Below are 72,089 nucleotides of genomic sequence, written 5' to 3' on the forward strand. Positions count from 1 at the left end.
ACGGGAACCCTCTTGCACTGTTGGTGGGAATGCAAATTGGTGCAGCCACTCTGGAAAACAGTGTGGAGGTTCCTCAAAAAATTAAAAATAGATCTACTCTATGACCCAGAAATAGCACTGCTAGGAATTTGCCCAAGGGATACAGGAGTGCTGATGCATAGGGGCACTTGTACCCCAATGTTTATAGCAGCACTCTTAACAATAGCCAAATTATGGAAAGAGCCTAAATGTCCATCAACTGATGAATGGATAAAGAAATTGTGGTTTATATACACAATGGAGTACTACATGGCAATGAGAAAGAACGAAATATGGCCCTTTGTAGCAATGTGGATGGAACTGGAGAGTGTGATGCTAAGTGAAATAAGCCATACAGAGAAAGGCAGATACCATATGTTTTCAGTCTTATGTGGATCCTGAGAAACTTAACAGAAACCCATGGGGGAGGGGAAGGAAAAAAAAAAAAGAGGTTAGAGTGGGAGAGAGCCAAAGCATAAGAGACTCTTAAAAACTGAGAACAAACTGAGGGTTGATGGGGAGTGGGAGGGAGGGGAGGGTGGGTGATGGGTATTGAGGAGGGCACCTTTTGGGATGAGCACTGGGTGTTGTATGGAAACCAATTTGACAATAAATTTCATATATTGAAAAAAATAAAAAAAAATATAAAAGGAAAAAATCTTCACTAAAAATAATAATAAAACAAAACAAAACAAAATAAAATAAAATAAAATAAAATAAAATAAAATAAAATAAAATAAAATCAACCGGGCTGCCCTCCAGTACTGACCCCCATGGGGCCCTCCGGGGAGAGGCAGTGAGGAGAGAGAGCTTTGGGATGCTTCACTCGGAGCAGAGAAATCCTTATATTCAGACGCCCACCAGACCTTCATAACACCAGCAGAAGTGGGCTGCCGTAGAAGGTGAACCAGACCCAGGGCTGTAGCAGCGGGGGCCCTTCTCAACACTTTCTTTTCTTTCCACTGGGTTTAGAGACCTTGAATCTCCCCTGTGCCTCCTCTTCCCTTCCCTGTGACAGAAGGACAAGGGAGGCTCCCTGGCAGGGCCGTCTGGGCATTAGGGGAGGGAACCCGTGTGTTCACCCACATGCACTGGCTCAGCCGGCATGGCAGGTGCAGGGCAAAGCTGGGGATGGTAAAATGGCAAAGCAGGTTTCAGCCTGAGGAAGGGACCTTCTCCCTACAGATATTCTTTCCCCCTGTTTTGTTTTCTTAAGTAAACAGGACCATGTGGCGATTCTGAGTTTTGAGGAGACACGCTTTGGAACAAAATGACCCACGAATAGAAACATGCCTCACCACGATCAACAGGCCCAGCCCACTTGTTCAAGTGCAGTTGCTCGGTGACAGAGCCCGTCCTCTGCTGAATTCCAGGAGGAGCCCAGCCGCTGGCAGACACATCCCTGCTCTGAGGGACAGCAGCAGGTTCTGTCCCAGTGACCACGGCAAGGGTCAGTCTTCCAACCAGTGCAGCTGTCACCCCCCACGGGTCTCTGAGAGCAGCCCAGGCCGGGCAGGGGCAGGACGAAGGTGCCGGCTCCTGTCCCTGGGCTGTTAATGCCATCTGGCCTTTGCCCTGGGACTCTGGAGTTTCTGCCATGGGGCAGGGGCGGGAGACTGGAGTCGGTATTAGTATCATTTCTGTCTTTCTCTTTTGCTCCCTGCATCCAAGCGTCAGGGGCTGCATTTTGACTTTTCAGAAGATCCATGTGAAGAGTGCTTCATTCGGTCATCAGGGGTAGTGACTGCTGAGACGGAGAGGGTGGAACTGGCTGGAGACACATTCGGTGGGGCAGAAGGCCACCTCCCAGGTCGCCTTAAGGTTGCATGCAAATAAGAAAAGCACGTGTGCCCATCATGGGAGGCGCCCTGGTTCCTGGCTCCGCCGCATGCCCGCAGCACTGGCCGGTAAGGCTCCCACCTCCCCAGTGGTCCCAGAGCCTCATTCCTTGCCTTTTGCCCTTTACGCAAAACCACCCAGCCTGACAAACTCTTTAGCCTTTAGGGCCTGGTCAGCTGTTGCTTGTAGTGAAGCCTTTCCCCAGGCCCCAGCCCACCCCAGGGCCACAGGTGTGGCCCGCGTGAGTCTGTGCACAGTGCATTGGGCCCGGCAGGCGTCTGCTTGGATACCTGTCCCCTCCCCGGACCGAGCACCTCAGAAGCCTGTGTTAACCGGGAACTGATTCCCTGCCACGGCTGCTACCCCGGCTCCAAGGGCTTCTCCCTGCTCTCCTCCAGAGGGTGGTGACCCCTCGCCCAGCGCGAGCAGGGACCAGCCTGGCCTGGTTCCCGGCCAGCTGGAAGAGGTGGGCGAGCCTGCCGCTCACCACCCACGACGCTGCCGCAGCGGGTCCCTACAGCTTGACCCAAAATAGCCTGGGCCGGGAAACCGGAGCGTGACAAGGACGACACAGCCCAGCTGTTAAAGGAGGCAGCATCCTCACCTCCTCCCTACTCGTTCAAATTCAGCTCGAGCCCATCTCCCCCGAGAAGTCTGTGCCTCTGCCTCAGCCCTCCACGTGGGCTCCCGGGTCTTTGCCGCCCCCACGGCTCCTCAGGCTGGAGCGTGTCCCCCTGGGAAGTATGCAGCAGGGGAGAGCAACTGGGAGCAGGGGAGAGGGGGCACAGAGTTTTGGAAGACGGAAGCCAAGAAAATGCGGGGTACCTGACTCCACAGAGTAGAAGACGCTGGACCTTAGCTGCCGACAAGGGGCGGGATGGGGCGTCGATAAGCGGGAAGCGTGGCCAGCTTCCCAGGAAGAAGGGACCCCGGGGACACGAGGGGGTGCAAGCTGGCTGCCCACTGGCTGTCTGCTGTCAGCTCCAGTGTCCCTCTCGCTCCCACAGCTCCAGCACGTTGGCCTGAGGACACACCAAGCTTACTCTCACGCGGGGCCTTTGCACAGGTGTTTCTCCTGCCCCAATGAGCTCTTCTAGAAACCCACGGGGCTCGCCCGCACCTGCCAGGCCTCTAAGTGCACCCTCCTCACACAGCTCTGCGGGGAGAGAAGCCCTCCCGTAGCCCGTCCTGTTAGTGGCCAGTAAGGCTCTGCAGAGAGACTCGTGCAGGGTTCAAAAGTCGCTGGGATGATTAAGTCTAGAGTCAGCAGCCCTTTATCCGAACCATTACTTCATTCCTGGCACCGATTTGTTTCTGTATCTCAGCCTTTAATATTTCTTAAAGGAAATAACTACACAGATATTAAATTCTACTTCCAGTTTTAAATTCTGTGTCCTTATGTTTGGTTAAAGGCTGACAAGGTGCAAAACACTGTTCCCTTTTTAGCGCCTATAGGATATTTTCACCATCTGTTACACACACACACACACACACACACACACACACTGCATGGATCTGAGGGTTGGCAACCCTTAATAGTCCTGTTTCCTGGACCCTTTGAGAAGGGCTGCTACCAGGTGAACTTTGGGTCTTCAACACTTGATCAAGGTAACTACTTTTTAAAAGTCCAGCACTTGAGCATTAGGTCTGTTCCTCTTTTTAATGGTAGAAAGCAGCTTAACTTTGAGATCAAACTATGCTATATTCCAATACATAGGCACTGTCACATCTTTAACATACAGGCACATGACATTAAACAAAATGTACAAACACTAAAGACCTCAAAATCAAACTGACCAGGAAAAGGCGTAGCAGAAATCCAAGTAGGCTGCCTCCTCCCAAGACGTCAGGTCAAGAACATTTCTTTCCCTTCCTCCTTTCTTCTCTGACCATCCTTTTCCTAATTCTTCCGCCATGAAACTTTTTTATGATTCTTTTGTCCACCTTTTGCCTTGCCCTGGCCTGGAAAGAATGTCATGGTTCACATGTCTCAGGTCACTGTAAAGGAAGGTAATCGGATCCGCAACCAACTGTTGGATTTGCTACGATGCTGCTGATCCTGTAGTTCTGATTTCCACTGCCTCAGTTTCTCTGGAACAAGCTCACTGGATAAACTCTTCCGGGGGAAGTGGAGACACAGTTACATGAAATACATAAATAGGCCAACTGGCTAAAAGAAATATCCCTGATGTACCAATCAAGGTCGAGTTTGTATAGTAGTCTCCACCCCCCCTTACCCGAGACCCCTAGCAGATGCCTGAAATGGCCAATAGTACTGAACTTTATGTACACACTAAGTTCTTCCCGAAGCATAGACGCCTACGATAAAGTTTAATTTATAAATGAGGCACAGTAAGAATTTTTTTATTGTTTACTTATTTATTTTGAGAGAGAGCACTCACTCACTTTATTTTGAGAGAGTGGGGGATGGGCAGAGAGAAGAGAAGAGAATCCCAAGCAGGCTCCACACACAGGGGTCAATCCACAAACCATGAAATCATGGCCTGAGCTGAAATCAAGAGTCAGACGCTTAACTGACTGAGCCACCCAGCTGCCGCTCATTGCCTTTTTTTTTTTAATTCGAGATGCTTCCTATGTGCCTTTATGTTAGAATTGTTTTCTCTCCCTTCTGCCTAAACCTTGTCACACCTGTTTTAAATAAACTCCAAGTTTATTTTATTCATGATTCTTGGTATTTAAGGGAAACTACAATGTGAGTTGGAAAAGAATATATTTATGTCTGCTACAATATCAAAGAAACATTTTAATCCCAGCTCCACTAAAAACCCTAACAAGAGACATTGCATGATTTTGGAAAAATGGCAGTGAAAATGAATAAAAAGAAGCATCACAAAGGCCAAATTATTCCCAAAAGGTGGTGCTGGTAGGTCAGCACTGCCTCTTGACTCACACGTGGAAGTCACAACATGCTTGAAAATTCTTAGCGCTCAAAGAAATATCCGACACAGAGAATTACTTTTATACTGTGGGCTTCCTTGGGACAAGGACTAAATTCAGATTCTAATACAGCACTTAGAATAATAGTAAACGCACAATAAGTATCTGTTGTATTGACACGTTCTTTTTATAACCGATGTAGTGAATTCTTGGTAACTTGTCTGTTATATAATATCTGGCGGTTAGGTTATTGCTGAAGAGCATTTTGCACCCCATCTGCTGCTCTTCAGTGGCATTTAACACCAGAAAAATATGAATGCATTTGTTTCTTATTCAGCTCCCTGACCCTCAAGAATGTAAGGGGTTCCATTTATTTTGTTCAGCGCTGTGTCCCCAGCGCCTAGAGCAGTGTCTGGAACACAGTAGGTGCCAATAAACACTCACCATATGACTGGATGAATGAACTTGAAAAAGATCGGGTTCAGCTGTGAAAGACATTTACTTAGCCATGTGTTAAAAAGAAAGCATGAATTTAAGTGGGTATCATGAGCTAACTCCATTAAAAGGAAGTAGAGATGAAACTCTCAGTCTCCTTGGAAGGAAGTCCATCACTTAGGCAACATCTAAAATGCAAAGGTCAAGAAACAGTAGTGTAGGCACTTTACTTGGAATCATAAAGGTAAATTGCAGAAGGCAGACCCAAAAGGCTTAACCAGGATGCTTCTGGGAGCAGGGGGGATTAGGGCATGGGGCCGCCATGTTTCTTTATAAACTTTGTAATATGTTTAAATGTTTTAGACAATGCTTACATATCACTTGGATTAAATTTTTAAAATAACTAATGAAAGATAGCCTTGATTTGATGTTTTATGTCTTTAAATCCACAGGTTTGTTTAATTTTGTTAAATCTAGGCAACTGTTTTAGTACTTTTGAAAATTAAATTACACTTTTTATTTTGAAATACAGATTCACATGCAGTGCTAATAAATACTACGGTAGATTTTGTGTATTTTTACCTCGTGTCCTCCAATGACAACATCTTGCAAAAACTATACTACAATGTCACAATCAATTGACATTGATCCAGTAGAGACAGAACATTTCCATCACCACTAGGATCCCTCATGTTGAAACTTGTTGACACACACTTCCCTCCTAGCTCCCCAAGGAGAGGAGTTTCCTGACCCCTCATCTTACCCCATCCTTAACCCCTGGAAAACATGAAACTCTTTTCCATTTCTACCATTTTGTCATTTCAAGAATGTTATACAATGAAATCATAACATATGTAACCTCTAGCTTGGGCTTTTTTCACGCAGCATAATTCTTCAGAGATTCATCCAGGTTGATGGTTATATCAACAGTTTGTTACTTTTCATTGCTGAGTAATATTCCACGGTAGTGGCATTGTTTGTTTAACCATTCACTTATTGAAGGATATTGGGGTGTCCCCAGTTTTCAGCTACTACCAAAAAACCCCAAACAAGATTGCTATGTACTTTCTTGAACAGATTTTTGTGTAAACATCAACTTTCATTTCTCCGATATAAATGCCCAGAAATGTAGTCACTGGATCATATGGTAGTTGCATGTTTAGTTTTTTAAAAAAAACTGCCGGGGCGCCTGGGTGGCTCAGTCGGTTAAGCGTCCGACTTCAGCTCAGGTCACGATCTCGCGGTCAGTGAGTTCGAGCCCCGCGTCGGGTTCTGGGCTGATGGCTCAGAGCCTGGAGCCTGCTTCCGATTCTGTGTCTCCCTCTCTCTCTGCCCCTCCCCCGTTCATGCTCTGTCTCTCTCTGTCTCAAAAATAAATAAAAAAAAAAAAAAGAAAAAAAGAAAAAAAACCTGCCAAAACATTTCCTAGAATGGCTTTATCATTTGACATTCTCACCTGCAATGTATGAGTGATCCAGTTTCTCTGGACCCTTGCCAGCATTTGTGTTGTCACTACTTTCTTATTTTAGCCTTTCTGATTGGTGTTTAGTGGTTTTAACTTACATTTCCCTGATGGTCAATGATGTTGAACATCTTTTTCATGTAGTTATCTGTCGTCTCTTTGGTGAAATGTCTCTTCATGCCCTTTGCCCGTTTTCTAATTGGGTTATTTCTTTCACTGTTGCATTTTGAAAATTCTTCGTATGTTTTAGGCTATTCTTTTGGCAGGTATGTGGCTTGCAAATATATTTCTCCAGACCATAGCTTGTCTTTTCCTCCTCTGAATAAGACATTTTGCAGAGCTAAACTTGTTCATTTTGATGAAGTCCACTTTAACCGTTTTTTAAAATCAATTATGCTTTTGGTGTTAAATCTGAGAATATTTTGCCTAGTCCTAGATCCTGAAATTTTTATCTTTTTTCCCCAAAGCTTTATAGTGTTAAGTTTTACATTTAAGTCAATTATCCTTTTTACATTAATTTTTTATTAGGTGTGAGGTTAAGTTTTGGTTGTGGGGTTTTTTGTTTTTTGTTTTGGCGGGGAGGGGGTTGCATATGATTTCTCCAGCACAATCAATTGACATTGATCCAGTAGAAAAAAGTGATTTGTTGAAAAAGTGATCTTTCTCCCACTGAGTTACTTTTGCACCTTTTTCAAAAGTCAGTTGGGCCTATTTGTGTGGGTTTATTTCTGGCTTCTATATTCTGCCCCAGTCATCTCTGTAACTGACCCTCTGCCAATACTACACAAGTCTTGATGACCGTAGTTGCATAATGTCTTAAACTCACGTACACTGATTCTTCTCACTCTAGTCTCCTTTTCAAAAGTGTGTTAACTATTCTAGTTCTTTTGCATTTCCATATTGATTTTAGAATGATTTTGTCTATATCTACAAAAAAAAATTTGCCGGGATTTTGATAGGAATTGTGTTAAACCTGAACATCAATTCCAGAAGAGTCTTCACCATGCTCAGTCTTCCAATCCATGAGTACAGTATGTACCTCCATCACGTAGATCTTCTGTTATTTCTTTCATCAGTGTTTGGTAGTGTTCAGCACACGGGTCCTGTATGTGTTTTTGTTTGACTTACACCTCAGCAGTTCATTTATTTGAGTGATTTTAAATAGCAAGGTAACTTTTCCAGCTTTATTGAGATCTAATTAACAAATAAAAGTGTATATACTTAAAGCATACGACATGAAGATCACTGTGAAATGATTCCACAATTAATCAGCACATCTATCACCTCACCTAATTGCCTTTTTGCGTGTGTTTGGTGGGAAAGCTTAAAATGTACTCTCAGTAAGCAAATTTAGAGTATATAGCACAGTATCATTAACTATAGGCACTATGCTTTACGTTAGATCCCCAGCACTTAGTCCTGATATAACTGAAAGTTTGTGGCCTTTAACCAACATCTCTGCACTTCTTCCACCAACCCCAGCCCCAACCTCTGGCACCTAGTGTTCTACTATCTGCTTCGCTGGATTTGACTTAAAAAAAAATCCATATATGAGTGAGATCATACAGTATTTGTCATTCTCTGTCTGGCTTATTTCACTTAGCATAATGTCCTCCAGGCTCATCCATGTTGTCACAAATGACAGGCTTTTCTTCTGTTTTATGGCTAAATAACTGTATATATGTATACCACATTTTCTCTATTTACAATACTTAGGTTGTTTCCATACAGAGCTATTGTGAGTAATGCTGCAATGAACATGGAAGTGTAGATATCACTGTGAAGATATTGACTTCGTTTCTTTTGGATATAAACACAAAAGTGGGTTTATTGGATCATGTGGTAGGTCTAGTTTTAATTTAATTTCAGTGTCTCCGTGTTCGTGCTGGTATATAGAAATACATTGGATTTTGTATGTTTATCTTGTATCCTATGACCTTGCTAAAGTTCACTTATTAGTTCTAAGAGGGTTTTTTTTTATTATTTCTTATAATTTCTATAATTTTTATTATTTCTTACAATCATGTCATCTGCGAACAGAGACAATTTTATTTCTTCCTTTCTAGGCTGAATGCCTTTTATTTCTTTTTCTTGCCTTATTGCACTGTCTAGAACTTTCAGCACAATGTTGAGTAGAAGTGGCAAGAGTGGGTATCCTTGCTTTTTTCTTGATCTTAGGAGGAAAGCATCCAGTTTTTCACTATTAGATATTATGATAACTGTCTGTTTTTTGTAGATACTCTTAGCAAGCTGAGGAAGTTCTCCTCTGTTATTTTTCTAAAAACTTTGTCATGAATGGGTATTGAATTTTTTAAAAAATTTAATGTCATAAAACATACATAGCTTAAAATTTATCATTTTAAGCATTCTACAGTGACATATGGGACATTCACTACCTTGCATAATCATCACTACTATCTATTTCCAGAACATTTTTTTCACACTGAAAGGGAACTCTATACCCATTAAGCAGTCATTCCTCATATCCTCTTTCTCCCAAGGGTATTAAACTTTGTCAAATGCTTTTTCTGCCTCAATTGACAGAATCATGTGATTTTTCTTTTTTCAGCCTGTTAATAGGGTGGATTAAAATGACTTTCACATAGTGAAACAGCTTTTGTATTTCTGGAGTAAACTCTACTTGGTCATCGTGTATAATTGTTTTTATATATTACTAAATTGTGTTTGCCAATATTTTGTTCCTGATTTTTGCATCTGTACTCATGAGGAATCTTGGCCTACAGTGTTCCCTCTTTTTTGTACTATCTTAGTCTGGTTTTGTATCAGGGTAATACTAGCAATTATATTGAAAGGAGTTTGCTCCTGTTGTATTTCCTGGAAGATATTGTATAAAATTGGAGGTAATTCTTCTTTAAACATTGATACCACTCTCCAGTGATACCATCTGGGCCTGTAAATTTCCCTTTTGGGAGGTTTTAAATTATCACTTCAATTTCCTTAACAGTTATAGGGCTAGTCAAATGATCTATTTCATATTCAGTGAGTTGTAGTAGTTTGTGGTTTTTGAAGAAATTAACCATTTTATATAAGTTGTCAGATTTCTGTGTGTAGAGTTTCCCACAGTGTTCCCTAATATCCTTTGGTGTTCTCGGGGTCTGTAGTGATACCCTGTTTTATTCATGATATTGGTGATTTTTATTGACCTTTTCGAAGAATCAACTTTTTGTTTCACTGATTTTCTCTATAGTCTTTCTGTTTTCAATGTCAGTGATTTCTGCTCTTATTTTCATTATTCCCTTCTTTCTACTTGCTTTGGATTTATTTTGTTCTTCTTTTTCTAAGTTCTTGAGGAAGAAGTGTAGATTACTGATTTAACATGATTCCTCTTTTCTTTCTTTTTAAACTCCAATTTTATTTTATTCTATTTTTTTACGTAGGCACCATGCCCAATGTGGGGCTTGAACTCATGACCCTGAGGTCAAGAGTTATAGACTCTACCAACCGAGCCAGCCAGGCACCCCTGGTTCCTCTTTTCTAATGTGTACATTCAGTGTTATACATTTTCCTCTTGGTCATACTTTAGCTGTTTCTTACTAATCTTAATACATTACATTTTTATTTCATTCAGTTTTACTTCTTTTGACATTTTGTCTTTGACCTATGAGAGTTTGAATCTGAATCTTCCTGTGTGACCCCTATTGACACCATGGGATGGAGGGGGCTCATTCCTGCCCAGTGGAAATGAGTGTCCTGGCTCTCTACTTGGTCCTCTCACATTATCCTTACAGGGAGCTGGGGCACCTCATTACAGCCTGGTGACAGTGGAAGTCTATGCTATTCAGCCTTTGATGACAAAGGGGGCAGTGGGACCACAATCTTTTGTGGTGTTTGGTTGGAGTCACTGATTATCATCTAAAATTTTCTCTCTCTGTTTTGCAGAGAAGGAAACGGAGAATTGGAGATGGGAAACCCTGTCCCAGACCTCCCAGCTGGGAGGAGTGGAGCTGTGTTGACAGCAACACCCAGCACCTGCACAGCTCGGTAAGCTCCCCGAGGAGGGGCTGGTTCCCACAGCTGCCGGTAGAGGGTCTGTGCTTGGGCAGCGCAAGGGGCCAAAGATGAGCAGGAACAATCTGCTAGTTCCCTGCTCAAATGCCATTTTGGCCTCATGTCTCCTCCAGGATAAAATCTTACCTCCTCAGGCTCGTATCCAGGGCCCCTAAGACTGACTCTTCTAAAAGGATCAACCAGGTCAACTCTTGCTCTGAACCCTAGTGTCCTGCACTTAGAATGGAACCTAGGCCATATGCTCTTGGGGCCAGCCACCTACTTCTCTGGTCTTCCTGTTTTCCTGGTTCACTTGACTCTGTGTGCTCCCTTCTTCTTCTTGCCTGAACACTCCATACCCATTTCTGCCACAGGGCCTTTGCTCTGCTCTTCCCTCACCCTAGACAGCTGTTTGCACAGTTGGCTTCTCCTTGTCACTGCCTCAACAGAGAGGCCTACATTTTTTATGATGCCCCCACCTTGCCAGCCCCTGTCACTCTCGGTCCCATTATACTATTTCATTTTTTCTCTTTTTTTCTTCTCTTTTTAACATTTTTGTTTTTCACAGGGCCCTGCTTTCAAGATCTGTATTCATACCGAAAACCAAGAGCAAGCTAGCTTTTGCCCTGCTGCTTCATGGGTGCTGTTTCATTTTCTTCGTAGCACGCATCTCACTCTAAATTTTTCTGATGTGTATTTGTTTATATGTTTATTTTCAGTCTCCTCTTTGGGGCCCATGGGACAGGCTTATCTTGTTTCAGCTCAGGCTCAGTAAGCAACAAATAGATGTATGTGTGCTCAGGGCTGGCTGGCTCCAGCCTCTCGGACACTGTTGGGTGCTGTCTGCAGGCCCGCGTGGTGCAGGCCAGACCTGCCAGGGTCTCTGTGCTGGGGGAGCAGCAGCACATGGGCAGAGGCCAGGCCTGTCAGCAGGAGACCCACTGAGGCAGAGGAACTAAGGAAGCCGCTAAGAGTCCATTTTCCCTCCTTGTTGCAGCCTTGACCAGAGGGCAGGGCTCTCTCTCACCCCTCCTAGGGAAAACCAGCTGTGGTCCTTCACACACACATTAGTCCTGCCCCTAACCCCCAACTCCCTGCCTGGAACAGGTGGTCCCAGCCCTGGAAGTGCAGGGTGGGACCAAGACCTGGCTCCTCTACTGGCTCCTGCACAGGCGGGCCACAGGTCTTGCCCTTGCTGGCCTACACTGACTGCCCTGTAAAGTGAGGTATAAAGTTCCCACAGCCCTTCTGGTACATGCCTCACCCCCTGACCTGGCTAAGTATGCCCAGAGTCCATGGTCTGGGCAGAGCCATGGTCAGCAGCGTCCTGAAGGAGCCTCCTGGGCCAACAATTGCTCGTTAAAATGGAGCAGGCTGGTTGGGGAGACTCATCCTGGGGGAGGATACACACCCTTAGAAAAGGAAGAAAGTGTACAGAAGGTTAGCACACTACCAAAGGGTACATCCAACATGGAGCCGTGTGCATGATGGAGGGAAAGAGAAGGAATGATGCTGACTCTGTGTGTGGGGGGGGGGCAGCGCTGGTCAGCGGCGGGGGACACAGACCTGCTCCAGCAGGACTACCGGCCCCCCCCAGGGCTCTGCTCCTGGATGTACGCAGCCTGGTGCTGTCCACACCCAACACTTCCAACTCAGAGCTTCCTCAGCCAAGGGAGAGTGGGGGTGGGAAAGTGTCACTTCTCATTTCCTTTGACCAGCTCAAGAAGAAACAGAGCTCCGTTTTCTGAGAGGCTCATAATTAAATGAATTAAAATGTTTTCCTTCATGGTGACTTTGCCAACTCCCGTCCACCTCTCCCTGGCCCTGTTCCCAGCAAGTGGAGAGAGGCTGGGAGGATGCAGAGTGACATATTGTGTGCCTCCAGAGCAATTAGCTTGTGCATCGTCATTTTGGGGAGAGATTTATGGCCGGCGTTCGGAGCATTCCAGCCCAGACCTCTGCGGCCTGGATTCGTCTGCTGGGGAAGTTCCTGGAAGCGGAGCCTCACTATTAGTTCCAATTACAGTCAGATGAGAGCCCATTCATAAGGATTGCCTTCGACAGGCTCCTCCCCTGTCGCTCTGGTCTGACCTTGAGCCACCATTGCTGCCACCAGCCTCAGAGAGGGAGGAAAACTCTCTGGGCTCAGCCCTGGTTCCTAGCAAGCTGAGGAGGCAGGCCATGGGTGTGCTGGACTTTGACAGGGAGAGCTGTGGAAGCACATGGAGGAGGAATGGGGAAGACTAGAGATGTCTCGGCATCTTGCTTCTCCGCAGATGCTTCTGGAAGGGTGGCAATGCAGGGGGCACTGCCCATGGTCTGAGATCTCCCAGGCCCCGGAACCATCCTTTGACCTTGTTTCTGAAGTAGACTGTGTAGTCCCAGAGCAAGGGCCCGAGTCCTTTAGGGACCCAGGAGGCACTGCAGCTACAGCCTCCAAAGAGTCCTCACTGGGCACAAGGACCAGAGCTTACTTACTATCTGGCCATCAGCATCCTTTCAGCCGAGCCGTGCCCCTGAGGGGTCTTTGGGTAAGCTGGGCTGTCGGTGGCCAACACACACACCCATTAGCACGTCTGCAGATGGATATTCCTCATGGCACCAAGACCCCAAGGACTAAATAAAAACCCAAGGAAGTAATTACCTGTGTATTGATTATGGATTAGGCTAACGACATTACTAATTACATCTAAAGATGTGTATCCACTGCACCAGCCTGTTAATGGCTTGCATGAGGTATTAAAGCGCTAATTAGGAAAAATAGGTTTCTCACCAGCTGTGATTACAGGATCCCTGGAGAAGGAAGAAGGAAGATCCCCCGAGAGGCCCAGCTTTCCTTCAGTGGAGGCCTCAATCAAGAGCCAAGTCCATCATCCAAGACTGGACATTTCCATCCACCTGACAGATGCTCCTTGAGCTCCTGATGTCTTTCACGAGCCGGCTGAGGGGGCTGAAACTGGGCTGAACCACCACAGGGCGTTGAGAAGGAGACACAGGCCTGTGCAGATGGGACAGGATGGCCCCAAGAGGGACACATTCTGGGCCTGGTAAATAACCTGAGAAGCCTCAAGCCCCTTCCAGAGAGGAACAAGAGGTTCCCGTAAATCATCTGGTCTAGATCCTTCTTTCAGACACAGAGAGGTGGAGTGAGCTAGCAGGTGGTGACGTGAGGCCCAGGGCCCAGATGCAGCCTGCACCCTTTCAACCATGGTGGCTCACGGCGGTCAGGGACTGGGCCCCTTCCTCCAGGACGGGAAGGTGGGGAAAGCACTGGGTCTCTCCATCCACAGGGATTTCTTGTGCTTCTCCCTCTACCGAGGCCGCCTCTCCCCTTCCCATCCCTGCCACTACCTACACTTTGCTCGCCTTTTGGTTTCTGCTTAGAGTAACTCCTGGAAGCCTCCCCTGCATTATCCTAACTGGGCTTGCAGAGGGCCCCCTCCCGGGACACACCATCAATAGAAGGCTGATGTCCATCTTCCTCTCTTTAGACCATAAGCTCAATGAACAGTGACTGAGCAGACCTGATTGGATAAGAGGGGATCAAGATTATCTATCTATCTATCTATCAATCATCTATCTATGTATCATCTATCTATCAACTCTCTCTCTCTACCTACCTAGTTACTTATCTAATGATTTATTTGGCTTTACAACAATTCCTGAGCATTCTCTATATTTTCAATGTTATAGGATCTTATCTCTGAAGAGCATCTTGTCCTCATTAGATTTTCTTTCAAGTTACTGCATTGTAATTACTCAAGGAATACATTAATGCAGTTTTTTGTTAAAACTTCAGACCTTCTAGATAAAGTTAAATGCCCCTTTTGCCACCATCCACAACCTCAGAGGGGGCACAGGTATAGATTTGATGTGGATGCTTCTAGATCTTTTGGTGTGTTTTTGTACATACGTTTGTACCCGCAGAAATATAGAACGTTTTGTGTGCCTGAGTATGTGTGTGTATGTGTTGCACATGGGGCATGCATCTCCTGTCCTGTGTGCAGAAGGAGAGCATGACAAAAATGGCGGGAGGACAATCTAACCTCTTCAGGGATGGTTTTATTTGACTGTCTTGATAAAAAAATAAAAAATGAGGGGTGCCTGGGTGGCTCAGTCAGTTAAGCATCTGACTTTGGCTCAGGTCATGATTTTGCAGTCTGTGAGTTGAAGCCCCACATTGGGCTCTGTGATGACAGCTCAGAGCCTGGAGCCTGCTTCGGGTTCTGTGTCTCCCTCTCTCCCTGCCCCTCCCCGACTTGTCCTCTGTCTTTCTCTGTCTCTCAAATATAAATAAATGTTAAAGAATAAAAAAAAAAACTTCTAATGAAAAATGATAGCACTGGACTGTTATGAAATATAATGTGGACTGTGACTTACGTATGTTCTCAGTTGATACAGCTCATTTAGAGGCCATGACACAAGATTGCCAACAGTTACCATTTTTCCCCTTCTGGGACACGCATTGAGATGTTGGGGAGCCCGCTGAGGGTACTGGGACCGCAGGCTCCCAATTCCCTACCATATCTCTCCCCTAATTTTGGTTCAGCCAATGGTAAGCCAAGTCTTCCTGGAACCTACACAGGCCTAGTGTACCCAGTAGGCACTCAGTCAACACTTCGGGAAATGGAATGAATCCAGTGAGGGCCACGTACGAACAAGCAGCATCCAGCCAGTGGCACCAGTCAGGACAGCACAGTCCAATGGGGGAGCGTCTGATTGTCTATTTATAAAGGTGGGGAAGGGGCTAAGGAGACCAAAAGAGGAATGACCAGTGACCTCTTGAGGTGTGAAGGGACAAAGGCGGGGTAGCTGTCACCCGGAGATGGGGCTTGACAGAAGCCAGGGGTTTAGTAGACAGTCCCACCAACCATGGGAAACTGGAGGTGGAAAAATAGGGAGAAGAAATGCTCCCCGGTCACTCTCTGCTTCCTGCTGGTGCCTCCCGATGTCTGAGTTAAGCAGGAGCCAGAGGCCAGAGAGACTGCATTGGGACAGATGTGTGTGGATGACATGCGGCCTGCCCGGCTCCTTGGAGCCATCCACAGGGTGGGAGGAGGAGGAGGAAGAGGAGGGGGCGGGCTCCATCCCTGGCCTCCCAGTGGCCCCCAGCAGCAAGTGTGTGCCCTTTCTGACATCTGGCTCAGACCTTCCACCTGCAGCCCCGACCTGGGCAACGTCAGCCACCTCAGGGCTGCCAAACAGCCACCGCCCTCCAGCAGCAGTGGGGGGTGGGGTGGAGCACATACCTGGGCATTTGGCCAGGTGCAGGAAGGTGGGGAAACTGTAGTGTGCCTCTGTTCCTCTACAGTGGTGACATCAGCTGGTGACATCACTGGGCTGGCCCTGCAGGTGGAGGGCGTCACAAGTTCAAATAACTCATTGGGGATGGGGGTTAGCGATGGCGTCAACAGTAGGGGCTGTGCCAGGAACACTCCTGCTGATTACTGAGGGGCCTGGGCGGGAGGACAAAACCTTGTGCAGCTGTCTGAGGTTGTGACCCCAGCTCTGTGCTCAGGAAGGGTCTGTGCACAGCTGGGCCGTCTCTGAGTGTGTGTGTGTTGGGGGGCGGTGTGCCTGGGCCCTAGCATGTGGGTCCACAAGGATGCTGCAGGTCAAGGGCATCAACTCTCCACAGGTGTTCCCTTTCAGCAGAAAGGCTTGGGGGCACTTTCGTTTCTTACAGAGGGAAGACCCCACCCCACCCCCTGTCATATTTGGGCTGAAGGTCAGCCCACACCTGCCTTCTGTCGCCCAGGTGCCTCCTTTCTACCCTCAGGCTATTCCCGCCTCTCCTGCCTCCAGCCTCTCCCCTCTACACCACCCTGTGCATGGGGGTGGGGGAAGAGGCTCCAAAGCAAAAGTCCACACCCGGCTCACTTGCTCTGTCAGCTCCGTCTGCCTCAGAATAAAGCGCAGAGTAGGGGCAGGCACGGGGAGGGGGCCGCTGGCCATCCTGTTGCTCTGAGGATGCAGCGTGTCCTTCCGTGTCCCCTGGAACCCGGGGGGGCCCAGGCGAGGGATGGGGCTGGTGGCCTGCCTCCACACCCGCGCTCCCCACCCCACCCCCGACGGCAGCGCGCACCCTCGGGCCCACTTCCCCAGCTCCCCTCGCAGCCACGGTCTCCCCGAGTTTCCAACCACCGCCCCCCCCCCCACCCCAGAGACAACACTTTGGTCTCCCTTTTGCCTCAGGAGCCTGATTGGTCACCTCCGTGCCCCTTGCAGAGAGAGGCCAGGCCACCGCACAGGGCCCGCAGGGACGGACGCAGGGGCGGCCGGGCCCCGGTGCGTGGTTGTGAGCGCAAACCCCCGTGTGCACACGAGACACGCGGGCCGAACGAGCGTGGGGCTGCTCGGCTGGGTGGAGACCGGTCCACGGGGCAGCGGTTAACACGGACTGTGACTAAGGCTGCAAGGGGACACGGATGGCAACTGTGCGGGACACGTTGTGGGCAGGAACGTCGGCCGGGCCAGCGCAGGGACCAGGGCGGAGCGTTCAACCAGGAGGCTAGGCTGAGCGGTTACCAGACGACCCAGAAGGACTGGAGCGCTGGCTTTCCTCGCAGACGCCCTGGGGACACTCCCCTGCCCCTCCTCTATCCCCTCCCCCAGCTCCTCGCGGGCCCCGCCTCCACCCCACCCCCCACCCCCCACCTCGCTAACCCTGTTCTTCAGCGTGTGGTGGTGGAGATTGGCAGACCGGAGGGGGTTAGAACGACTGAAATCCTGCCTGCCTCTGAGAAGCAGTGACAGGGGAAGATGAGCAGCTTGGGACCCAGTAAGCCTGGGGTCAGAGAGGAGGACAGGGCATCAGAGACGAAAGCAGGGCCTAGACAGGAGGCCTTTTATCCTTTTGGAGAGACGCGGTCAAGATTAGTATGAAGCGGGTGTGGGGCCTTTCTTCTTTGAGCACAGCCTTCTGCCTTCTGGGAGAGGAGAGCCCATGACCAGAAAGAAAGGAAACAGCAGGGATGGATATGGGGTCCCCGCCAGGGTTTTCAGGGCTGGTGCTCCAGGACTCCCACCCCAGCTCACAGCCTCCAGGTCTCCTTGGTCCTGTGATCTTATTCCAAGGTGCCCCATCCCACCAAGGGGCAGGAAGCACACAGTGACTAGGAGTCACCCCAGGGAGGATTCTGCCGTGCCCAGTGACCATTCACCTCCCCAGCATCCCCAGCACCACTGTCCTGAGCAGGCTCTGGTCTCCTCCTCCGATGACCACTCACTCCCTTCTCAGTCTTCCCACCTTTGGTCCAGGCCCTCTCAGGCCACCCTCCAACAGCCTGGAAGGGGTACTCCCTGGGAGTGGCAGTTCCCAGGAGTGTATTCTATGGATCAGTGACCCACAAAGTCCCATGTAAATGGAAAAGGCTGCGCTCCCCCCTACCCCTCTGCTGACTGCCAACTTTTCTTCTCAATGTCTAACATAGATTCACTGTGTTGGTGAGAAGACAGTGAGAGCCTCCCACAGCAAATAAACACATTTAGTTTGGAGTCATGTGGTGTTTCCTATATCTGTTTGATCATGGGGTCCTTTTTCATCCAATGCATTTTGAAAAAAGCTAACTAAAGTACACATCTGATCATTTCTTCCTTCAACACTCGAGTGCCTCCTTGCACCAGTGCTTTTTGCCCTATGACCTCCATGGTTCCTGCCTTGCCTTCAAGACACAGGTCCCTTGCCTTGCCTGGCCCTGAACTCTCATCCTGGGTTCATCTTCCACCACACCGGGCACACAGGCCCACCGCCTGATGTCCATGCACTCTCTAAACACAGTGTGAGTGGGAGGTCTCCAAACCTTTGTTTCAGCCCTTCTCCGGTGCTCTCTCCCATCTCTTCTTCCATCCACCCAATTCTAACTCATCACTGAAATCTCAGAAGCTGTCTTCTCCCTGAAGCCCTTCTTGATCTCACAGTCAGGATGACTCACTCCAGATGGGCACTGCTTCTTTATTACCCCTTCTTGCCTTCAGCCAGGCACTCTCCCTCTCCCCCAAAGAGTAATCCTTCAGGAAGAGTTCCAAGTCTGATATGACTCTTTATCCCTTCCAACCCCACCTCATCCTGACCCCACACAAGGCTGGTCTAATGATATTTCTATCAATCAATCAATAAATGTTGAAATCACTGCTCCCCCCTCTTCTGTCTTGCCTCTGGGAAGAGCCCCAAGAGGCCACGAAGAACACACGTCTGGGAGTTCCTTTCACAGGAGCTCTGGGATTATGGCGTTGTCATGTGCACACTGTAAGGGGTCATATTTATCAGGGTAATGAATGTTGCTGTGTTACATATGGGGGCTCATTAGATCCATGTACTTAATCAAGTACAAAGTTCAGCCCTGAGTTGAGCCATCATCTAAGGAACTAATGAGTCTGTACGAGGGTCAGCAGAGACCTGGGACCCTGAAGGCCAGCACAGAGTCCTCAGGGGTGGTGAGAAATGAGGATGAGAAGGAAACAAAAGATAATAAAAGAGCCCAGAGAGGAGAGAGGAGGAGTCACCAAGGAATCCTGATGTCCTCTGGTTTTGTTAGACATTTTGGGGGGAACGTACAGGAAAGTGCTAGAACAATATAGTACACCCCTCCCCATGTCTTTCTGATGATGCTGGCTCCACGCGTACTCCACTCTGGTGAAGTCAGCGGGATGATGGTCCTGCCCTGAGGACCCTGGTGCAGGACCAGGTCCCTAGAGTTAGCAGTAAGGACCAGACGTGCTAGTGCCAAGGGGGGCAAATCCCCTACAATCCCTTAGGCTGGCATGAGCCACATAGGAGCATTTGCCAACTGCAGGGTGCTGGACATGAGAGGTAACAGGATGACAAAGATGGAGGAAGAGAGGGCAGGGAGAAGCTTTAACCCCACCCAGCCTCCTCCAATCACAACTGTGTGCATGGAGCTTCCCCTTTTCTGGGTAGACTTTTCTGAAAATGAGCTTATGAGCCCAAATGTCCTCTCAGGCCTTGGTCCCCAGCACGTGTCTTTGGAGCAGCCACATCATTTGTACCATGAGCTTGGCCCAGCCCAGCCCAGCTCCTGGGTCAGGATCTGCATTTCCCTCAGGATCCTTAGGAGATTTGTGGGCAAAGATGTGAGAAGGGCTGATCTCAGGTACCATCCAGCCAAGGTGACCCTCCTGTCCATGTGATAGGCGCATTGAAGTACAAACCCATCTTAGGTATCTTGAGTCTCTCTGCCTCCCCAAAACCCACCCACATAAGTTGGTCCAAAACCTGGAGGGAGATCAGTGCTCAGTAAGGAAGAAATAAAGTAAGTGAGACCAGGTAACAGGTCTCAGCATTTTCTTAGGGTCTGAAAAACAATGGTCACTCTGATTATAGGAAACTGTAGGCTGTAATCAAATATCTGTGCTGGCAACTCCACTCTCTGGTCACCAGCTGTTAGAACTCCAGCTGGACAGGAACCCAGGTCCCTCCTTGCTCAAGTAGAAGAAACAGGAGGGCTCGGTCTACCCCTATGCCAGGGGGATGAAATTCTTCCTTGTTTCAGAGGCTTTGGAGAACATCGCCGCCCCATGTAAATGCATGCCGAGAGGTGCCAACTATTGTCATGCTCTCATTATGTGTCTTGGGATTCCAACCGGAAGAGTCACACTCCAGAGAAGCAGCTGTTCTCCTCTGCAGGTGGAGCATTTGCCTGACGTCACTGGAGTTGGAGGCAGACGGTCTCCTGGACAGCCAGGGACAAGGGCGGTGGCCTTCCAAAGGAGCCACCTGCCACAGCCTGACAGATTGACATAAGGAAGGTGGACTCGGCCTGTTCCTGGCCTTGTCCGACCAGCGGAAGAGGATTGAGAAATGTGTCTGGCGGTGGTGCCACAGGAGAATGCATAAGTAGCCAACTCGCTTACTGGAAAAGAGATGACCTAATCCACCACGCTAGCCTGAATCTTAATGGGAAGACCATGCAGTGGGATAGGAAGGCTGGCCAGAAGGCCTTGGCTGTGCCCGAACTGTGGGTGCTGAGTGCCTTCCACCTCATGCCCTGCCCTGGAAGCAGCAGAGCCCCTTAGAAAAAAGCAGTGGCTCTGAAAATGCCACTTCTTAAGCCAAGAGCCAGCCTGGGAGAGTGAAATGCACCCAAGAAGGGCTGAGGCTTAAAATGAGGGTGCTCAACAGGAACCCAGACTGCAGTGACCTGGCCGGCCTGCCACCCGTTCAGATGGGAAAGAGCCCAGAAAGTTTTGATGACAGTGAAGCCCACCAGTGTGCTTTGAGAGAACATCCATCCCTCTTCTTTCTTCATTATGCCAATGATATACATTTGTCACCAATAAATAAGCAAACAGGACAGACAGAAATGCCTCATGGTCCCACACACAGACATTGCATTTGAGTGGATGCTGTGCTACAGGGCACCAGGACCTCGCTGGTATGGAGGCTGCTGGTCCAGGGACTACACTTTGAATAGCAAGGCCCTGCCAGATATTTTCAAATATGCCCGTATATACATTTTTGTTTTAAAACTTTCCCATAGGGTACATACTATTTTGCAACGGGACTCAGTTTAATAACTTAATAACTCTCTTTCGATATAAAAAATATACTTCAGTAATAAATTGTGATGGCTACACAGAATTCCAATGTATGCAAGTTCCAGAATTTAGCCACTCTCCTATTGTGGGACACATGGGTTCTTTTCAACTTGTCTTCCATATTAAATAGCCCTCACAAAGATAAGTCTTGTGACTAAACCTTATCATACATCCTAAACTCTTTCTTTAGAATTTCGATAGGTAAAATTAAAGGCATGCATAATTTTGGGACTTTCCACAGAGATTACGAAACTGCCCTCCGAAAAGGTTTACCAACAAACACAGACCCCAGCAGTGTACCAGTCACTCGCACTTAAAACGATTATTCAGAGAAAGAAAATCAAAGGACAGCCTCAGGTTTCTGTCTCAATTTTTGCTACATCAGGAAAGCCATACATTTTCCTAGTGAAAGAGCATGGATTCTCAGTCCCTCATTTATTTCACATTTATCTACTACCTCCTGTGCAATGAGGTACTGCAGCAGGCACTGGAGGGGCACAACTTAATGTAGTCACCATTCAGAGAAGAACTAAGACCCAGTAAAAATGGTCTGTTCTCCCCAGTTTTCTCCAAATTCTCTTTGATCTTGAGAAACTTACTTCTAAGACGATGGGACATGTCCCAAAATGATTTGGGACCTGGTGAATTTGAAGTGCCTCTGGGAGATCCCAGTGGAGATGCTTGGTAGAAACCTAGACAAGGGCGTCCAGAAAAGTGGGTCACTATGATGGTTAATTTTTTGTGTCCACTTGACTGGGCTAAGGGATGCCAGATAGCTGGTAAAACATTACTTTGGGTATTCCTGTGAGGGTGTTTCCAGAAGAGACTAGCATTTGCATTGGTGAACTGAATAAAGCAGATTGCCCTTCCCATCATCCAATCCACCAAAAGGTGGAGGAAGGGTGAATTCACTCTCTGCTTGAACTGAGACATCCATCTTCTCCTGCCCTTGGATATCAGTGCTCCTGGTTCTCAGGCTTTCAGACTCACATTGGAACTTGCACTACCAGCCCCCTCCTTCTCAGGAGCTCAGGTTCAGACTGAATTATACCACCAGCCTTCCTGGTTCCCCAGCTTGTAGGTGACAGATCGTGGGACTCCTCTGCCTCCAAAGCTGCATAAATCAATTCCTATAATAAATCTCTTCTTATATATATCTATATATCTCTCACTGGTTCTGTTTTTCTGGAGAATTCTGACCAGTATAGCCACTTACCCTCTCTGAGTCCCAATTACCTCCTATGTAAAATGGGACCTGGGAGAAAGCTGGTCTAGGAGCCCTTGGTATCCAAATGCCTGGTGTTGCAGGAAGGGCGGGTGGATGCAGCCCAGGGAAAGAAGAGCCCGAAAGCAAGGAGGGCTGAACAGAAAGTCCTGGCTGCCTGAGGGTTTCTAGGCATTCAGTGAGCAGGTGGATGGGTTGCAGAGGAGGTTAGAAAGAGGAAAATAGATACCTAGCGAAGAGGTATCATCAGAGCTCACCATTAACCCTGTAAATGCAGTTTCCCCTTGATCCACAAATCCACCTCCAAGAACTTGTCCTTCAAAGCCACTTTTATGCATATGCTTGAATATGCATAAAAAATTAATATTTTTTGTAAGAGAGAAAAATTGGAGGCAACCCCAGTGCTTAAGGCAGCACCTGGCATGCAGTAGCACTTTGTACCACTCATTGAATGAAGAACAAACTCAATTTCATTAGCAGGACTATTGATTACTTAAATTATGGGAAATCCATTCCAGTGAGATCTCTGCTGCCATAAAAAATAAAATAGACTTATATTCAGAGGTATCTATGGTACACTGCAAAGTGAAAAAAGTAAATCACCAAATGGTTCGGATAAGCACAGGCTCCTTTCTGAAAATACCTATGTGTATATATGCATCTATACCTATGTACTATTCATTGTACATGTACATTCATGTGCAAGGGGGTTGTTGAGTGCTCTCAGGTGGAACCCGTAAGGGATGAGGGAAACAGGGAAGGGCCAGGGAAGAAGCCAGGCAAGATCGTGGGTCCAGCCTCACTTGATCCCACCAGGAGCTCTGGCACATGAATGGCACCACAGAGCTGCCCACCTCGTAGCAAGGAGGTCAGGCTTTTGTACCTGTATTATTCAGTCATTGGTCGGGAGTTACCCCATGGGATGGGCAAGAATTTCCAGACATTGCTCGATGAGGCAGATCATTTCTGCTGAGGGTGGCTCTCCAAAAGAGGGTGCAACTCTGAACCAATAGCAGCCTGGATGGTACACTGGCCAGAGGAAGAAAATCTAGGCAGCACCAACAGTATCTAACACAGATATATAGGTGTGTGTGTATTTTTGCAGGTGCACAGAAAATAATCTGGATGAATATCCACCAGGGTGTCAATAGTGGTCACCCCTGAAAATGGAAATCAGGGTTGGAGGAAGGCAATGAAAAAAGAAAATTGTGTACTTCACTTAACATACTTATGTATTAGTTGCATTTTCCTGTAACCAGCATGTATTACATTTGTAATAAAAAAACAGAGTTAAAAGCTGCAGACAGGCCAAGCCATATAAAAATGGAGCAAAACCCCCCATGGGATGCATTGTAAGAGCCCTCTGACTACAGGCAGTAGGGGGGTCAGGACATGGGAAGTCCAGAGGGCCATAAAACAGGGCTAGTGTCAGGTAGAGAACAGGGTGTAGAGAACAGAGCCGGCAGCCAGGAGCCACACATCCAGGGCAATATGGGGCCCCTCAGCCAAATCACCCTTTCCAGGGTTGAGATTCCTCATCTCACCTCACTCTCAGTACTCACTCTGTAATGAATTATTTTTCCTTTCTCTTGGAATGGATGACAAATTAGGAATCTTAAGGAAGCTGTGCCAGGGGCTGGGTGTTCCTGCCCAGAAGATAAATTGTACATAAATTGTCATGAGGGAGGAGAACAGGAACTTGTCAGGAATTACGCGTATTTGCTCTTGAGGTTTCTATTAGAAATTCGAGAGCCAGAGCACTTGGCCCACTCAGAGGTGGTTGGCTGGGGAGGGGGTGGTGATCAGGCAGCCCCAGAGCCTGGCTCTGTGGGTGTCAGAGCCCTTGCACCTATTCCCCCACCACAGTCAAACTTGCTCTGGGCCTCCAGCTAGCAACATCCTGGTCCTCATCAGGGGATAGGAGCAGATTGAGAGCCTGACCGCCAAGGGGGGGACATGGACAGTGTAGAAGGGGGTGGGACCCTGAAAACCTCACCAGGGTCCACTGGCTCCAAGCAGGGGCGATCACCCACTGGCATCTATCAGTCAGTTTGGGCTGCTATAACAAATTACCACAGACTGGGTGGCTTAAACTACAGACATTTACTTCTTATGGTTTTGGAGGCTGGATGTCCAAGATCAGGATGCTATCATGGTCAGATTCTGGTGAGGGACTTCTTCCTGGTTTATAGACAGCTGACTTCTCATTTGTATCCTCACATGACAGGGAAAAAGAGGGCTAACTCATTTCCTCTTCTTATAATGCAGGCTCCAGCCTCATCACCTGATTACCTCCTAAAGACCCCCACATCCTAATACCATCTTATTGGGGTTAGGGTTTCACTATATGAATTTTGGGGGACACGAATGTTATGCAGTCCATAACAGTGGTGATATTCTAAGACAATAAACCTTCAGGGGAGACAACCTTGTGAAGGTGCTTGACAAATTTAGAACAACATGTCATATGCTGATGATGGCACTTAAGCAAACGGCTCTGGTAAGATCTGAAGGTATGGAGAGTGCTAAAGAATGTGCTCTGTTGAAGTGGATGAGCTTGTAAAAATGACTGAGAAGAAGGGCCACTCTCCAGGAAATAGATGATCCTAGAAAGGGCAGCCACACCCTTGCATTAGCTACTTGGAAACCCTCTGTGGAATGTTTCTATACCAGGCAGGCCTGTATAATGTCAAGGTAAAGGAAAGGAAATGTTAATGATGGATGAATTAACACAACAAAAAAAATATGTATGAATATGAATATAATCTGAATATGCAGAGCCAACTCTTCTATCTGTTGTTAGGAATGACAACATAGTTGAGACTACACAAAATGATGCCTGGACATATAAGATGGGTGGTTGGATGGGGCGCCTGGGTGGCTCAGTCGGTTAACCGTCCAACTTCAGTTCAGGTCATGATCTCGTGGTTCATGGCTTTGAGCCCCGTGTCAGGTTCTGGGCTGACAGCTCAGAGCCTGGAGCCTACTTCAGATTCTGTGTCTCCCTCTCTCTCTGCCCCTCCCCTGCTTGTACTTCGTCTCTCTCAAAAATAAATAAACATTTTTTTAAAAATCTAAAAAAAAAGATGGGTGACTGGAGACAAGCTATTGTGGGTGACTGTGAACCTAGTTTAGAAATGATGGTTGTGGTCTCACAGACCACAAGTGCCTTAACCAAATCATTACAGAGTGGGGTATTGAGAGTTGGGGAACAAACATGAGAGTGGTGTGCGATAGTAATTTCTCCTGCCCCCTCCCAGACAGACTACAAAATTTGCAGGATAATGGAAAAAAAGGTGTAGACTCCACCTTCAGCAAAAGGAGGGCACGGTAATCTATAGACTCAAAATCTGTGTAAGGACAATTAATTTTTTTTTTTTTTACAAGAGAACAAATCTACACCTTTATTTATTTACTTTTCAGTTAGTTTAAATCCTTGAGGGGTACAGCATCACACGGATTCTGTGACCAATGGCTTTAGCAGGAAGGTTGCTTCGGAATTTGGCACGAACCATGCCACTGTTTCCATGAGCACGAGTTACTTTTCCCCAGATTACTCTAGTTTTATTCGGTTTGCCACCAGGAGTCACTGTGTTGTTCTTTGCTTTGTACACATAAGCACATCTCTTGCCTAGATAGAATTCAGTTTCATCTCGAGCATAAACACCTTCAATTTTAAGAGCTGTGTGCTCCCTTTTGTTCCGGAGACCCCGCTTATAGCCAGCAAAAATGGCTTTGGACCAAGCCTTCCAGACATATTTGTCATTTCAGGAGTCCTGTTCCCAGCAGGCCCCCGCTTATTTGCCCCCAAAGTTCGGCAGCAGAACAGTGTAAGGACAATTAAAATAAACTGACTTTTACTCAGGAACCACATGGGACGATGCGGGAGAAGCTGAAACTGGAGAAGAGTCATTTCCAGCAGATCTCAGGAGACAATAACAAAATCTCCTTTCCTATGGGTAAGGGACATACTAGGAGTGATAGACTTATAACCAGACCCACACAAGGTGTAGAAGGGAGGGAGCATGAGCAGGAGGCAATGTACAAGAACAAAGGAGGAAACAGTATAAAAACATCCGAAGAGTGAGACTGGCAGTTCCCAGAAATTGTCAATGAAAATCCAACTCAGGACATGAGGTAAAAAACTGCTGGCATGCCGTCAATACAAAGACAAAAATGGGGAAAAGTGAGTAAGATCAGCAAAACTTAACAGGAAAGAATACTCATCTAAAAAATGTTGCCATAAAATTGTCAATAACAAAACATCTTTCTATGAATTAAAAAAAACAAAACAAAACTTTATAAAGCAACAACATACATGAAGGAAGATCACAAAGCAGAAATACAAGATAGGAGAATACTAAAGTGAATAAAAGAAAGTATAGACATGAATAAAACATACTATAAAGGGACATGGAAGTTAGAAACGAGACAGGCAACCAAAATGACACACACTTAAAGAGCTAAAAAGAATTTGAAAGAGAAAAAGGATTTGAGATGGAGCTCTAACTTAATATATCTGGCCTACAGATAATTGCAAATGAGTCCTCCCATCTGTTTTTAGAAAAGGTTTTCAGAATAAATCACAAAATGAAACCCAAATCAACACAGAATACAAGAGAAGCACCAAAAGATGGACAAATGTACCGGGCAAATGTAAATAAATAAAATCATGCACTCATATACTTAGTTCTCTTAAGGATATTTTTAAAACATGTCTCACAGGAGAATGAACTATAAGAACCACACACTTCTAAACACAGGGCTTCACAGAGGAGACTCTATGCTCATCTTCTCATGCAGTGTTTAGACATGTCTCATGGTATCACCTTGGAAAACAGTGCTTAGAAGTGTTTGGTTGTAGTTCAGATGTGAATGCAAAATGGTATAGCAACCTAGAACATGGTTTAGCATTTTCTTAAAAAGTTATACCTAGAGTGTTATACTAAATAAATAAGTCAGACAAAGACAAATACCACATGATTTCACTTATATGTGGAATCTAAGAAACAAAAACAAGCGGATAAACAAACAAAAAGCAGAAACAGACCCATAAATAAAGGACAAACTGATCATTGCCCAACAGGGAAGGATGGGCAAAGAGGAGTGAAGGGGTGTGGTAGTCACAGGCTTCTGGTTATGGAATGGATAAGTCACAGGCTTCCGGTTATGGAATGGATAAGTCACTGTATTAAAGGGCGCAGCATAGGGAATATAGTCCATGGTATTGTAATAGTGTTGTATGGTGACAGATGGTAGCTACACTTGTGGTGAGCATAGCATAACTTACAGACTTGACAAATCGCTAGGATGTACACCTGAGATGAATGTAACATTGTATGTCAACTGTATTTCAATTTTTAAAAAAAGCTACATGTATACTTACTATATGACTCAGCAACCCTACTTTTGGGAATTTATCCTAGAAAAAAGAAAACTTAAGTTCACCCCAACACCTGTATACAGGTACCCTAGCAGGTACCAAAAATATCACAAATGTTCCCCAATGGGTGAATGTGGTACATCCATAAAATAGAATATTACTGAGCGATAACATGGAAAAAAATATTGATACTTGGAACAAATTGGATGAATCTCAATGGCATTGTGATTAGTAAAAGTAGATGGTCTCAAAAGGTTATATACTGTATGCTTATTTTAACATGTAATTTTCTAAAAGATAAAATCGTAGTGATAGAGAACAGATCAGTGATTGACAGGGGCTGGGAATAGGGGGAGAGTACAAATAGCATGAGAGTTTTGTTCTTTAAGATCATAGAATATTCTGTATCCTGATTATGGTAGTGTTTACACAGATTGATCAATCTATCTATCTGTTACAGTTCATAGACTTATATGCCAAAAGGATAAAAAAGTTAGTTTTATTGCATAATTCTTTTTAAAGTAAATGTGTTTAGTCACTTAAAGAAAATTTTAAAAAATACCATAAGAATAAATAATAAGGGAGAAATAACCAGAGACAGAAAATTTAAAGAATCATAAAGATTTACCTGGTGAATTTAATTTAAATATATTTTAAATATATTTCCCAAGTTATAGCCTTTTTTAAGAAACTGGTGATTCAGTAAATAAAATGTTTCTCTGAGCTCTGTGAGCCACTCCAGAAAATTAATTGAACACAAGGAGGGGTCACTGGAACCTTCAATCTATAGCCAATCGGTCCAAAGCCCAGGTGACAACCTGGACTGGTGATTGGCAGCTGAAGTGGGGTGGAGGAGGGGGCAGTGTTGCAGGCAGGACTGAGTGCTTAACTTATAGAATGTGATGCTATCTCTGGGTAGATAGCGTGAGAATTGAATTGAATTTTAAGATACTTATCTGGAGTCCAAAAATTGCTTGGTGATATGGGAAACCACCCCTCCCAAACACACACATATACACATTAGAAATGGTTCCAGAACCTCTAAATACCTGAGAGAATTAAAAACATATGTCTACACAAAAACTTGTACATGAAGGTTCATAGTAGCATTATTCATAGTAGCCAAAAAGGGGAAATGACCTAAATGTCTATCAACTAGTAAATGGATACACAAAATGTGGTATGGCTGTTCAATGGAATATCATTTGGCAATAAAAAATGAAGTATGGATACACGGTGTAACATGACTGACCTTGAAAACATTACGATAGGCAAAAGAAGCTAGCCACAAAAGACAATGTTACATGATTATATATAATAATCACATATAATTATATTATACGGTTCCATTGGACACCTTGACTATAGTTCTCATGACATACCAATAGGCATAACAGCTTCCTGCTGTTTTTAATTTTCTTTCATCCATTCCAGGGGGATGTGGAAAAACTGTCTTCCCTCTGGTTGGAGCACTTGGTGTGACAGGCATTCGTTCGGCATGAATCTTAGAAACAAAAGTGATATACCTCCATCTATGTGGGGGTAACTTCAGTTCTTGGTTTCATAAAGCATTGATTATTGCTTTGCATGAAAATCTAGAATTGCAGTCATTTCTCCAACAGCAAATCATTGTTTTCTTAATAGCAAATGTATGCTCTTTGCTCTATTTCCATGTCTTTCTGTATTATATTATTAAACTTTCATATTAACACTTTTCATTTCAGTGCCAAATCATAACATAAGCTTTTGAAAACATTTTAAACAGCAATTAAACTAAACACATATAGTGCCGACAAAGCACGTAATTCATTTGAAGTAATGACGAAAAGAACAGCTATCATTGTGTTCATATAAGCACTGACAATGACAACTAGGTCACATCTGCTGCCTCTCTGACAGCAAGTGTAAGAAGCAACTCAATTTAGAGATGTTAAAGTGTGGAAAGATACCTGACTTAGAAACAATGAAATATAGTATCTCACAAGACAGAATTCAGGATAAAATACTAGGAAAAAAATACAGATGTTATAAACTACTTAAAGGAAAAAATTAAATGTACATATTACAATCATGAAGATGTGTCCCCACCATTATAGCATCAAAATATATAAAGCAACAATGGACAAAATTACAGATAAATGCACGAATCAATAATTATGCTAGGATATTTTAACATACCATTTCAGACACTGATAAATCGAGCAGACAAAATAAAATAAGCAGATACCAAGATCTGAACACCGTACTAAAAAGATATATGGAGGGGCGCCTGGGTGGCGCAGTCGGTTAAGCGTCCGACTTCAGCCAGGTCACGATCTCGCGGTCCATGAGTTCGAGCCCCGCGTCAGGCTCTGGGCTGATGGCTCAGAGCCTGGAGCCTGTTTCCGATTCTGTGTCTCCCTCTCTCTCTGCCCCTCCCCCGTTCATGCTCTGTCTCTCTCTGTCCCAAAAAAAATAAATAAACGTTGAAAAAAAAAATTTAAAAAAAAAAAAAAAAAAAAAAAAAAAGATATATGGAGAACTCTACCTAAACCCAAGAAACAGATGATACACATTGACGTGGAGCACACGTGGGACATGTACAAAAACTGACCAGGCACAAAGACATAAAGCCTCCATAAAGTCCGAAGGATGAATTTCACACAGAACGTGTTTCCTAAACATGATACAGTGCAACTGTAAGCAACATAAAAGAGAATTTTCCTTAATGCCACATATTTGGGAAGTAAATAATATATTACCAAAGAGACCCTGGTTTAAAAAGGAAATTAGGGAAATACTTAAACTTAAATGATAATGAAAACACAATTTGTTAAAAACAGCATTTTTCAGAGGGAAAACTATGATTTAAAATGCATTTTTTAAAACATAAGATTAAGAACATATAAGCTAAGTGCTCAATTTAAGAAACTGGAAAAAGAGCAACAAAGTAAAGCCAAAAAAAAAAAAACCAGCAACATAAAAAAACCAAAAAACAAAACTGAACAGGACAGAATAAAACTGTAACTCTTAGGACAGAGATCGATCAAATAAAACAATGACAATTAACAAAAGCAAAAATGGAATTATTATAAAAAATAATACTCATCAAGAAAAAAAGATAAGTATAAAAGCAAAACATGAGAGAAAATAGAGAACAAAAAGAGGTAATAACTTCTTACTTCTTCCACTTAACTCTTACTTTCACTTGTGAACTGTGAATATATATTTTTATTTGAGAAAGAGAGAGAGAGAGAGAGCATGCAAACTGAGGAGAGGGGGAGAGGGAGAGAGAGAGGATCCCAAACAGGCTCCATGCTCTGTGCAGAGCCTGACGTGGGGTTCGATCCTGTGACCCTGAGATCATGACCTGAGCCGAGATCAAGAGTCGGACTTCAACCAACTACGCGAACCAGACACCCTGATATTTTTAAAACAATAAAGGAGTACTTGATTGTATGTGGAAAAAATCTGAAACTGTAAGTGAAATTAATAAAATTCCATAAAAATATAGAAAACCAAAGTTTCATGAGAATATGAATAATAAACCAGAAAACATTAACAAAATTGAATTGGTAGTTAAAATTCTCCCTTCTACCCCCATCCCCACCTCAAAAAACAAATAAATCTGGGCCAAAATGGTTTCAAAGGTAAAAACTATAAAATTTTCAAATCATATACACATGTTCAAGTTATACAAGTTGTTCTAAAACATATTCAAAGAAATAAAGTTCCCTGGTTAATTCTGTGAGGTAAACATGATTTTGATGCCAAAACTAGTTAAGAACAACCCTAAAAAAGTTAATTATAAAGACATTTTTGAAAAAAGACATTTTATTATGAACCTAAATTAAATAGTCAAATCTAGTAATATATTATAAAAAAATAAGCAACATAACCTATAAAGTCCTTTGCAAGAATGCAAGGATGGCTTAACATTGTAAAATCTTCCAACATAACTTAATATTTAATAAATTGAAAGAGAAATATGATGGGATTTTTTAGATTGATGCAGAAAAGCATTTGATAAAGTTCAACACTTATAAATTTAAAAAAAAACACTGTTTAACCTACAAGTATAATGGAATTTCATTAACTTGATAAAGATTACATATTAAAATCCTGCAGCAAACATCAAACTTCATGCATTCTCTTTAATATCATTTATTTATTTATTTATTTATTTATTTATTTATTTATTTATATTTTAGAGAGAGAGAGAGAATGTGAGTGGGGGAGAGGGGTAGAGGGGGAGAGAGAGAGAGAAAGAATCTTAAGCAGGCTCCAAGCTCAGTGCAGAACCAGATGCGGGGCTCAGTCCCATGACCCTGAGATCATGACCTGAGCCAAAATCAAGAGTTGGTCACTCAGCTGACTGAGCCACCCAGGTGCCCCATCTCTTTAATATCAGTGATAAGAAAAGGATGAAGTTCCTGTTTTAGAATATAAGGAAATAAAGAGAAGTAAGAAGTATATGACTAGAAATTAAGATATATATATATATATTCTGTCATATAGAGAGAGAGAAAGAGAGACAGAGGAGAATTTCTTAACAACTCTATCAAAAGACAAGATGATCTGAAAAATGGAAGGATACTTCAAGCTCTTGGCTGAGACAATATTAATTTTCAAAATGTCACTTCTCTGCCAAGGTACAAATTCAATACAGTCCCAATAAATGTAGTTACATTTTTTTTTTTTAGAACTTGGATAAACAATGTAAAATTTATATGAAAGAGTAAAGGGATAGGAATAAGATAAGTTTTTATTTAATTTTATTTTTAATTTTTTTAAGTTTATTTATTTTTGACAGAGACAGAGTGCGAGCATGAGCTGGGAAGGGGCAGAGAGGGAGAGGGAGACACAGAATCTGAAGCAGGCTCTGGGCTCTGAGCTGTCAGCACAGAGCCCGACGTGGGGCTCGAACTCATGAACTGTGAGATCATGACCTGGGCCGAAGTCAGACTCTTAACTGACTGAGCCACCCAGGCGCCCCCAGATAAGTTTTTAAAAGAGCAATAAAATGTAACTTGTTTTACTAAGTAGATAGTAAGCAACACTACAAAGATATATACTGTAATACTGATGCAGGAGCAGACAAATAGGCCAAGGGAACAGAATAGAAATCTCAGAGGTAAGCCTATATATATATAGAAATTTAAATAAACAATTTCAGTTTAGCAGAGGGTGTTGGGAAAACTGTTATGGAAATGATCAAATTGAAATGATAAAATTGAATTACTGCTTAACACAATCTACAAAGATGAAATCCAGATGGATAATAGACAAATTGTAAAATGTTAAACTCTGAAGTCAACAAAATAAAACATAAAGGGTTATGTTTATGACCTAATGATGGGAAAGGACTTCTTTTTTAAAAAAAAATTTAATGTTTATTTTTGAGAGAGAGAGAGACAGAGTACAAGTGGAGGAGAGGCAGAGAGAGAGGGAGACACAGAATCCGAAGCTGGCTCCAGGCTCCACACTTGTCAGTACAGAGCCTGATGCAGGGCTCAAACTCACGAACCATGAGACCATGACCTGAGCTGAAATTGGACATTTAACTGACTGAGCCACCCAGGCGTCCCAATGGGAAAGAACTTCTTTTTTTTTTTTTTAATTTACATCCAAGTTAGTTAGCATATAGTGCAATAATGAGTTCAGCAGTAGAATCCAGTGATTCATCCCCTACATGTAACACCCAGTGCTCATCACAAGGGTCCTCCTTAATGCCTCTTGCCCATTTAGCCCATTCCCCCACCCGCAACCCCTCCAGTAAACTTCAGTTTGTTCTCTATATTTGAGTCTCTTATGTTTTGTCCCCCTCTTTGTGTGTATATTATTTTTGCTTCCCTTCCCTTATGTTCATCTGTTTTGTATTTTAAATTCCACATATGAGTGAAGTCATATGATATTTGTCTTTCTCTGACTAATTTTGCTTAGCATAATACCTCTAGTTCCATCCATGTTGTTGCAAATGAAAAGATTTCATTCTTTTTGATTGCCAAGTAATACTCCATTGTGTGTGTGTGTATATATATGTATATATGTATATATATTTGTATATATATGTATATATATGCATATATATGTAAATGTATATATATACCTCATCTTTTTAAATTTTTTTTTAATGTTTATTCATTTTTGAGAGACAGAGTGCTAGTGGGGGAGGAGCAGAGAGAGAGGGAGACACAAAATCTGAAACAGGTTCCAGGCTCTAAGCTGTCATCACAGAGCCTGATGCAGGGCTTGAACCCATGAACTGCAAGATCATGACCTGCGCCAAAGTTGGACACAACCAACTGAGCCACCAGGTGCCCCTATACCACATCTTCTTAATCCATTCTTCAGTTGATGGACATTTGGGCTCTTTCCATGCTTTGGCTATTGTCAATAGTGCTGCTATAAACATGGGGGTGCACGTGTCCCTTTGAAACAGCACACCTGTATCCCTTGGATAAACACCTAGTAGTGCAAATGCTGGGTCGTAGGGTAGTTCTATTTTTAATTTTTTGAGGAACCTCCATACTGTTTTCCAGAGTGGCTGCACCAGTTTGCATTCCCACCAGCTGTGCAAAAGAGATCCTCTTTCTCTGCATCCTCACCAACATCTGTTGTTGCCTGAGTTGTTAATGTTAGCCATTCTGACAGATGTGAGGTGGTATCTCATTGTAGTTTTGATTTGTTTGGGAAAGGACTTCTTAAACAAAATCTCAAGTCACAAACCATAGGCAAAGGTTGATTAATTGATGTTCATCAAAATGATAATTTTTTCAACTTTTATTTATTTTTGGGACAGAGAGAGACAGAGCATGAACAGGGGAGGGGCAGAGAGAGAGGGAGACACAGAATCGGAAACAGGCTCCAGGCTCCGAGCCATCAGCCCAGAGCCCGACGCGGGGCTCGAACTCACGGACCGCGAGATCGTGACCTGGCTGAAGTCGGACGCTTAACCAACTGCGCCACCCAGGCGCCCCAAAATGATAATTTTTTTTTTTAATCTTTTTTCAACGTTTATTTATTTTTGGGACAGAGAGAGACAGAGCATGAACGGGGGAGGGGCAGAGAGAGAGAGGGAGACACAGAATCAGAAACAGGCTCCAGGCTCTGAGCCATCAGCCCAGAGCCCGACGCGGGGCTCGAACTCACGGACCGCGAGATCGTGACCTGGCTGAAGTCGGACGCTTAACCGACTGCGCCACCCAGGCGCCCCACAAAATGATAATTTTTTAAGGAGAAATAGAAAAATACCAACAGTAGGAGACTTTAACATACAAAAGAGATCAAGTGGACAAAAAATGACTAGGAACAAAGAATATCTAAGCAACATAATTGATAAGGCAAATATGGATATATGACTATTACACTTTGGTAATGGAGAACAGACCGTCTGAAGTGCATATCAAACATTCACAACAATTGATCACATGCTTGTTCATAAGGAAAGCATCACTACGAGGTGAAAACCAATATTTCTTATCAATTTGCTATAAAAGTTAGAAATTAATAGTATATTTTTAAAAAGCCTTTCACTCTGACAATTTAAAAACTTTCCATTAAGCTACTCTTAGATGAAAGGAAAAATAAAATCAAATAAAATAGAATGCCTAAAAAATAAAGATAATAGAAAGCTTTTCCTTAAAGCATTGTGGAAGAAAAATTCATAACCTGAAAGAATTAAAAGCAGTGAATAAACTGTAACTCATCAAGCTAAAAATGAACAACGAAGTCACCAAACATAAACATAAAGATTAAGATAATAAAATAAAAAGCAAAAATTATTGAGACTGAAAACAGAAAAATAGTAGGACTAATTAATAAATTGAAATTCTAATTATGTTGCTAAAATATTTTTAAAAAACAGGAGGAAGGATGACATAAATAAAGAAATAACAAGGTAAGAAAAATCACTAAAGTAGAAGAAATTTTAAATAGGAGATTATTTGCAAATAAATTGTAAAGTTTCTTTAGAGAAGAAACTCTGAAACTGCTTACATATGTATTATAGGATTGAGCAAATGAGTAAGTATATTACTTTTTGGGAGAGAATGAAATAAAAATATGGGATGAGGCAAGAAGAATCCTGTGACATTGGATTTGAATAAAGGTATTCAGATAGACTCCTATTTTAAAGAAAGAAACAAACAAACAAACCCATGTATTTCCTACCCCTGTTTGCATAAAGGATCTTGAAGCATGATACTCCAAGACCAATGAGTATAACTAGAGCCTGGATCTTGGTTTCTAAATGCCATTCCCCCACTCAATTGAATCAAGATTTCTTGACAAAATGGCTAAATCCAAGACTGGAATATAAAAAGTACCTTATGAGTATAGAATGTTGTGCTGTGCTAGAAACATTGTGCTATGGGGGGGCCTGGGTGGCTCAGTCGGTTAAGCGTCTGACTTGGGCTCAGGTCATGATCTCGCGGTTCTTAGGTTCGAGCCCCACGTTGGGCTCTGTGCTGACAGCTCAGAGCCTGGAGCCTGTTTCAGATTCTGTGTCTCCCTCTCTCTCTGCCCCTCCCCCACTCACACTCTGTCTCTGTCTCAAAAATAAATAAACATTAAAAAAAAATTAAAAAAAAAAAAGAAACATTGTGCTATGTTAGAAGGAAGTGCTGGAAAACTGATAAGGGCATGACAAAGGACACAATATCCAGATTGAAGAGGTCCCCAAATCTGAGGTCTGGCCAAATCTGAGATGATCTCAGCATGAAAACAAATAATGACAGCAATGAATTATAAAACAGCAAATAAAAATAGAATACATGGTATCATAGTGTTAGTGTAAGTAATAAAATGAATGAATGAATGAACATAGCTCTTTACAGGGAATGATGCAGAGTTAAAAACCACCATTTTGTAACCGTCATTGTAATTATTGATTCAGGCAAGAAATACCAATGGATGTTAAAACAAATAGATGTAAGTTAATGATGAATAGATTATTTATGCAGATTACTTATTAATTTTAAAGGGGAAAAATTCCTTTACTAAAATAGAAAAATCTGGCAGACACTACCTTGATATTGACTTAAGTGATTTTTTTTTCAACGTTTATTTTATTTTATTTATTTTTTTTGGGGACAGAGAGAGACAGAGCATGAACGGGGGAGGGGCAGAGAGAGAGGGAGACACAGAATCGGAAACAGGCTCCAAGCTCTGAGCCATCAGCCCAGAGCCCGACGCGGGGCTCGAACTCCCGGACCGCGAGATCGTGACCTGGCTGAAGTCGGACGCTTAACCGACTGCGCCACCCAGGCGCCCCAACTTAAGTGATATTAATATATCACTAGTAACAGGATAAACCAGCATCATGATGAATGCCTTAAGAAAGATATAACATCATTCCTGGAATATTCCTGCAGGAAATGCATAACCTGTATCTAATCACAAAGGAACATTAAACTCAAATAAAACACAGTCTACAAAACAACTGTCCTGTACTCTTCAAAAATAAAAAAAATCCATGTTAAATTAGATAATTATGTTATGGTTTTATGAAACAATAAAAGAATATTCTTGTTTTAAGAATATTTAAGAATATTCTTGTTTTAGGAGAGACGTTGAAATAGAAATGATTGTGATATCTGCAACTTATTCTCAAATGGTACAGCAAAAAGAGAGGGGGGGGAGGAAGTAAATAGGACAGGGGTGCCTGGGTGGCTCAGTTGATTAAGCATTCAACTCTTGGTTTCAGCTCAGGTCATGATTCATGGTTCGTGAGTTGGAGTCCCACATAGGCCTGCACTGACAGTGCAGAACCTGCTTGGGATTCTCTTTCTCTCTCTCTCTCTCTCTCTCTCTCTGCCCCTCCCTCACTCATGTGCACTCTCTCTCTAAATAAATTTTAAAAATTAAAAAAAAAAAGGAAAGGAGTAGGACAAAATGTTAGCTGGTGACTCTAGGTGAGGGGTATACAGAGATGGAATGTGAGTGGCGAATAAATTTATCTGTGTTAATCCTAAAACGAGTGAGTCAAGCCAGATCAGGGATTGCAGGCTGCTTGGATGTTTGAAGCTAGCTCTCACACTTAACACAGGGCTAAACAGTGAAGGTGATATCTAAACATAGCTTACTACTGTCTTGGTTAAGACTGCAGACTCTGGAACTGGGTTACTGAATCCCTATTACACTCACAAGCTTTGTGATCTTAGTGAAGTTTGTTAGCTGTTTAAGCTGGCCCAGGATTGTTTTGAAAATTAACATGAGTCAGTATATCCACAATGCTTACAAGAGTGCCTGGCATACAGTCAGCAGATATAAATGGTAATTATTATACTTATTATTAATTAGAGGGGAAACAAGAATCTTTTAATCATTTCTGTCTCTTAGTAATCTAAAACTTCCATTCTATACTATTTAAAAGAATTTAGGTAAGTTCACATCCAGAGAGTGAGTCCTCCTTCATTTTGGAAAGATTTTTAAACACTGGGTTCTAGTCCCACCAGGATCTTCTACATGGCCCTTTCTAGAGAGGAACTACGCCAAGTAGGTGGGCAGTACAGAGAAAAAGGAAGAGAGCAGGTAAATGATTTTACCAGAATAGAAAACAGGACAAGAGGACCCATATGGAATGCAGAAACTGGCACCATCTTTCTTCAACTACTATTAGATAGCCAGACTGAATGAGACTCCCTTATTAATAATTTTTGTGTCAAAGAATAAATGTGGAATAAAAGAACAGATGATAAAAACAAAATATTTCAGAGCCAAAGAAAGAATGCCAAAGCTTTGCTCAGTAGTACATTAATAGCTTAAAATGGCTTCCAAATTTTAGAAGATATTTTCATTAACCATTACTATTACATTTTGGTTCTTCCAAAGTGCTGCTAAGCTCTTAGCATGCTTAAATTACAGAGTACTTTGGCACCTTGGAGGAGATGAAATATTAACCCTGGAGGAGATGACAAAAACATAACTATAACACAGGGCAAAATTTGACCAAAACTTTATAGGAGCATCCCTAAGGAATCATGCATAGAAGGTATTCAAAAAATATTACAGCCTAAATAAATAAGGCTATGCCATTGAAAACCTTAAGGATCTGGACTACTCTCCAATAACTAACATATCAGTTATATACTGCTGTGCAACAAGCTACCCCCAATCTTAGTGGCTTAAAAGAGTAACCACTGATTATTTCTCATGAGTCCACAGGTTGGTAGGGCAGTTCTGCACTCTGGGCTGGACTTGGATGACTGTGGCTGATCAGCCGATGGGTTGGCTGGGAACTGTTTGGTCTAGGATGGCTTCCGCTGGAATGATTGGCTCTCCACCACATGTCAATTATGTCCTTCACGCAGGCGAAGCCAGATTTGTTCTCAAGGTGGTGGCAGAAATACCAGAAAAGAACAAAAATGTACATGTGCTTTTCTAAGCCTCTGCTACTGCCCTGTTGGCCAAAGCAAGTCATGGCACCAAGCCCAGCATCAATTGGGAGGGCTCTTCTGAAGCAAATGGCTATAGGTATGCATGAACAATAGGGCATGTTTCTGTGGTTAATCTACCACAATTGGGCATCATGTAGGTATGTGTCTTGGGACAATTCATCCAAATGACACACATAAAATCATAAAATGTATGGTTACCTTCTCACTATGGTCGATTCTAATCTAGTTATTGGATTATTTGCCTTATCTCACCCAATTCGGCACAGTTATCATTACACGGCCTTCTCCTATGTCTGTGAAGAAATATGCAATCTCAGCTTTCAAAAAAAAAATTGGACTCACTATCCCACAACCCACACAAATTCAGGTATATTGAAGACTCACATGTAAAAGACAAAATTCCAAAACTTTCAGAAGAAAATATGAGAGGATCTCTTAATATCCTCAGGATAGGAAAGATTTCTTTTTTTTTTTAATGTTTATTTTTGAGAGAGAGAGACAGAGACAGAGACAGAGCACGAGTTGGGGAGGAGCAGAGTGAGAGAGAGACACAGAATCTGAAGCAGGCTCCAGGCTCTGAGCTGTCAGCACAGAATCCGATGTGGGGCTCAAACCCATAAACCATGAGATCATAGTCCATGAGATCCAAAGTCAGATGCTTAATTGACTGAGCCACCCAGGTGCTCCAAGATAGGAAAGATTTCTTAAACAAGACACAAAACATAGTACATATATAGGAAAAAATTTAAAGATGAAACCACATTAAAATTAAGAATTTCTGTTAATCAAAATTTACTCAAAGGAAATGTTTTTAAAAGCCACAATGTGGGGTAAGATATTTGTAGCAGATATAATTAACAAATGGCTAAAGCCTAGATACAACAAGAATTCCTATAAGCAGTGGTGTGCTGAAAAGTGTTTAACAGCTTCTACAGACCCAAGAAAGTCCTGATTTGTAGCATTTGCTGACCTTCATGATGTAAATACTCCCGTGTGACCAATTTCAAGCCACCAACATGAGATCACGAAGCGAAGCGCAGAGATGGGAAGAGATGGGCACCCTTGGTTCCCATGAGCCGGTATAAGTATCTTCATCACAAAAGTCAGTAAGAAAAGAAAAATCGCCCAACAGGAAAATGCGCAAAAGACTTAAGAAGGCCATTACAAAGCCATAAAAGAGAAAACCTGAATGAACAATAAATATGAAAAGATGCTTAACCGTGTTACTGGTAAGAGAGATGCAGATTAAAACCACATTAAGATACCATTTCACACCCTCCAGATGGAGAGAAGTTTGTGAGTTTGGCAATACAGTGTTGGTAATGTTGAGCAATAGGAACTCTCACCCACTGCTGGTGGAGCCTGAGCTGGTACCCAGCACTGAGTCACAGTGTGGCATTACCTAGAAGAGGTGAACTGTGCATACTCTGAGGCCCAGCACTTTCTCTCCTCTAAATATACTGTACAGATATATGTATATTTCCTTCAAATACATATATACACACAGCCACTGGAGAAATTCTTGCCCATGTGTCCCATAGGGTTCACGGGAGCACTGTTAACAATAGGGAAAAAAAGGGATAACAATCTGTATGCTCTTCAGCAATACATTAAATAAATAAACTGTAGTATGTAGACATGATGGGATATGATTTCACAACAGTGAAAATGAAGGAATTCTAGATAGCTAAGTGCATTAACAGAGATAAATTCCAAAAAAACTCATGGAGAGTGAGCATCACAAAAGAATACATATAATTAAATTGCAATAATATAAAGTTTATTATATATGCTAATAAAAGAGCAAAGATGTTTATCACCAAACTAGAGACAGTGGTTTCCTCTGGGAGGGGAGGGCCTATTCCAAGCTACCAGAAATATTCTATTCTTAAACTGGATGCAAGTACAGAGGTATTCACCGTACCATTATTATGTAAACAGTACATTGGCATTGCACGGATTCTTCCACATGTTTACTTCACATGTTGTTATAGCAAAAGGGGTGTGTGTGTGTGTGTGTGTGTGTGTGTGTGTGTGTGTGTGTATAATCACAGTATAGCATGACCAGTGTGACAACTGGAGGAAGACCAGGACACATGGCAGCAGAGAAGGGGTACCTGTCCTACCAGAGGTGGGAGCAGGTGTGAGAGAAGGCTTCCAAACTGCAAACTGAGATGTGAATCCTAGATAGGAATTAGCCAAGTCAGGAGAAGTGGGGCATCTCTCAGATAGAAAGAAGATCCTGTGCAAAGGTCCAGAGGTCCCACCCAGCTGGTAGGTAGAACTGCAGTCTATCTTGTTCCACTTTCTTCAACCCCCGCCTCCCACTGCCTGACCTAAAACATACATGCCTGCATGAGAGACCAGAACCCTATGACAGACCCCAAAGGGAGCTACCTATGCCAAAGGAGAGAGACCAATGGGACGGACAGAGCAGGAACTTAAGCAACTGAAGTGCTCAGAGTCATTAAGGGAGCATATTGGGAACACAAGCTCAAAGGTAGTTATGAAGGTGAACCAACTGGAGATGTTGGATGAGAAAAATATACTTGTTCAAATGGATTGAAAGATTTCACTGAGGGACTCTTCCAGAAAGCATCAGGAGGGATAAGGGGGTAAAACAGAGGGGGAAAGTTAAGAGGTGTGGAAAATAGAAAAAGAAGTGTCCCCATCCCATACCAGGCAGAGGTCCTGGAAAGAGAAAGAGGAGTGAATGGGGAGAAAATATTTGAAGGAATGCTGACAGAGAAGATCCAAGAATGAAAGACGTAAGACTTTACATGGAAGCATTTGTCAAGTGTCAAACAGACCAACCCCAGAAGAGTTAGAATTCAGGGGTAAAAAGTGGTTACAGAGAGGCAAGAGTGCCCTCAGACCACTCAAGGTTGCATGAGAGGTTCAGTCCAGTCCAACATCAGGTCAGGGGCGAGGGACACGCGGCCAGGACAGTAGAGCAGACAGGAGGTGCGATGGGGACACACGGGTGCCCATGAGAAAGGGAAGAATCAGGATGAGACCCACAGCCAAATACCAAGAATGTGTACCACAAAAGTTCATACACTTGATATGATACTTTGTATTTTTTTTAATCTCCCAGTAGTTGTAAATAAACATGTCTGTGAGAGGGGCTGGGGCACCCGAGGAGCTGGGTTAGAGACAAGAGTGAAAGGGGAATGAATGCCAACACCATCCAGTACTGAAGGGGGCCTGGTGTGCGCTGGTGATGGTGAGGAGGGGGCCAGGAAAGACAGAGGAGGGGGTGGGGAGCACTCCACGAACTGAGGAGTGCTTGAGTTTGTATGCCTGAAAGCCACTAATCACAAAAAAAATGAAGTGCAATCACAATAGAAATAGGTCTTAAAACCTCTAGACCAGCAGGGAAGGGAAAGAGAATAAGAAAATCCACTAGGGACAAAGGAAAAAAAATGCTAAAAAAATATGGTAAATAGAAAATAAGACAGTAAAAGTAATTTGGAATATATCACTAAAAAACAGATTCTCTGGCTAGATTTTTAAAAAAATTCTAAAGTTTATTTATTAATTTTGAGAGAAGAGTAGGGACAGAGAGAGAGAGGGAGAGAGAGAGAGAAAATCCCAAGCAGGCTCCCAGGGGTCAGCACAGAGCCAGACAAGGGGTTCAAACCCATGAATGGTGAGATCGTAACCTGAATGGAAATCAAGAGTTGGGTACTTAAATGACTGAGCCACCCAGGCGCCTCTGAAATGCACAATTTTTAAGTTTGACATACTGGGCAGATACAGAACTCTGCAACCAATGTGTTACACATTCACATTTTCTTAGCACAGATGGAATGTTTATAATAATATTGACTGTGTAGTTGGCCACAAAGAAAGCTTCAACAAATACCAAAGATAATATACAGAACATGCTTTCTCATCAAGACACAATAATATTAGAAGTCAGTCACAGGACAGGACCCAGATCCAGATACATCTGGAAACCAAAATAATTCATGGGCCAAAGGAAAAATGATAATGGAAAATACAAAAGACATAAGCCAAGCAATAATAGAAGCAACAGATATTGACTCTCATGGGATACAGGTAAAATGGCACTGGAGGGAGATTTATAACCTTAGGTGCTACGTTAAGGAAAAGATAGAATGAAAATTAATGAGCTCTCTGTTCCACACCAGATGTTAGGGGAAAATGCACAGAATAAGCCAGGGAAGAAATTGGAGACAGAAGAGGGTGGATGGATCAGGAGAAGGGAGAGCCCAGTGAGGCCCAGGAGCAGGTGTGGGGCTGGGCACTGTGCTGGCTCCCATCATCTGGCCTGTATCCCTACCTCTTGGACGGCGCTGGGCCTCATGGGAATATGGGTCTCAGTGCCCCTTTGGCCTGCTACTCCCTCTCTGGCCCTCCCTCAACCCCCCATTTTTCTCTAACCTTGGCCTCCTCATCCTATTGTGGCCAACATCTTAGCAGAGCCCATGCCAGCTCTTTCTGCCCATCCCTTGACTACCACTAACTCCCTGACTCTTGTGAGCCCAGAGCGGTGCCGAGGTCCAGCTCAGGGTGGTCAGCCAGAGAGGAGGCTTATCTAGCAAGATAAATTCAGCATTTCCAAACTTAACTGAGATCAGTGCCATGTCCCACATATCACCCTTGTGTCCCAAGGAATCCACTGGGGAAACCAATATCTACATCCACTGTCTCCACTGGTTCATACTGATCTCCTCATGAAGCAGCGAATTGGCAAAGCTGAAGGACACCCTATCATTTGTTGTCCCGCCATGGCTCTCCTGATCTGTGGATCCAACACAGAGCTGCTCAGCTCCCCTGGGAGAATGGATCCCATCTACCCAGCCCTGGACACCTAAGCCCAGGCCATGACTCTAGGCAGGGCCCTTGACTCACCCAACACCCATTGGGTCCTGAGTCCCTGGTCTTGCCTCCTCCATGCCTCCCCTCCCCCAGTGCAGCCCAGCTTAAAACCCTATCTTCTATCACCAGAACCCTCCTGACTTACCCCTGACTTCCCTTGCCCATTATCTTTGAGTGCAGCCACGAGAGCTTTCAGAAGTGCAATCTGACCCTGTGGGCCCCTGGATCAAATCTCTCAGTGGCTCCACACCACCTACAAGGGCCAAGTCTAGGCTCCTGGGTGTGTTTGTCACCCTTTGAGACAAGGGTGACTCACACCCACAACTTCTTACACCTCTTACACCCACAACTTACACCCACAACTCTCCTCTTACACCCACAACTTCCTCCTTGGAAGACCAGCAGTCCCAGTTGGGCCAGGATGGAACACTTTAGTGGCCCGTAGGAAGCTTTGGTGATGAAGGTGGAGAAGTCCTGGCCAGAAAGATGAGCTGGTCACTATGTCCCTGTCCCCTGGTCTCATGCTAGCTGTTGCCCCCTTTCCTTCCAGGCCTGCTCTCCCTGCTCCAGGACCCACTCAGGGAAGCTTGGTGCCCACCCCACCATGGAGGCAAGGCTCCTGTGTGCTCCTGCATCCCTGAGAACTCAGCACTCATCTCCATAAGTTTGGGCTCCTGGGGAAGGGACCACAATTGTTAACTGCATCCCCATCTAGCTGGCCTGTGGGCACAGGGAGGTATTCACTTACAGCTTGTTTAAGAGGCACTTAGATGGGGCACCTGAGTGGTTTAGTCAGTTGAACATCCAACACTTGATTTCAGCTCAGGTTATGATCTGGTCATGGGATCGAGCTCCATGTTGGGCTGTGTGCTGAGTGTGGAGCTTGCTTAAGTTCTCTCTCTCTTCCTCTCCCTCTGCTCCTCCCCCTCTAATGGAAGAAAAAGGAAGAAGAAGGAAGCAGGAGGAATCAGAAGGAAGAAAAAAGAAGGAAGAAGAAGAAGAAGAAGAAGAAGAAGAAGAAGAAGAAGAAGAAGAAGAAGCAGCAGCAGCAGCAGCAGCAGCAGCAGCAGCAACAGCAGCAGCAGCACTTAGATGGATCTGGTGTGTCTCTGACCTCAGCCCTCAGTCTCTCTTGAGGGAAGAGGAACCATAGAGAACAGGGTAAAGATCAGTGCTGGGTTCACACAACTCACACACACAGAGAGGAAGAGGGTGATGTGGGAAAAGGGACAATGGTGATGCCTCTGGAGGAGGCTCTTAGACTGGGCTATAGAGTACGACTGCTGCCCCTGAGGGCCTGGGGAGGTGTGAAGACTGAGGCAGGAGCCCCAATGTCTTAGGGTCTGCCCTGAGTCCCTGAGCATGGGTGGACACACAGAGGACAGGGCCGCCTGCCTTGTCAGTGGGCGCAGTGACTCAGAGCTCCAGGAAGTAGTCTGGTGGGAAGTAGAACAGGGGGACTAGACATAGGGTTTGCATCTAAAGGGCCTCATCCTCTCCCTCTTGCCCTGGTCGCAGCCAAGGACAGTCCTGAGTGGAGCCTGTGGTCAGTACAGAGGGCCCCTTGTCCCCTGCAGAGAGGAAGCATGGTCCCACAACTCCAGACACCACTGTTCTCTGACGTGAGAATGCCGCCAGCCATCCCAGAGGACACTGACCTTCAGTTCCTGCCACAGGCCCACTCACAGCTATTTCCAGCAGCCCAAGGACCACCTCCAGTGGTCACCACTTAACTAGTGAAAGAGGCATGGGGGCTTTGTAGGAGGAACAAGAGCTGTCCCATGAACCTCCCGGGGTTGATCATGGGCCAAGGGTGGGCCAGTCCCTAGGTGATGCCAATCAAGGTGGCCATTGGGCTCATCTCCAAGCACTACAGCTGCCCTAGGGGTCTCTGTTTCCCATTGGCCAAGGCCAAAGATCCCTCACCTGGCCCTCAGTGTGGCTCACACTCCCAACACCCACTGGGGCAAGGCAGACCACAAGTAATACTGTGGGGGAGCCAGGTAAAGGAGCAGAACCTAGCACAGGCTGGGCCCTCTGAGGTTGGTGGGGGTGGAGTGTGATATTATCACGTGGAGAGGAACATGGAAGACACTGCAGGGATGGCAGGCTGAGCAGGTTGCTCCAGGCCCTCAGAGTCCCCAGGCCAGAGTCCCAGGCCCTGTTAGGGCCTCGGTGCACACCTGCCCTTCCCAGGGTGGTTTCTGCCCTCAGTGTCTTCTGTAAGATGGAAAGATGTAAGACTCTGAAGCTGAGCTCTGGCTGCCTGGACCAGTGAGAGGTGTGTGTTGCTGGGAGCTGGCAGCTCTCTAATCCCCTATGGTTCCATGGAACTGCTTAGCTACCCCCACCTTCCCACTGGGACCCCCTCTCTGAGAGGTGAGCCATGCCCACTGTGCTCTGGCCTCGGTGCCCTGTCCAGGGGAGTGTCCGTCCACAGCTCCCACTGCCATGGCCCTGCCATTGTCCACATAGGGCCCACCCTCTGCGTGTCTCTACTCACCCACCAACTGACAGGCATATCCCACAGGTACCAAGTCCTATGAGGACAGAGAGGTGGCTGGTCCACCCCTCCAACCCTGGACCAGGGCCCAACAGGGCACCTGTTCATTGAGTATTTGTTAGATGAAAAGCGAATGATTAGTACTTAGAAAGCTTTTCTATTTAATTCCAACAGGGATATTTCATCTATTTGTTTTGATTGTTTCCATGACTGGCTGGGCTATATTGACCACCTTCATATCTATATTAGTCGGTGTAATAATGAAAAAGAGGTTTACTATGAGGAACTGGTTCATGCAATTACGGAGACTGAGTCCCACAATCTGTCATCAGGAGAGTCAGTGGTCTGGTTCTATTTGGAGTCCAAAGTCCTGAGAATCAGGGAGCCAATGGAGTAAGCCCCAGTCTAAGGGCAGGAGAAGACATGTCCCTCCACGTTTTGCTCTAGTCAGGCCTTTGACTGTATAAGGCCCTCTCACACTAGGAAAGGCAATCTGCTTTACTCAGTCTACCAATTCAAATGCTAATCTCTCCTGGAAGCACCCTCACAGACACACCCAGAAATAATGTTTAATCTGGGTTCCCCGTGGCCCACTCAAGTCGACATATAAAATTAACCATCATGATATCTTGGTTAACCACACTCATGCATCACGCCTGGTCTAGTGTCTTGGTGAGACAGGCTGCTGGAATCTCAGGCACATCGACAACCAGAAGGACCCTTCGTCTATCAATTCAAATGCACCGCACGTCCTAGGCTCAGGTGGCCCTGAGATAGGACAGCTTTGAGAGAAGAAGCCACGCAACTCGCTAGTGGGAAACTGCAGTGTGAACCCAGGTCCAGCCAGCTTCAAAGCCAAGGCTCCCAATCGCCGGTCCACTGACTCTCAAGGGACACACCAGCCCGGTCACCTGATGAGACTGTGCCAGGCACCGCAGAGCCCTGTGCATGGGGGAGGTGACACACACCAGGGAACTCCAGTGAGTCTTCTTGCAGCCTGCGGCTGGGGGCTTAAATACACTTTCCACCTCCATTTATCTGAATGAACTTATGGCAATTCACAACAGGACACAAACATAAGAAAGCTGAAAACCACCACAGCTAGACAATGGCTGTGTGTTTACATAACTATATCACACAAATACCTATTTGTTGCCACACGTAGGCACACATGTGCGTGTCATCCAACAGCCCCGCGCACACAGGCCGGCCAGGTCTTCTACCAGAAAAGGTGCGGGCACAGCCTTCCGAACCACTGGGAACATGACCATCAGCATCCGACTTGCTTTGCATTTGGAAAATGTATTTGATGGGAAGGTCCAGGGAAAGCAAATGGCAGTATGAGGCTTCAATGATTTCTTAAGGACATGTTGCTAAATGATTTAATCCCTTCCTGAGACACTGCCCATGAATTGATGACCTCTGCTTTTCCTTTCTCCAGTCTGATGAGCAATGGCTTTTCTGACAGGCCAGTAAATTTCTCCCGTTGCTTTTGCTAAGAAAAAATTTTTTAAAGATGATGAGGAGAAAGTGCTTTATTGCAAAGCACTCTGCACCCCACCCCCTTTCCTCGCAGAGCCTGAAGACACAGTGGAAGGAAGGACAGGCCGGTGGCAGTGCTCCCAAGCTGAGCTGAGTCCTGCTAAATTAAAACAAATGAAGGCGACTTCCAGATGGTGACTCACACACAAAGGAGGCCGGAGACAAGGGGACGGCTGGCTGCCTTCCCGAGATTTGCCCAGGCTCTGCCACGAGGCAGGAAGGGAGCACCTCCCAGCTTCCCTCCCACCCCACCCCACCCCACTAAAGCACCCTGACACTCCATATTCACATCTGAAGGAGGCCCGGGGTTCCCAGAGGGAATCCTCACTTGTCTGCCAGAGCCTGGGGTCTGACCAGCCAACAAACTCATTCAGTCTGACAACCACCTACTGTGCCTTTCTGGAGGCCAGGCAATAGCCAGCCTGTGCCTGTGGGGACACCTCTACTGGGAAGTCCTCGGGATGCCCCTCCAGGAAGTGCTGTGCAGAGGTCTGGAAACTGATTGCAGCAGGAAGCAAGGGAAAGCTTCTGGAGTGAATTATCAGCGGGACTGACAAGTGACCAAGGCACCCCAAGGGGACAGCACAGTGGGCAGGAAGCTGAGGAGATGCTGGATGTGAGGGTCTGCCGAATGGGAAGAGCTGGGAGGGGTCTTGCTGAACACCTGTGGTACAGCCCCTTCCCTACCTCTGACTGCACAAAACCCTCTGCAGGGGGCGGAGTGAGTGCTCCCATCACACCCCAGGGCAGCCTAGAACCAGGTCTCTAGGGGCTCACAAAGCACTTACCAGCGTAGAGGGTAGCATGTGGTCACTGAGGAACACATCCTTGGGGACCTCCCTTCTCAGGTATGGGTGGGTCTTGGAGACCCCCACAGCCCAGGGAAAGAGAGGTTGTGGACACCTCCAAGGCCTAAGTTGGGCGCTCGCCTATCTTGGTCTATCAGATCCAAGGCTGGCGTCCTGCCAGTAACCCTTGTCCAGGTGTTGGACTTGTCCCAGCTCCCAGGCCTCTGGAGCCCAAGTGAGAATAAAACACAACGCAGTGTCCAGGTACGGGCCTCAAATGCACAAGCTATGCCCACAAAGCCCACTCCCAGCCAGGCCTGGCAGCCTCTTGGGATGGTGTCCAAACTCAGGGTGAGGAAATACAACCAGTCGGTTCTCTTCCACCAGCAAAATCAGGACCATGACTTGACTAGGAAACAATCTGAACTTCTGAGAAAAAAAAAAAAAAAAAACTAAAAGAAGGAAAACAGGCTAGAAAGATATTTATATTAAACACAACAATCTTAGAGCTACTATTGCATTTAAAAATTCCCTCAAGTGTCAATTCCCTCACCAAGTCCTTGACTGATAAAGGTGCCATGAGTAGAACAGATAGTTCATGAGGAGGAAACACAAAAAGCAAAAACAAACAAAAGAGACAACAAAAAGTAGAGCAAAAAATAGAGCAAACTGTTCAACCACAGAGAAACCAAAGAATGTCAGATGGAGTGATAGCTGCAGTCCTGTAGCAAATTAATGTCTTCATGGCAAACCCAACAGTGACAAGTTAGGGGTATGGGAGCAGGCGATGTGGGGCCGGTGGCCTGGGAACTGGCCGGGTCCTTCAGGCCAGTGCCCCACACTACCTGCATTCAAATGCTCACATTCTGGTGCGGTGACTTCACATTTGGGAGATGACCCCAGGGAAATGATTTAAGAGAAGGAAAAAGCTGCATGCATTCACAGGCTCACTATGGCACTATCTTCATCAGTGAGAAGCAATAGAGATAATCCAAGTGAGTCCCAACAAGCGGTAGGGTGAGACATGAGCGCATGAAGAGCTTGAGTCTTCTCTTTCCGGTGCAAGGTCAGCGAGCAAAGCACAACACAGACACATTCAACATTGCCTCAGGTGCACGCCGAGACATCCCAGAAATATGAAAGCAGCGAAGACTGAATAAGGGGCACGGGGCTGTAGATGGGTTCTCCCTCCTGCACTTGTGAGGTGCATTGATGCTCACTTACAACACTTCTGTTTATCTCAAGCATCCATGTAATATGACATGCTGAGATGTCACCGTAGGTGCATGTTCCTTGACACTTGCTTCCTAGCTGCCACCTGAGGCCTCAGTCCCATGTCCCCCTTGCCAGCCCACATGTGAAACTCACCCTCAGCAGAGTGCCTTTCCAGGACACTGCTTTCTCACTCTTTATGCTCCACCTCTCTCTAGAGAGGATGTCACACAATCAGCAATAATGGGAAATATGTACAAAAGTTAAACAACAGGGTCCCGGGGTGAAGAGGGGAAAGGGACCAGGGCCTGTGCCAAAGAACCAGACCAAGGAAAGTAGGGCTGGAGTTAAGCATAAAACTGAGCTTCCTGTAAGCCAAGGTGAAAAGGAAAATAGGATCTAATATAAACTCTCATTTTCCAGGACAAAAAGCCATAATCATTTGCAGGGAAAGACCAGTGTTTTCCTAGCCCTATTCCAGCCCTGTTCCAGCCCTATTCCTAGCCCTATTCCAAATTACTGTGTGTTTGCTCTTTTAAAGGTCCTGAAGACATTTCAAGGTTTCCAATGGTTTCCCAGCTAATACAGAAACATTCTTTGTATGACTTGATCTCACCCCAGCCTCATCAAAATGCTATGTCAAGTTCGGGTTGGCTGACACATTTCTGTGGGAACTCTGTAAGGTAATCAAGACAGGTCACTTTCTGAATGAATCTAAAAGTGAATGCTGTCAGAAATGGATGGCAATCTTGGCTACCACCCCTGGTTTCCTGACACAGCTTTATTTTTTGTTCCATGAGAAGCATGAATATAAGGGAGGAATGAAATGACAAGAGCAGCAAACGGCACTCAGGCTCCTGGGCCAGAAGGTGGGTGGACGTGTGCCTCTCAGGGATCCTGGTCCCTTCTGAGGCACAGAAGTCCTTGCTGCCATGTGGCCTGAAGATGCCCAGAGGACTCAGGTATGCAAGCAGGAGGGAGAGGGGCTGACAGGACCTGGCTCAGCCCTGCAGAGGGAGGGCAGGGGCCCAGGAAGACCTGTTTCCAACCCCAGCCTCACTTCTAGTAGGCTGTGTCATCTGGGACAAGGCACCTGTGCCAGTCACCGAGCCTCCTGGAACCCCATTTCCTCCTGTGTCGCCAGGGGGCAATGGAGCATAACTGGCAAGATTATTTTAGGGATTTGAGGGCATGTGAAGCTCCTGGCACACAGTAGCTCTCAACACATGTTAACGGTATTTTTTTTCTAATTTCCTGGATTACTCTGACCCACAGAAAGAGCAAGCATTCCACTGCAAATTGCAGGTGGGGAGCTCTCAGGAGTATTAAATAGGAAAGGGAGGAAAGTCGCAGGTGGGCCTTGAATGGGGAGGAAATTAATGACCATGTGGCTGTGTCATCATTACCCTCCTTGCCATTATCTCCCCCACATCCAAGGCCCTGGTACTATGCATAGTCGGTTTATGGAGAATTCTGCTGAAGCCATGAGGTCTGTCTGGGGACCCGCAGCCCAGGGGGCAGATCCAGGCCCAGAGCCCAGTCTCTAAGAAGCCCCTCAGGGACAACTGACATCGCTGGGCTTCTCCTTGCTGACAGCTCCACTCACAAAAACCACAGGGTGCTGGCCAGAGGGTATAGGAGTGAAGAGGCCAGGTTAACTCAGAAGGAACTACACTTGACCCCACATGGAGGGGGCGCGTGGAACAGGTGAGGCCTCCTGTGTCCTCAAGAGCCACACCTAGCCACTCGGATGCACTTAGAGGAGGGAGTGGTTCTTCTGACCACCACCTGAGAAACCTGCCCTCCCCACAGGGACCAGTCTCCTGCAGCATCCTCACCTTCAACTATAGTCCCTGCCTCACTTGGGAAACTCAGGCCCTCAAGTCAGTTCCAGACCCTGACCACTGGCCACCATGCACCGTCCCCAACACCCCCACTCACCCAGCCAAAACTCTGCCTGGAAGGCCCTGTCCCCATGTTTTCAAACTGACACTGAGTTGCCTCTGAGATCAGTCCTGGGTGCAGCCTGGAGTGGGCTGGAGGGGGTGCAGGACAACCAAGGAACAAGATGCACCCCTTACCCTGCCTGTATCTATTTCCTGGAATATTTGACCTCATTAGTTCCCTCACCCCAACTCCCAGGGTCTGTTGATAACACACTCTAGGCAATCCTGGGGAGAGAACCCACGAGAATTAATACAACTCCTTGGTTCTGATTACAGCTTATTACCATAATGGAGAGAATTTCTGGCCTCTCCCCAAATTTCCTCTGCCCGAAAAATTTTCAATTAAGAGCCTAACCTTAATAGAAAATGGCTGTTTTCTGGAACGTTCTCCAAAGTGCTGATTCCTCATTGATGAATACTTTTTCTAAACAGATGAAGGTTCTCAATGATTCTGAATAAAATCAGAGCCAAGGACCTCACTCAAAGAAGGGAGGAATGTGACAGCAAGACATTCCAGTGAGCCTGCCACACACCCCTCCCCTCCACTGTGGGCACTGGTGTGGTCAGTGGAGGGTTTCTGAGTCCCTTCTAGCCTGGAGAGAAGCTGTGAGCAGAAGAGCAGTGTGGATGTCCCAGGAGCCAGGCCTGCCTGCCAGCAAAGCAGCTGAAGTCTTGAGGAAACTTCCTGATTGCATTACCGAGGTGGCACCACCAGGACATAATCAAATCTCCCTGGAGAACGTGGCTTCCAGAAGGGCTGTTGCTCACACGTGGCAGAATCGGGGCAACAAGGGCCAGACACAGCAGATGAGGGAAGTCCCATGCTCAGGACCCAGGGAAGGAGGTTGGATGGGCCACCTCACTGGGGCTTGCGGGTGGCACAGGGCCACTGAGCAGTGCCGGTCACCCAGCCCTGGGAGGCAGCCTTTCCCAGCCCTCACATGTGCAGGCACCTGGCACTTGAAGGCCCGGTTCCCCACCCACTGGCCCCACGCCATCGCCCTCCTAGTTTTACAGGTAAGCAGGGGTGCCTAGAAAAGCTGCATGCTGCGGGTGGGGAGAGGTGCCCTCTCATAGCAGAGCATGGGCACCTTGCTCAGGGAAATGAGCTCTGGATCAGAGGAAGGAGAAAGCCAGCTGTCATTCCAACTCCCCCTTCCCACCTCCAGCCTGTCTGCACCTCGGTGGGAGCAGATATGACAATCGTATCTGCTTGTCAAAATTGCTGTGAGGAACACAGAAAACTCGGGCACAGAGATGATACGATTTGGGACTGTGGTTATAAGTGTCAGAGCTCCTTGGGCTGGCTCACCTACTGGCTAAGAGACCCTGGGGAGTCTATTTGACCTCCCTGGGGCTCAGTTTCCTTGCCCAGGAAATAATCATAGGGTTGTTCTAAGGTTCAAGAATATATGTAAGGCACTAAACCCAGAGACTGCCTAGAAAAAGCACCCAGAAGATGGTAGTGGCCATTGCTAGGTTTAGAAAAAGACAAGATCACTCCCACCGGAGTGGGTGCTGGGGCATGGGTGGTGATCTCAAAGCCTGTTCCCTCCCTTTGCAGTTTCAGCACTCTCAGGGCACGACTCCTACTAACCCAACCACAGAAGACTAAGGGATACACTCAAGGCCAACATCCTACAACGATGCCCCCTGGTTTCTTTTCTAAGAATATGTTTATAATAACTTCCAGGGCAGCTAAATATATTCCTATGTCCTGGACCACGGAAAGTAAGTGTATATGAGAGTTTCTCAACATAGGTTTGTTGAGCAAAAGTTCAAATGCAGGGAGGAAGGAACACACCTAGAGACCATGGCACAGAGCAGCCCGGTTGACTTGCTGATGCACACGGGGGCAGCTCACTGTGGGCCTCCACACCCAGCAGGACTCCTAGCTTCCCTGTCCTGTCCAGCACAGCCTCTGTCACCTAGGCCAGCCTCGTCCTGCCCCCAGCCCCCTTCATGCCTCTTCTCTTCCCTCTTGCCAGCTTCTGCCCCAGGACTCCAGGACTCCTCTGCTGATGCCCACAGCTTCCTGCGGTCTGCTCCCACACCTCCGAGCCTCACACCTCCCAGAATGCCCACCTGAGTTCTCAGACAGGGCTCAGCTATGGAGCCTGAATGTGAAGCCGGCTCTGCCAGAGGGCCTCTCTGTGCCCGTCTCCTCATCTGTTTGATGAGGTTGACCTCACCCCAGACTCACAGAGGTCTGGGCTTGGCATACAGAATGCACTCAGTAGCCGCGACTGGCACAGCACAGAAGGGCTGAGTGCCCAATGAATACTTGGTGACTGAGGAGCATACACTGAGTGCCCAATGAACACTTGGCATACACTGAAGCCACGAGATCTGTCTGGGGACCCTCAGCCCAGGGGGCAGATCCAGGCCCAGAGCCAAGTCTCTAAGAAGCCCATACATACACTGAGTGCCCAAGGAATACTTGGTGACTGAGGAGAACATTGCTTCTTCCAAGAGGAGGAAAGGAAAGAGTACCAGAGATGCTGGGATAGGTTTTGAGTGTGGCCTTGAAGGATGGGCAAACAGGCAGGGGGATTGTAGTTCAAGGAGCAGAGACAAGAGGTTGTGGTGTACGTGTGCGTGCATGTGTGTGTGCGTGCGTGGGTGTGCACATGTGCTGGGGCTGAGTGCCCTGTGAAGCTCACAGAACGAGATCTCTCTAGAACTTCACCCTGAGCCTAAAGCCAGTGGACGGGCATTCATGGCTCTTTACTGGCAATCAGGCCATGTGCCAGGCCCCGTGGAAACCCTGAAGACAAGACATGGTGGCAGTCTGCCTCCCCAGAGCCAGGAGAGCCGGTCAGCTCCTGTACCTCAGGGAAGCCCAGGGGCCGAGGGGCCGACGGAGCCCCCCGAGCCCCAGGTGGACCCAAGCAGGCTTCTGGTGGTGTGCCTGTTAGGATTGGACAGGAAGAGGGCTGGGGAGGGGGCGGAGGAGACGGGAGAGGGGAGGATGGAAATGGTGAGCCGTTGGTCTTGCTACTCAGCCTCTGTGAGCTGGGGTGAGAGTCGTGCTTCCACCTCTAGTAAGAGGGCTGAGAGGAAGCGCCTATAAAGCTCCTGAAACTGGGCTCAGCACGTGGATAGCTCCCCACCTATGCTGGGGGCAATGGCGAGGATGGTGAAGAGGGTTGGGATGGCAACGGCAGTACAGCATAGAGCAAGAGTGGCTGCCTGTAGTGAGTGCAGAATGCTGACGACAACGGAATGGCCGGTCCCGGGGGACTCCAGCAATGGCAGTATCAGGACTAAGTGCCACCACTGAAGAAAGATCCGAACATTCAAATTAAGCAGGTAAGCCAAGATTACTTAGAAGCACACCTATCCACGATTGCAGCTATGGAAACACGAGCAGGCCTGAAAAAAGCATGGAAGGGTCTAAGCAAGTTCATGTCGGTCCTTCGACTTTGGGCTTAGGGGTTGGGATGCTTCTCTCTTTCCCAAACCTGTTTGTGCTGCTTGTGCCCAGGACAGTCTCGGGGCCCTTGTGATTTCAAATGTTCTGTGTCACCAGTGTTCCTCTCTCTGACTCAGGGAGCCTAGATGTGCAAGGCGCCCATACCTCACAGGAATTTCTGGGGGGCAGGGGCGAAAGTAGCCCCCCACCTCACCCATCAGTGTGTTCCGTGTGGCCCCCATCCAGAGGCCCTGCGGTCAGCAACCTATCCAACCCTCCCTGTCTCCACTCCCTCACCTCTGCTTCCTGGGATCTCTCTCAAGTTAAACACTTGATCATAAGACTTTTATGTTTTCCTCTCTTTCTCTTTTACATATAAAGTGCTAGAATTTATTTTGTAGTGTGAGGAGTGACTTTATGTTTTTTCAACGCACTAACTAGTTGTCCCAAGCACACTCGTTGGATAGCTCATCTCTCTCCCGTTTCAGTGGGGCCTGGAAGCAGCACCACCACTGTCATACGCCTGCTGGTCCATCCCCGCTGTGGGCCCCCGTGTGGAGCCCTGTTCCATCCCCTGAGCACAACTCTGTGACAGCCTCCTTCCCAGGGAACAGCCTCCACCGAGGTGCCAAGATGCCTGTGCGTTTCTGATGCCTCTGAGTCCCACTCGTGCAAGCGCCCTCTCCTTCTTCTCCCTGATGCTCCCTCCACTCTCCTGAGGCAGAGGACTGCCCTAGGCCTTCCCACACTACTCCCTTCTCTGTACTGTAAAGGAGCTCCCTGGGCCTCTCTCTTAAAACACGACCCCCAGGATGCATCTGGCTCTCAGCTTCTCTCTTGGACACCAAAGTCCTGGTATCAGCTGCCTGCTGGGACTCTCTCCTTCACTCCTCAACTCCATCCTCGGGGGCTTTAATACACATGTGCAAGTGCACACACTCACACAGGCACATACATGCAAACACATGCACGCATTCATGCACACATTCCCACACGCATGCGTGAACACACACAGTTATGCTAAAAAAAATCTATTTTATGTAGAAGAACCTCAGGCCCAAAGATGTGCCCAAAGTCACACAACCAACTACCAAGTTGTGGGACTCGGGTCTCTACTGCTTTTAGCTCTACTCTGGGTGTTTTTAAATAACAGATTTACAAAATACAGGATTCCATGTTAGGGAAATAAAGTGAAAGAATCCACATTATGCGGTCAGGCTGAGAGTATAAATGCTAAATAAGCAATTACTGTAGTGAGTAATAATTATTATTGTCATTGTCAGCCATTGGCCTGGAACACAGACCAGGGCTAACCACTCCTGCCCTGTCAGGCGGAGGAGGAGCCTGGAGCCCACCTGCTGTCCCTCTGCATTTGTTTGTCGTTGGCGCCCCCTCCTGGCCTCTGCATGTAACTCCCGGTGAGCCCAAGCATAGCAGTGCACTTACCCCAGGACACCAGACCCCCACGGTCGCTCAGACAGGTGGGATGGTCCTCCACCTTTATCCCCTAGGATCATGAGAGAAACGAGTCTTCCGCACTGCTAGGAGCTGAGGCTGTCTCCTGTCTGAACACAAACCACACACTCTCTTGCACTCTCCCTCCCACCTGGGAGGGTCCCCTAGACTTACACCTGACTTGACACCTATTACCATCATAAAAGCACACGGTAACAGAGCTATGGTGACCTCATTTGTTGACTGTATAGATGGGGAAACTAAGACCCCAAAATACATTTGCTGACCGTCCACCATGACCAGGTGTTAGGGCAGCAAGGAACATGCCGTTGGTGGTCAGTTTCTGGTCCAGAAAACAGTACCCTGGGACCAGTAAGGACCTCCTCCAGGACCTCAGCATCCACTGGGAAAAGCAGGTGTCTCAACAAACAGATCCAATAAAGTTTTATGAGGATAGGATGGACACCTTCTCAGAGCCCATGGGAACCTGGACCCAGCAGTCAAGGGCTGTTAGAGGGGACTCCAGGGCTGAGTGTGAAAAACAAGATGTTATTGGAGATCACGAAACAAGTAGGGCACAATGGGCAGGGAGAAGGGTTCTGAGGCTTGGGTGGGAGGAGAAGCATGGCAAAGTCCTCCTGGAAGAAGGCTGGGAATTAACAGGATGGTAGACCCATCTCCCTTTCCCCCAATCCCCACACATGCATCCAGGAAAGGCAGGAGCAGCCATCACCTAACCCTGGGCCAGGCGCACTCCCACAGCTCTGCCAGTGCTAACCCCCAGATCCGTGCTTTAATATATCTAGTACTCCCATTGTACAGATGAGGCACGAGGAGATTTAGTAACCTGCTTAAGGCCATACAACTTAATGGCGAAGGCAGGATTTAAAACAGGCAGACTGGCTCCAATACCCTTTTAAAAAAAATTGTGGTCAAATATACATGAAACTTTCCATCTGGGGCATTTTCTTTTTAAAAAAATTTTTAATGTTTATTTATTTTTGAAAGAGACAGAGAGAGACAGAGTGAGAGTGGGGGAGGGACAGAGAGAGAGAGACACACAGAATCCGAAACAGGCTCCAGGCTCTGAGCTGTCAGCACGGAGCCCAACGCGGGGCTCGAACCCAAAACCCATGAGATCATGACCTGAACAAAAGTCAGATGCTTAACCGACTGAGCCACCGAGGAGCCCCTAGGCATTTTCAAATGTACAATTCAGTAGTATTATTAAGTAAATCCACACTGTTCTGCATTCATCCCAACCATCCATCTCCAGGACTTCTTCATCTTCCCAAACTGAAACTCCAAGCCCATTAAACTACAGATCCCCGTTCTCCCTCCCCACAGGCCCTGGCAAACACCATTCTACTTTTTGTCTCTATGAATTTGCCTATTCTAGGTATCTCCTGTGAATGGACTCATGTACTATTTGTCCTCTTGTGTCTGGCTTAGTTTACTAAACACAATATCCTCAGGGTTCATCCATGTTGTAGTATGTCAGAGTTTCCTTCCTTTTTTAAAGGCTGGATAATATTCTATTATCTAGATACACCACATTATATTCATCCATTGATCCACTGTTGGACACTTAGGCGGTGTCCACCCTTTGGCTAGCGAACATGGGTGTGCAAATATCCTCGCTTTCAAAGACTCCACGCTCTTAGCACCAAGCAGAATCGGCGCCCGTAAACCACAGGGAAGATGGGTGTCAGTGTGGAAGGGCAGAGAGTGAGAGGTGAGAGAGCCAGACAAGATCTGGTGCAAGAGAGACAGGTGGCCCGGAGAGCCACCACGGAAGGAGGGAAGACTGCCAGGGAACAGGTGTGGGGCCTACCTCCCAGAGCACCCTCCAGTCAGAACAGCAGCAGCCCCAAAGGTGGGGGCGGGTCTTGGCAGCTTGTGGAAGGCTGTCCTCTTTACTCCTGCTCTGCCCATCTTCACATAGTGGACTGGCCAGTAGCCCAGGCCAGGTGGAAGGCAGCTGACCAGCAAAATCTATCATGAAGCAGAGGAGGGGGTGGTATCTCTGCTGTAACAACAAACAGAGACAGGACCCCCTCCAACCCAGGGCAAATATACCTCGCTATGCAACTAATGGCTAACTGCCCTCACTATGCTCTCCAAAACAGGGGAGCGCTTACCTGGCAAGGCACAACGAGAGCAAATGAAAGTGTTCCAGGTCTGGACAAACAGATCTCTAGCGTCTCTCCACTCCCTTCAGCCTAAGCAAACAGAAACACCATGGATACGTTAAAAGATTCATTAACTCCAGGGCGCCTGGCTGGCTCAGCCAGCAGAGCATGTGACTCTTGATCCCAGGGTTGTGAGTTCAAGCCCCCCATTAGGCATGGAGCCTATTTAACAAAACAAAACAAAACACAAAAAAAGTTAAAAGATTCACTAGCTCCAAAGATCTGGGGCATCTAAAACAAATAAGGCTGTTAGAAAACAAGAGACTATCTCTAACTTGTATTTCAGAAATAAATGAACTTCTATCCAACAGAGAATATGTGTTCTCATCAAGCTCCTGTAGAGTATTTGGAAACATTGACACTGCGCTGAATGAGCAAAGAAACCTCAGCTCATTCCACAAACCACAGTCTCTCACCAGGCTCAATAAAATTAGAAACAATATGAAGACAATCTCAAAAATACATTTTGGAAACAAAATTAATTTCCACAATGGAAATTATAAAACATGTGGAACTCAATGACAATAAAATGTTCATATACAAATTATGGCATTCAATGAAATTGGAATTTATTGAGAAATTTATACCATCGAATGAATTTGTAATAAACAGGATGAAAGGGACAGAGGAGAAAGCTGAAGGCAAAAGGCCGATGGATTAAAAAGAAAATGAAAACTAAGATGAAAACCACTTTAGAAACAGACTACTATAAGAGCATGACTTATCAAAACCTGTGGGATATTTCCAAAGAAGTATTCAGGGAAAAATGAAGAGCCTTAAGTATATATGCATCACCCTAATACTAAAAGAAAGATATAGCTAAGCAAATAACACAAGATTTCTAAAAAAGGAAGAAACAAGAAATAAAGTAATTTACCTTAAACACAACCACATAGGGGCGCCTGGGTGGCTGAGTTGGTTGGGCATCAGACTTCAGCTCGTGATCTCCCGGTTCATGAGTTTGAGCCCCATATTGGGCTCTGTGCTGACAGCTCAGAGCCTGGAGCCTGCTTCCTATTCTGTGTGTGTGTATCTCTCTCTGCCCCTCCTCCACTCGGGCTCTGTCTCTCTCTCTCTCAAAAATAAATAAACATTTAAAAAAAATAATAAAACTAGACTTGATAAATAAAATCCAAAACTGGTTCCTTGAAAACGTCATTAAAATAAGCAATCCTCTGGTAAGTCAAGCAAAAGAAAAAAGGAAAAGATAGAAATCTGAAAACATTAGGTTAAAAAGTGACATGACTCCATATATTAAGGAGATATTTTAAACCACAAGAAGATAGTAGACACAGCCTCATTCTGGTTGATTTTATCTGGAAGTAGTGAAAGATTTTCTTGGAATGCATAAATCACCAAAATTGGCTTAACAGGAGGCAGAAAACCTGAAAATAACAAGAAACATAGAACAAACTAAGCAGGTAATGAAGGTATTATAGGGGCTCCTTCAGCCTCCAGAGACGGGATTGTCGTTATGGAGATTACCAAAGCACAGGAAAAAATAGGAAGCTCCCCAGTTCTTTCTATGAGATTAACAAACTTTCTACAGGAACACACACACACACACACACACACACACACACACACACACAAGCCTGCACACCTGAGCACACACGTACACATGTATGCACACATATGCGCAAACACAGGTACACAATGCAATGATATACAAACATCCCCCAAGAGGCTTATAATGGCTGAAAATAGAAAGTTTCCAAGCAAAACAATTCTATGTGTCTGTTTTTTAAAAAACTGGAGACCACATGAAGGAAAATAGTATATAAATGTGTCTAAAGGAGATCTAGAAGATATACATGAGAACAGCAAGGTCAGCTGTGGGGAGGATAATGAGATGAGAGATTTGGGAGGGAATTACAGAGGAGATTGGTTCTGTTTACGTTATTCCTATATTGTGGGAATGTTTACAAACTACATATATTTATATATTACTTCAAAAAAATTAATGAAATTAAATGTAAACCAATCCATAAAAGTAAATGAAACCAATAATTAATAACTTGTAATATTAACTTGAAAAGGAAAGTAATAGTTTAAACAATTACTAATTATTTTTACGCTAAAGAATAAAAATTAGGGGCGCCTGGGTGGCGCAGTCGGTTAAGTGTCCGACTTCAGCCAGGTCACGATCTCCCGGTCGGTGAGTTCGAGCCCCGCGTTGGCCTCTGGGCTGATGCCTCGGAGCCTGGAGCCTGTTTCCGATTCTGTGTCTCCCTCTGTCTCTGCCCCTCCCCCGTTCATGCTCTGTCTCTCTCTGTCCCAAAAATAAATAAAAAACGTTGAAAAAAAAAAAAAAAAGAATAAAAATTAAAAGTTAGGAAACACAGAAAGACCTTTCACAATAGGAGAATATTTAAAATAGAAGGTCATGTTTTTAATATATTTTTAAATGTTTATTTATTTAGTTTTGAGAGAGAGAGAGAGAGAGAGAGAGAGAGCAGCACCCATGAGTGGGAGAGGGGCAGGGAGGGGGTGGGGGAAGAAGACCCAAAGCAGGCTCTGTGCTGAGAGCAGAGAGCCTGATGGGGCCTGAACCAACCGCGAGGTCATGACCTGAGCTAAAGTTGGATGCTTAACCGAGCCACCCAGGTGACCCCAAGGTCATTTTTTAAATTAAAGAGGTAGGAATGGCTCACCCAAACAGGACACAAAACCTCAAACCAATAGAGGAAAATATTAGATATGATTATATGGACATTTGAAACCTTTATATAAAGAAAAGCATCAGGGACTTGTCGAAAGACAAGTGTCATATTAGGGAAAAAATATTTGTAAGATTTATAAGCAATCATAGGATTTATATCCAAAATATATAAGGAGCTTTTACAAAATTAATATGGCAAAATAACCCAACAAAAAAAAATGAGCAAATGATATGCACAAATCACAGAAGATTATGAGAATGACCAATAAACACTAGAAAACATGCTGCAGCCTTCTGGTTATCTAATAAAAATGCAAATTTAAACAATAATGAAATATTTCTTGTGCTTACCAGACTGGCAAAAATTAAAAGTATTGAACACATTTACCACTGGCAGGAATTGGGAAAATTCTGTTATTTTTTAGGTAATTCCTCTTTATCTATTGATCTCTTCCTCTCCTTCTGGCACTCATATCAGATGAAAGTGAACACTTCTTCTCACCTCTCTCTGTAACTCTCTACCTCCTTGGCCCCTTCCTCATCTTTTCCAGAAGAGCCCCAACTTGATTCATTCATTTTTTTTCTTCTGCTCTTTAACCTTCCCATCAAGTTCATCATTTCAGCACTTAAATTGTTCATACCCAATATCCCCAGCTGGTACTTCTTCATAACTGCCTCATCAAGCCTCCTGTTTCCAATATCCTCCTGGGGATATTCATTATGCTCATGTAAATGCTCTTCCTGTCTTGCCTATTTATCTGCTCCCTCTGGTGTTCAGTTTGTGGTCTTTTCCTCTCTGGGTTTACTCTTCTCATGCTCTGCCTCCCCTGAGACTTCTCATGGGTTTTTAGCTTAGGATCTGGGCTCTATCAATTAAGTATCCTGTTTGTGACATCTCCAAGGTTTGGGTTCACAGGATACAGCTAGCAACCCATCTTAATCACCTTATTAGGAGCCAGAAGCAAATTTATAAACAAAAATCTTAGCATCAGATGTTTTCATGGCTAAAGAAAATGGACGCATGAAGGCATTGCTGATAGGATATGAAGCGTTGCGTCCTTCGAGGGGCAGATTTTGTGGCAGCATATCCCAAATGCCTAAAAACTTGATTGGATGTACCATGACAAGAGGGTGTAGATTTGCCTGTCTCTGCTCCTTCCCTGTAAATATCACTAACTGTGCTAGAAATAATCTAACAGACAATCATAAAAGGACTATGGAAGAGGAAGGCAGACTGGCTGGAAGCACAAAACTTGAGGAATGACTTGAGGGATAAGTTCCTGGGTTTTCTTTTTACTTCCCATTGTCTTAGCCCATTTGGGATGCCATGACAAAAACACCATAAACTAGGTGGCTTGAACAACAGAAGTTTCTCACAGTTCTGGAGGCTGGGGAATTTAAGATGAAGGCACTGGAAGAAGGTGGGGGAAGGGAGGAAGGGGAGGGAAGGAAGGAAAGGCAAAGGAAGGGAAGGGACTAGGTAAACGTTCTTAGACTTGACACCAAAAGCATAATCCATAAAAGGAAAATTTGATAAATTGGACTACATCAGAATTAATTTTTTGTTGCTCTGCAAAAGATCCTGTTAAGATGATAAAAAGACAAATTACAGACTAAGATAAAATATTTGTAAACCATGTACCTAAGAACCTGTGCCTAGAATATAAGGAACCCTCAGAGCTCAACATGAAACAAATGAAATTGAAACTGTTCAAAAGAAATGAACAGATATTTGACCAAAGAGGATATATAGATAGCAAATATGGACATGAAAGGATGGTCAACATCATTAGCCATTAGGGAAGTGGAGAGCTAAAAAGGAGAGCCCTGGGAAATAGGAAAGTACTAGGGAAATCATGGAGTGGAAGAAGTTCAGGACAGTGAGTGCAGGAAGCTGTTTATGAGCTCCTGTGCTCCCTCCTGAGTTGTGGATGCATAGACCTGACCCTAAACAGCATATCACTGACTTTGAGAATGGACCTAAGAGATCAATGTCCAGGCTACGTTGTACAATGTACAGGCTACTACATAATGCACATGGGAAACTGACCCAAATAACACCACCACAGCTTTGCACATGGAACTGACAACTGTCAGAACTTACAGAAGGCTGGTTGGGACTTGTAGCTAAACAGTGCTTACAGGGACATGTTCAGCATTAAAATGCTTATATTAGAAGCAAAGAAAGGTCTCAGATCATTAATCTGAACTTCAACCTTAAGACATTACAGAAGAAGAGCAGAATAAAATCAAGGCAAACACAAGAAAAGAAATAATAAAGAGCAAAAGCCAGTGAAATTGAAAATAGCAAAAGAATGGAGAAAATCAATAAAACCAAAAGCTCATTCTTTAAAAAAATCAATAAAATTAATAAACTCCTAGAAAGACTGACAAACAACAAAAGTAGAGAAAACTCAAATTACCAATATCAAGAATAAAGGAGGTGGTATCACTATAGAACTCAAAGATAATAAAATGATGGTAAGGGAATCCTACAAATAACTTTATGACCACAAATTGGGCAACTTAGATTAAATACATTAATTCCATTTCATAATCTACCAAAATTCACTCAAGATGAAATAATCTGAATAGCCCTATAACTATTAAAGATACCAAATTCATTGTTAAAAAACATTTTTAAAAAATCTCTGGGCCTAGGTGGTTTCACTGCCAAAGTCTATCAAACATTTAAAGAAATAAAACCAATTCCACTTAATCACTTCCAGAAAATAAAAACGAAGAGAACATTTCCCAACTCATTTTATAAGGCCAGCATTACTCTCATAGATACCATCATCAGATAAAGACACAAAAACTCTACAAATCCATATCCCTTACAAACACAGGTGCAAAAATACTCAACAAAACATCAGTGCATCAAATATAACAACATAGTAAAAGAAAAATATGCCATAACCAAGTGAAATTTATCCCAAGAATGCAATGTTGGTTCACTATTTGAAAAGTAAATCCATGTAATCCACCATATGACAATCTAAAGATGAAAACCACATGATTATATAAGTTGGTACAGAAAAATCACTTGGCAAAATTCAACACCTATTCATGATAAAAATTCCCAGCTAACTAGACACAGAAAGGAATTTCCTCAAACTGAGAAAGGGGATCTACAAAAAAAACTGGGAACAAGGCAAGGATGTCCACAGTTACCACTCCCAATTCCACACTATATGAGAAGTCCTAGTCAGTACAATATATCAAGAAAAAAAAGCATACAGTTGGAAAGGAATAACAACTGTCCCTAGTATAAAACCCTAAGGAATCAACCAAAAATAACTACCAAAGACCTAGAATAATAAATGGGGCTAGTAAAGCTGAAGGATATAAGTTCCACACACAAAAATCAATCATTTTTCTAAAAACTAGCAGTGACCAAATGAAAACTAATATTTAAATAATTAATATTACCTGCAATGGCTCCAAATTATTATAAAACTAGACATGAAACCGATAAAACATGGGTGGGATATGTAGACTGAAAACTATATAATGGTGATAGAAGAAATCAAAGAATCTCTAAGTAAATGGAGAGAGATGCCACGATCACAGACTGGAGGACTCAACAGAGCAAAATTGTCAATTCTCTCCAAACTGATCCGTAGATTTCAATGCAATTGAAGTCATGGCAGGATTTTTTTTTTTTTTTTTATAAATAGAGGCAAGCTTATTAAAATTTACACCAAAAGGGAAGGGTCCTAGAATAGCTACAAAAATTTTGAAAAAGAGGAACATAGAGGAATCCCACTACACCATTTTGAGACTTAATATAAAGCTAAAATAATCAGTTGTGTGGCAAAGGGTTAGACATATCTCGATCAGTGGAACAGAATAGAGAACCCAGGAATATACCCTCAATATACCCTGGATTTTGACAAGGATGCAAAGGTATTTCAATGAAGAGTGGATAGTCATTCAACAAGTAGTACCAGAAAAACTGGTTGTCTCTAAGTTAAAAAATGAAAACAAAAAAGCCACCCCAATCCAAATCTTACACCTTATCCAAAAGTTTACTCAAAATGAAAATCATAAAGCTATAAAACTTTTAGACCAGGAGAAAATCTTCATGAGCTAGGGTTAGGAAAAGAGTTCTTAGTCATGATAACAAATATACAATCCATAAAAGAAAAAAAATTAGTAAATGTTAAAAACTTTGTAAGACACTGCTAAGAAAATGAAAAGACAGCTGTAGATCAAGAGAAGATGTTTGCAAATCACATAGCTGACAAAGGACTTATTCAAAAATGTATAAAGAACTCTCTAAATCAACATTAAGAAAACAAACAATCCAGGAGAGGGGCCAAGATAGCAGAACAGCATGAAAGTTTTTTTGCATCTCTCATTCCTGAAATACAGCCAGATCAACACTAAACCTCCCTGCACACCTAGAAAACTGATTTGAGGATTAACACAACAATCTGCACAACCGGAACCACAAAACTCAGCAGGTATGTAGCAAGGAAAGGTGAACTGGAGGAGAAAGCCACAGAAGGCAAGGAGCTGTTTTGCTTGTGGAGAGAGGACAGAGACGGGAGAGTACAGGAAAAGCCCCCCCCCCCCCCCCCCCCGCCACCAAAAGCAGCTAGAAAGAAAGTAGAAAAGTGGAAACAGCCGCAGGGACTGAACAAAAAAGGGAGACAGGAGAAAGGAGAGGGTTTAAATTCCATTAAGATTCTATAAACAGGGGGAGTGCAGAGTCTGAAACTCTCCAGCTTGATACCTGGCAGAGCTCTGGTGGGAAGGGAGAATTCCCAGGAGCAGACAGTGAGGTCCGAGGGGTCCTCAGGCCACACAGGGAGAGGTAGTTCCCCTGTGGGGAGGACATTGGGTAAAGGCTGTGCTGCCACAGCAAGGGTCCCAGCATACCCTGGAGAACAACCACATTCACTGGTGCTAGGACAAGGACGTTAAGGGAGAGGCCTGGTGCCAGATGTGTGTTGTGATTTACCATAATCCCCGAAACGCTGTTGTTACACAATCGCGTGAACTTTTTCTGGGGTGGGCTGGCACCCAGGCGCAGTCTCTGGGCACTGGCAGCAGCACAGTCTCACGAACATTCTTGGGGGAAGACCAGCACCCAGCCATTGCTCAGTGAGACCCTCCCCCAGAGGGTCAGAACGGGTCAAAGCGGCAGTCCCTCAGAAGTGAGGGGTTGGGAAATACAGCCACATCTGAGATAAAACTCAGGAAGGGGGTGCTGCCTGGCAACCTGATGGCTTGGTCACGGATGGTGTAAAAGCCGGGAGTGGATGGAAGCCAGAGAAAAGGGCAGGGTACGTGATTGCTGGTTGGGGAGAACAGAGTTCCAAAACTAGAGACTGGTAGCTGGGTGATGCCATTTTCACCCCTCCTACACATCAGCATACATACCTACATGTGCCACAACAATACACCCCAGTAAGCTAAACAGCGCCATCTAGTGGAGAATGGAGCCGTTACACTAAGCCCCGTCCAACTGGGCCAACCTTGCTCTTCAGGAACACCACAAGTCTCTTCGCCTGCTTGGTTTATGAACTATAAAGTGCTTCATAGTTTGACCTGTAGGGGAAACCAATGTAATTTCAATCATGCTTAAGTCTGTTTGCTGGTCCATCTATTCAACTTCTTTTTTCACTTTTCTTATTCTTGAATACAGAAAGAGAAAAAATTTATCTTTATTTTCCATTTTTATTGAAAATATTTTTAATTTTTTTCTACATTTTTACTTTGTTGTAAATTTTTCAAATTCGATTTTACTTCCATCATTTCATTTTATCCTATTTCATTATATTCATTTTTTTCAAATTTTCAAACATTCTTCTTTTTTTTTCCTTTTCTTATCTTGCCCTTTATTCTCTAATCTATCAATCTCCTTTCAGCAACCAGACCAAAATACACCTAGGATCTAGCATCCTTTATTTGATTTTTTTGTGTTGTTTTCAATTTTTTAATTTTAATTTTTTATCTTATTAATTCCTTTTCTTCCTTCAAAATGATGAAACAGGAATTCACCCCAAAAGAAAGAACAGGAAGAAATGACAGCCAGGGACTTAATCATTACAGATACAGGCAAGATGTCTGAATCAGAATTTAGAGTCATGATAATAAGAATACTAGCTGGGGTTGAAAACAGATTAGAATCCCTTTCTGTGGAGATAAAAGCTAGTCAGGATGAAATTAAAAATGCTATAACTGAGCTGCTATCACGAATGGTGCCACAGGAGCAAGGATGGATGAAGCAGAGCAGCAAGTCAGCAATGTAGAGGACAAACTTATGGAGAACAATGAATTGGAAAAAAAAGGGGGAGACTAAGGCAAAAGAGCACGATTTAAGAATTAGAGAAATCAGTGACTCATTAAAAAGGAACAACAACAGAATCATAGGGGTCTCAGAAGATGAAGAGAGAGAAAAAGGAGTAGAAGGGTTATATGAGCAAATCATAGCAGAAAACTTCCTAACCTGGGGAAAGACACAGACATCAAATTCAGGAAGCACAGAGGACTCCCATTAGATTCAACAAAAACTGATCAAGGCATATCATAGATCAAATTCACAAAATACTCAGGCAAGGAAAGAATCATGAAAGCAGCAAGGGTAAAAAAAGTCCTTAACCTACAAGGGAAAACAGATCAGGTTTGTAGCAGACCTATCCACAGAAACTTGGCAGGCCAGAAAGGAGTGGCAGGATATATTCAATGTGCTGAATTGGAAAAATATGAGCCAAGAATTAATTCTTTATCTAGGAAGTCTGTCATTCAAAATAGAAGGAGAGATAAAACGTTTCCCAGACAAACAAAAATTAAAGGAGTTCCTGACCACTAAACCAGCGCTGCAAGAAATTTTAAGGGGGACTCTCTAAGGGAAGAAAAGATGGAAAGTACAAAAAAGACCAAAAACAACAAAGACTAGAAAGAACCAGAGAATACCACCAGAAACCACAACTCTATAGGCAACACAATGGCAATAAATTCATATATTTCAGTATTCACTTTAAACATCAATGGACTAAATGCTCTAATCAAAAGACACAGGATAATAGAATGGATAAGAAAACAAGATCCATCTATATGCTGTTTACAAGAGACCCACTTTAGACCTAAAGACACCTTCAGATTGAAAGTAAGGGGATGGAGAACAATCTATCATGCTAATGGTCACCCAAAGAAAGCCAGAGTAGCCATACTTACATCAGAAAAACTAGACTTTAAAATAAAGACTGTAACAAGAGATGAAGAAGGGCATTATATCATAATTATGGGGTCTATCCACCAAGAAGACCTAACAGCTGTGAACATTTATGCTCCAAATGTGATAGCACCCAAATATATAAATCAATTAATTACAACATAAAGAAACTCACTGATAATACCATAATAGTAGGGAACTTCAACACCCCACTTGCAGCAATGGACAGATCATCTAAACAGAAAACCAACAAGGAAACAATAGCTTTGAATGACACACTGGACTGGATGGACTTAACAGATATATTCAGAACATTTCATCCTAAAGCAGCAGAATACACATTCTTCTCCAGTGCACATGGAATGTTCTCCAAAACAGATCACATACTGGGACACAAATCAGCCTTCAACAAATACAAAAAGATCGAGATCACACCACACACATTTTCATATCACAACGCTATGAAACTCAAAATTGATCACAAGAAAAAATGTGGAAAGATAACAAATACTTGGAGACTAAAAACCATCCTACTAAAGAATGAATGGGTCAACCAAGAAGTTAAAGAGGAAATTAAAAAGTACATAGAAGCCAATGAAAATGATAACACCACAGTCCAATACCTCTGAGAGACAGCAAAGGTGGTCATAAGAGGGAAGTATATACCAATCCAGGTATTCCTGAAGAAGGAATAAAGGTATCAGATACACAACCTAATCTTATACCTTTAAGAGCTGGAAAAAGAACAGCAAATAAAACCCAAAACCAGCAGAAGACAGGAAATAATAAAGATTAGAGCAGAAATCAATGCTATCAATACCAAAACCAAAACCGAACAGATCTACGAAACCAGAAGCTGGTTCATTGAAAGAATTAACAAAATTGATAAGCCCCTAGCCAATTTAATCAAAAAGAAAAAGGAAAGGATCGAAATAAATAAAATCAAGAATGAAAGAGGAGAGATCACAATCAACACAGCAGAAATACAAACAATAATAAGAGAATATTACAAGCAATTATATGCCCATAAAATGGACAATCTGGAAGAAATGGACAAATTCCTAGAAACATGAACTACCAAAACTGAAACAGGAAGACAGAGAAAATTTGAACAGACCCATAAGCAGTAAAGAAATTGAATTCATAATCAAAAATCTCCCAAAAAACAAGGGTCCAGGGCCAGATAACTTTCCAGGAGAATTCTACCAAACATTTAAAGAAGAGTTAACACCTATTCTCTTGAAGCTGTTCCAAAAAATAGAAACAGAAGGAAAACTCCCAAACACTTTCGATCCCAAAACCAAAGACCCCACTAAAAAGGAGAACTATAGACCAATTTCCTTGATGAACACGGATGCAAAAATCCTCAAGATACTAGCCAACCGGATCCAACAATACATTAAAAAAATTATTCACCACGACCAAGTGGGATTTATATCTCAGATACAGGGCTGGTTCAATATCCGCAAAGCAATCAACGTGATTCATCACATCAATAAAAGAAAGGACAAGAACCACATGATCCTCTCAATAGATGCAGAGAAAGCATTTGACAAAATACAGTATCCTTTCTTGATAAAAACCCTCAATAAAGTAAGGATAGAAGGATCATACCTCAAGATCATAAAAGCCATATATGTAAGACCCAATGCTAATATCATCCTCAATGGGGAAAAACTGAGAGCCTTCCCCCTAAGGTCAGGAACAAGACAGGGATGTTCACTCTCACCACTGTTATTCAACATAGTATTGTAAGTCTTAGCCTCAGCAATTAGGCAACACAAAGAAATAAAAGGCATACAAATCGGCCAGGAGAGGTCAAACTTCCACTCTTTGCAGATGACGTGATTCTCTATATGGAAAACACAAAATATTCCACCAAAAAAATGCTAGAACTGATCCATGAATTCAACAAAGTTTCAGGATATAAAATCAATGCACAGAAATCAGTTGCATTCCTACACACCAATAATGAAGCAACAGAAAGAGAAATAAAGGAATCAATCCCATTTACAATTCCACCAAAAACCATAAAAAACCTAGGAATAAGTCTAACCAAAGAGGTAAAAATCTATACACTGAAAACTACAGAAAGCTTATGAAAGAAATTGAAGAAGACACACACAAAAAAAGGAAAAATACTCCATGCTCCTGGATAGGAAGAACAAATACCGTTAAATGTCAAAACTACCCAAAGCAATCTACATATTCAACACAATCCCTAACAAAATAACACCAGCACTCATCACATAGCTAGACCAAACAATCCTAAAATTTGTATGGAACCAGAGAAGACCCCAAATAGCCAAAGCAATCTGGAAAAAGAAAACTAAAGCTGGAGGCATCACAATCCCGGACTTCAAGACATATTACAAAGCTGTAATCATCAAGACAGTATGGTAGTGGCACAAAAACAGACACTCAGATCAATGGAAGAGAATAGAAAACCCAGAAATGGACCCACAAACGTATGGCCAACTAATCTTTGATAAAGCAGGAAAGAATATCCAATGGAATAAAGACAGTCTCTTCAGCAAATGATGCTGGGGAAAACTGGACAGCAACATGCAGAAAAATGAACCTGGACCACTTTCTTACACCATACACAAAAATAAACTCAAAATGGATGAAAGACCTCAATGTAAGACAGGAAGCCATCAAAATCCTCGAGGAGAAAGCGGGCAAAAACCTCTTTGATCTTGCCTGCAGCAACTTCTTACTCAACATGTCTCTGGAGATAAGGGAAACGAAAGTAAAAATGAACTATTGGGACCTCATCAAAATAAAAAGCTTCTGCACAGTGAAGGAAACAATCAGCAAAACTAAAAGGCAACTGATGGAATGGGAAAAGATATTTGCAAACGACATATCTGATAAAGGGTTAGTATCCAAAATCTGTAGAGAGCTTATCAAACTTGATACCCAAAAAACAAATAATCCAGTGAAGAAATGGGCAAAAGCCATGAATCGACACTTCTCCAAAGAAGACATCCAGATGGCCAACCGACACATGAAAAAATGCTCAACATCACTCAAAATACGAATCAAAACCACAATGAGCTACTACCTCACACCAATCAGAATGGCTAACATTAACAACTGAGGCAACAACAGGTGTTGGTGAGGATGCAGAGAAA

General features: G+C 44.5%; 1 protein-coding gene across 1 annotated transcript; it reads right to left on the bottom strand.

Annotated features, from left to right (window-relative positions):
* Nucleotides 1–25,832: 25,832 nt before the first annotated feature.
* LOC122492623 (60S ribosomal protein L35a-like) lies at nucleotides 25,833–53,040 on the bottom strand. Its single transcript, XM_043596114.1, has 2 exons — nucleotides 52,906–53,040; nucleotides 25,833–26,188 (listed from the first exon to the last, which is right to left on the bottom strand). The coding sequence occupies exons 1-2, from the start codon at nucleotides 53,038–53,040 to the stop codon at nucleotides 25,871–25,873; spliced, it is 453 nt and encodes a 150-aa protein (XP_043452049.1). The 3' UTR covers nucleotides 25,833–25,870.
* Nucleotides 53,041–72,089: the final 19,049 nt, after the last annotated feature.

This window comes from Prionailurus bengalensis, chromosome D2, assembly GCF_016509475.1.
Source record: "Prionailurus bengalensis isolate Pbe53 chromosome D2, Fcat_Pben_1.1_paternal_pri, whole genome shotgun sequence".
NCBI lineage: Eukaryota > Metazoa > Chordata > Mammalia > Carnivora > Felidae > Prionailurus > Prionailurus bengalensis.

Excerpts from the sequence above, each read along its gene's own strand:
- LOC122492623 (XM_043596114.1), bottom strand. The coding sequence starts at position 53,040 with ATGGCGTGGGGCCAGTGGGTGGGGAACCGGGCCTTCAAGTGCCAGGTG. Across the intron at positions 26,189-52,905 it reads TGTGCCACCCGCAAGCCCCA|GCTTGGTCCAAAGCCATTTT; the intron begins GTGAGGTGGCCC and ends TATGTCTGGAAG.